The sequence below is a fragment of the Zalophus californianus genome, chromosome 9 (assembly GCF_009762305.2).
Source record: "Zalophus californianus isolate mZalCal1 chromosome 9, mZalCal1.pri.v2, whole genome shotgun sequence".
In the NCBI taxonomy this organism is placed as follows: domain Eukaryota; kingdom Metazoa; phylum Chordata; class Mammalia; order Carnivora; family Otariidae; genus Zalophus; species Zalophus californianus.
Window position 1 is genome coordinate 95,053,544 of NC_045603.1, and position 72,089 is coordinate 95,125,632.

Sequence of the window (72,089 nt, forward strand, 5' to 3'; positions counted from 1 at the left end):
TTCTCTATGGGGAAAAACTGAGAGCTTTTCCCTTCAAATCAGGAACATGGCAGGGATGTCCACTATCACCACTGCTATTCAACATAGTACTAGAAGTCCTAGCCACAGCAATCAGACAACAAAAAGATATAAAAGCATCTGAATCAGCAAAGAAGTCAAACTCTGACTGTTTGCAGATGATATGATACTTTATGTGGAAAACCCAAAAGACTCCACCCCAAAACTGCTAGAACTCATACAGGAATTCAGTGAAGTGGCAGGATATGAAATCAATGCACAGAAATCAGTTGCATTTCTATACACCAGTAAGACAGAAGAAAGAGAAAATAAGGAGTCAATCCCATTTACGATTTTACCTAAAACCATAAGATACATAGGAATAAATCTAACCAAAGAGGCAAAGAATCTATACTCAGAAAATTATAAAATACTCATGAAAGAAATTGAGGAAGACAAAGAAATGGAAAAACGTTCCATGCTCATGGATTGGAAGTACAAATATTGTGAAAATGTCAATGCTACCTAGAGCAATCTACACATTCAATGCAATCCCTATCAAAATACCAACCATTTTCTTCAAAGAAATGGAACAAATAATCCTAAACTTTGTAGGGAACCAGAAAAGACCCCGAATAGCCAGAGGAGTGTTGAAAAAGAAAAGCAAAGCTGTTGGCATCACAATTCTGGACTTCAAGCTCTATTACAAAGCTATCATCATCAAGACAGTATGGCACTGGCACAAAAACAGACACATAGATCAATGGAACAGAATAGAGAGCCCAGAAATGGACCCTCAACTCTACAGTCAGCTAATCTTTGACAAAGCAGGACAGAATGCCCAATGGAAAAAAGACAGTCTCTTCAACAAATGGTGTTGGGGAAATTGGACAGCCACACGCAGAAGAATGAAACTGGACCATTTCCTTACACCACACACAAAAATAGACTCCAAATGGTTGAAAGACCTAAACGTGAGACAGGAGATCAAAATCCTAGAGGAGAACACAAACAGCAACCTCTTCACCCTTAGCCATAGCAACTTCTTCCTAGAAACATCGCCAAAGGCAAGGGAAGCAAGGGCAAAAATGAACTATTGGGACTTCATCAAGATAAAAAGCTTTTGCACAGCAAAAGAAACAGTCCACACAACCAAAAGACAACCGACAGAATGGGAGAAGATATTTGCAAATGACATATCAGATAAAGGGCTAGTATCGAAAATCTATAAAGAACTTATCAAACTCAACACCCAAAGAAGAAATAATCCAATCAAGAAATGGGCAGAAGACATGAACAGGCATTTTGCAAAAAAGGCATCCAAATGGCCAACAGACACACGAAAAAGTGCTCAACATTGCTCGGCATCAGGGAAATCCAAATCAAAACCTCAATGAGGTATCACCTCACACCAGTCAGAATGGCTAAAATTAACAAGTCAGGAAATGACAGATGTTGGCGGGGTTGCGGAGAAAGGGGAACTCTTCTACACTGTTGGTGGGAATGCAAGCTGGTGCAGCCCCTCTGGAAAACAGTATGGAGTTTCCTCAAAAATTTGAAAATAGAGCTGCCCTACAATCCAGCAATTGCACTACTGGGTATTTACCCCAAAGATACAAATGTAGCGATCCGAAGGGGTCCATGCACCCCAATGTTTATCGCAGCAATGTCCACAATAGCCAAACTGTGGAAAGAGCCAAGATGTTCATCGACAGATGAATGGATAAAGAAGATGTGGTATATACATACAATGGAATATTATGCAGCCATCAAAAGGAATGTGTTCTTGCCATTTGCAATGACGTGGATGGAACTGGAGGGTGTTATGCTGAGTGAAATAAGTCAATCAGAGAAAGACATGTATCATATGACCTCACTGATATAAGGAATTCTTAATCTCAGGAAACAAATGAGGGTTGCTGGAGTGGGGGGGTGGGAGGAATGGGGTAGCTGGGTGATAGACATTGGGGAGGGTATGTGCTATGGTGAGTACTGTGAATTGTGCAAGACTGCTGAATCACAGATCTGTACCTCTGAAACAAATAATGTAATATATGTTAAGAAAAAAGAAAGAAGTAGAAGATAGCAGGAGGGGAAGATTGAAGGGGGGAAATCGGAGGGGGTGATGAACCATGAGAGATGATGGACTCCAAAAAACAAACTGAGGGTTCTAGAGGGGAGGAGGGTGGTGGGATGGGTTAGCCTGGTGATGGGTATTAAAGGGGGCACATTCTGCGTGGAGCACTGGGTGTTATGCACAAACAATGAATCATGGAACACTACATCAAAAACTAATGATGTAATGTCTGGTGATTAACATAACAATAAAAATTTTTAAAAAAGAATACACGGACCCTAGTCCCCTTTGAATTTAAGGGTTATAATGGGTGAATAACCACAATTTTGATGTGTTTATTTTTAATGTTTAATGTTTAATGTTTAATTTTAATTTTAGGGAAATAATGATAGCTACAATGAAACAGTTATGGCAAAATTTCAACAACTGATGATTTTCTTGATCGGCATTAGGGCTATTGTACTATTTTTTCCTCTTATTTATGTTTGAACATTCACAATAAAATTTAAAAATCAAAATAAAAAACTAATGATGTAATGTTTGGTGATTAACATAACATAATAAAATTAAAAAATAGATACATTTAATGAACTACTGGCTGCATCATAGTAAAATATTTCTAATTCCCGTCTTTCCATTTTCTTTTAAAGCTTTGACAATTTAGATGTTTTCCCCAACAGTACACTGGAACTACTCTCTATTTTATAAGTCCAATAATAAACTCTCATCTTACTTGAATTAGCTGCAGTGTTAGACACAGTAGGTCATTAATTCCTTCTTGAAACATTTTCTTCACTTTGCACCGAGCGCAACACATTTTCTTGGTCTTTTACTCCTATCTCATCACTATTGGACATACACTTTATGTCCATAGGTTAGGCCATCATCATCCCCTTCCCTAAACTGGTTAGTCTAGTATCAGATTAGTGGCACAATCATTTCATTTGGCAAAATCTAGACACATATACACCATTCCTATACTTTTTCTCTCTCCACTCTTGTCTTCACCAATTGTTTATTTAATGTCATCCACTGTGTCAGTTTAGTCCTCTAACTAGTGTCATTGTCACCATTCCTAACATGACAGTTTTAGGTAAAAAGCCTATTTACTTCCACAGTTTGTGGCCCATAACTGCTGTTCTTGTTTGTTCTTTATTCCCATTATCAAATCCATTGTCCTCTGAGAAGTCAAATTGTCTACCCAAAGCATAGAAATCTGACCTTGTCAGTCCTTGCTTAAAAGTCCTCAAAGGATTTTTATTACTACATGTTACTATTCAAAAAACATAGCTTAAATTATGAATCTGCCTTCTCACACTTGCTTCTTGTCATTCCAGACTGTTCCAGGCTCTATCCTGATCTCCAGCTATTCATAATCTCACCTAATAAACCAATAATAATGAATTTCATATAGCTCCCTTTATTTTACTGTCTTTCTTCTGTGTTATTTTATTCATAAATCTATTTCCTTAGACACTTGAGATAAGTAATGTCAAAATTTTATGACATCTACAAAATTCTAAGAGTCTTTGACCTTTAGAGTACTGAAATAAACACAAAATCCATTTAGATGCAAGATGCAGAAGTTATAAATGGCATCTCATTCTTTTTATTTTTTTCATGAATGTGGAGATTACCACTGTGGCAGGAAATGTAAGGTTAAATGGCAACCAATCAAAGAAAAATAAGTAAGATGCTAATAGAACTTTGAAATCATCTGACTTGTAAGTCATGCTTGTGATTTACTTGACAACAACTTTGAAAAGAGCTGCTATTTATATAGCTGTTTATTCACAAATTCTAAGTAATAGCACAGGGAAAAAATCTTTTCTGTCCCATTATATCAAATAAATTGATAATAAACAAATAAAAAAATTAAGTCTCCTAGCATGGGATAAGAAGTTAACATAATGAAAATATTCGTTTGTGAATAAAATTACATCTCAGTAGAATTGCTTATTTTTAATTACAGAAAGTTTTATCTGAGATGGGGCCAAGGAATTATTTATCCATTAAGAGCTCAAGAAACTGTGAAACAACAATTAGTTACCAAGATAGGGACCTTTTCTCCTTCCCCTCTCAAAAACATACATTCAAGATTTATGAATCTCTGCCTTGTATTCATCCTATTAAAATGTACTAGTTGACATTATTATGGCATTATATGTGCTTTGCCCACTACATAATCCCTAGCTGAATGTTTTGTGTAATTATTTAGTTTCTGAATAAGTATGTTTGCAGATTTCTTACTTTAAAAAAAGAATCCCAGTACTGTTAACATACAGTGTTATATTAGTTTCAAGTGTACAATATGAGTGATTCAACAATTCTGTATATTACTCAGTGCTCATCATGATGAGTGTACTCTTAATCCCCTTCGCTTATTTCATCCATCCCTCCACCGACCTCCCCTCTGGTAACCATCAGTTTGTTCTCTATATGACAGACTTTTTGCTTCAATATGTCCATCCACATCCAGACTCAGATCTATTTCTCTGTCTTCTTTATTTACTTTCTTGCTCTTGTAAATTTTAGAAGTTGTCTTTCAGACATGTTTCTTATCAATTCAAGCATATTTACAGAAATGTTAAGATCTCAAAAGTTTCACTGGGTCCTAATCACAGACCTTTTACTTTCATTTCTGGTCAACTACCCACAATATACCGCTGACCACAACCAGGCTCTGTGTCACAGCTTCAAGTGAGCATCCTGCCCAAGAGGACTTTTTCTCACCACAAAGTTGCACTGGGTCCTCACTACCTCCTCCCTTTAGGGTACACAGGAAGAGCTTAATATACACACTCAGGCCATGTAAGCCCACGAATGTGTAGCTTACTGGCCAAGAAGGCCAGTTGATTAGGTCTTGGTGGGTGGTTATTTTCATTTAACAAAAGTAATTTCTAAACAGTTTGTTGAAGTGGTGGTGGGTGTTTTTAAATGACTTGAACCCAGGCTGTTTGCAAAGAACTGTAACTTTCCCTAATAGTTTTAAGAGGTTGGATAAATATGCCCATGTGAAGCCCATGCATATATTTTTGTAGCCGAATTATTTCTGCATAAATTTTTGTTGGTTTTATTTCATGTATCAGAAAGTATGTTTTCTGAAAATAGTATCATGTCCTTTTGTAATTTTATGTATCACCAAAGCATCATTAATGTTCAGCAAATCCTCAATAGATGTTCCAACACGACAGATGCAGAGTGTGTGCTCAGCATCAAGGAAGAAATTAGAATGTCTGTTTATATATTATTTCTTTATACAAATAAGTTTTTTTTAACTCTTCCCCTCCTTTTTAATTTTTTTTTTAATTCACTATCCTGGACTCACTTTAGAATATGCCTCTTTAAGAATCCTTTCTTCAGGGGTGCCTGGCTGGCTCAGTCAGTTAAGTGCCTGCCTTTGGCTCAGGTCATCATCTCAGGGTCCTGGGATTGAGCCCCGCATTGGGCTCCCTGCTCAGCAAGGAGTCTGCTTCTCCCTCTCCCTCTGCTGCTCCTCCTGCTTGTGCTTTCTTGCTCTCTCTCTCTCTCTCTGTCAAATAAATAAATAAAATCTTAAAAAAAAAGAATCCTTTCTTCACTCTAAGATTTGCTTTATATATAACACCAGAGCTTCCATGCCTAGCTTCTCACGATATTTATTTCAAGAAACCGAACTTGTAAGTATGTTTTTGTAACTTCCTCACAGGGTTAAAAGTTCCTATTTGAACAAAATGAAATGAGTAGACTAATTAGATGCTGTATATACCCTATTTCCTACTTCTTTTTCTCGATCTTTATTTAAGAGACACACAATTTGATTAAATTTTGTTACTAACATAAAAATGACACTTCAGACAAATGTGACTTAGATCTCTTCCTAAAAAGCCCACATTTGAGCATCCATTCATTTCCTTTCATAAACCAACTGTAAAATTGTGATTGTAAGAAAAGATCAGCTTACATTTCTTAGTTATAGATCTAATTTTATGTATAATAGTCGATAGAAAATGCTGATTACCTGAAAAGAATATTGATATGAGAATGTCAGGATATAACATTCTTCTTCTTTTCTCCAACTTACTTTATATTCACTTATCTTGTTTATTCTTGAACTTGTTTCATATTTATTTGTGCATTTTCCATCACCTACTCTAACATGTAAACTCTACAAGGGCAAGAAATTTTGGGGGAATTGTTTACTTCAGCGTTCCCAAGGCCTAGAAAAGCACCTAGCAAATAGGAGTCACTAAAAAAGTATGTTGAGCAAAGTTGTTTATTGTCTAACCTTGAAACATATGACCACATATAGTTTGCCTTCTTTCCTGACTGTAGCTTTAGGAATTTTGAGTTTGGTAACTTTACATTTCTTAAAATTTTACATACTCTTTTTTTTTTTTACATATTCTTTTATTGTCTTACTTTGTATTTTTCCGATATTCTGAATAAATGAACATAAATAAAATGTATCCTGAGCCAATCTTATGAATTGGTATCAACTCTCATATATTTACTTCTCTCTCTCTCTCTCTCTTTTTTTTTTAAGAGAGATTGAGAGTGTGAGCAGGGGAGGGAGGGGCAGAGGGCGAGGGAGAGAAAGAGAATCTTAAGCAGGCCCCATGCCCAGCCTGGAGCCCAGTGCAGGGCTCGATCTCATGATCCTGAGATCATGACCTGAGCCAAAATCATGAGTTCAGATGCTCAACTGACTGGGCCATCCAGGTGCCCCTCATATATTTATTTCTTATACACACACCAGGGGTCTGTGTTTAAGTTCCTAATTCTTCTGCATGTAGTAAAGATCAAATTTTGTATTTTATATTGTTAAAACAACTTTTCAGCCCTATTTAATGGTATCTCATTTTCTACTTTATCTGCAATGCTACCTCATATACTTTTTACGTCTGTGCACATAACTTTTCCTTTTCTGCATCTTTTCTCTTTTTCAGTTTGTCTGCTTTGTCTATGTTCTTCTATCATTTTGTCTTAATTAACATAGCTTTAAACAAGGTCTTAATATCAGTAGGACAGGACCCCCCACCTTGTATTCTGCAATAGCAATAGGACTATTGGCTACTGCAATTTATGAATATTTAGAATCCTATTTTGTAGGTCATACAATAAAACTTAGGATATTAATTGGAATTAAATTGACTCTCTGAAACATTTTAGGATTAATTGACATCTTTATAAGATCCAGTAGTTCTATCAAAATTTAGAGTTTTAAAAAAATATTATATAAGTTATATAAGTTCCATGTACATCTTCTCTATTTCTGTTAGATTTACTCATAAGCACCTTACTTTCTATTGTCATTGTTAATGATATATTTTTAAAGATTAATTTTTTTGTTTATTGGTGATGTTTAATGTAATAGTTTTTGCAAGTTAATGCTACATTCAGTTATATTAATATTATTTCTATTAACTGTTTTTTTTTAATTTTTAAACTATTTTTTTTTAATTTTCTATGTTGTAGGGGCCCAGGCCAGGCTGCCCCAAGATGGGCCACTTTGGCATAGAGATTATTTTGAGCTAAAAGTAATCAAAACCTCTAGGACTCTTGATCTTAGGATAATGAGTTCAAGCCCCATGTTCTTTTACACTGGAAAAGAGATCCTGTACCAAGAAGAGAGCTATTAACAGACTCCCCTTTACCTAAGGAACTTATCTGCATAATTGGGTAACTTTGTTTTTTCAGACATCTCCTTTTACTTTCTTGCTAATGAGTTTTCTCCCTTTTGTATCTCAGACCCTCCCCCTCTCCTTTACTCATATAAGTTTCATGTTGCCTCATTGTCCCTAGAATTTTGTGTCTGTGGATTCCCCATACATATGCCTATTAAATTTGATTTTCTCCTGTTAGTCTGTCTCAAGTCAATTTGATTCTAAGTTCACCTAAAAGGACCATATGTCAGAGAAATATCTTCCTCCCCATAATGTAGATGAACATATCATCAGAAAAAAAAATGCTTAAGTCCTTATCTCTTTAATTTCCTATGGTGGTCTTAAATGTGCTGCAAAATCTCTACAATGAAATTGAAAAGAAGTGATATTAGTGACTGTTTGCTTTCATGGATTTCTAAAAGACTATTCATATCTCCAAATTAAGAATGATGTTTATGTAAGCCCTCTCATATGTATGCTAAAGATTGTTTTTATCATGAAAAGGTTTTGAATCATAGCAAATGGGCTTTCCACCTTGATGCAATCTTGTTCTATTTCTTTAGACTATTGTTTATAGCAAATTACATTTAATGATTTTTCTTTCAAAGGAAAACTATTACTATAATTGTGAAATAAACTCAATTTGATTACCTATATGAGTTTTATACACTGATTTGGTTTAGCACTGTTTTAGGATTTTGCAACAATTTTCATGAATGAGTTCGACTTTTCTTTTTCCTTTCTTAACATATTCTCATCTAATTTAGGCACCAAGGTAATTAATTCTACTTTTAGTGAAAGAAATGACAACTATTCCTTTTATCCATACCATCTAGAAGTGTTTGCATGAATTATAATGATCTTTTTCTCAAAAGTTTATTATTTCTCTCCTGTAAAACTATTCAGCTTTTGTGTTATCCATTGGGAAGATTTTTTTTTTTTTGCAGAAATGACTTTTATTATGCTAGAATGTTCCTTAATGAGCTGGCAATTATTCATGTGAAGGAGAGTTCAGGAAACAAATTTATGACTGTATCAGCCTTGTCCTTGATTAGAGAGTTAGGAATTGTACCTTCCTGGATGGGTTTACTGAAGTCCTGGGGGTTAATACATTCAGAGACTCCAAACTCCTTGGCCCTTGTGAATTTATCTTTATTGATGTCCACACCAGTGATCTGGGATGCACCAGCCACCTTACAGCCCATGATAGATGCCAATAAAGAATTCTTGAGATGTCTTTGCTGCAAAAAGGTGGTTTTATTAAAGCATGGGGACAGGATCCGTGGGCAGAAAGAGCTGCAATAGGGTCATGAGGAGTGGCCCATTATATACATTCAAGTTGGGAGGGGGTTAGGGATAGTATTAAGTCTCTAAAGAATTTTGGAAGCAAGGTTTCCAGGACCTTGAGGGGGCTAACTATTGTTGGAAATGTGTCTTTTATTACTGTCTAATAAAACCTTAGTCATGAGACCCTCCAGATGTATATTGGTGGGCCATGTGCTTGGGGGATGATTGCCAACACATATCTTGGAGGGTTTAGAGATAAAGGAAGTTTCCAAAGGAATTCTTATAACTTAAGGTAGACTTACAGGATCCTGGGGGGGCAGGGGGGGTGGTCAGGCTAAGATTGCCTTTTGCTCTTAGCAAAGTATTAACATTGAGGCAGTTGAGTCCCTAGAGGAATGTCACTCTGCCTGTTTCAAGGACTTGTCAATGGGCTGCAGGTAGTAAGGAAATTTAATAATTTTTCTTCTGCCTTTGGTTCCCACATCAGAACCAGGCTCCACCTTGGCAGTATTTACAGCAGCACCAGGACCAGCTGAAATGCCACAACCCAGAAGGCAGAGTTTACCCAAAGGTGCTAAAGGATCAATTTTAGCAACAGAGATATCAGGCACAACTGTATATGCAGAAAATGTGCTGGTTCCCATGTAATGTAAAATTGTCTTTCCTTTGCAAGTAAATCTGCCAGTACTATCTGGCATTAATCCTTTCCCCTGAGTAACTCTTAATCTTCTGGCAAAGGTTTATTTTAGGGTTTAGACAAAATTTGCATTGTCTACACCATGGCATGTAAAATGGAACGACAGTATCACTTGCCTTCAGCTTAGTAACTCCTTCCCCAGCACTTTCCACAATTCCAGCACCTTCATGTCCCAGGATCAATTCCAGCACCTTCATGTCCCAGGATCACTGGAAAACTCCCTTCAGGATCAGCCCCACTCAGGGTATAGGCATCAGTGTGGCAAACTGCAGCGGCAATAATCTTAATTCGAATTTCATGAGCCTTTGGGGATGCCACCTCTACCTACTCTGTAGAGAGAGGTTTTCCTGCCTCCCAGGCCACTGCAGTCTTGCACTTGATAACCTGGTTCACCATAGCCTTAGACTGGGTCAGTGAGGGGCCCCATATGGGAAGATTTTAAATACCCTACTGATTTCATTAAATTTTTTTCTAGCTTTATCAAACTTTGCAGAATCAACTTTTGCTTATATTATTTTTATCTCATCCATATTGTACACAGATTTTTACAGTGTTTAGTTATTTTTTATAGTGTTTAATTGTTCTATTAGCTAAAGATTATTGACTAATCATTATCTCTTACTGATTGAATAGACTGATTATAGATTTACTGATTAAGGTTTGTTTTCACGAGCTCATGTTCAGTGAGAGTTAATATGAGTAAGTGATTTTTTTAGATGTTTCCCTCCAGAGTGGTTTTTTGTTTTCTTTAAAGTCTCCCATATGTATTATACTAATAAAATTATTATTGTTGTTGTTGTTGTTGTTGTTGTTGTTATAACATTCTAAAGAAGACCCAATACTTATTTTTGAATAAATTTTTTATTTTATAATGGTATAAAATTTACAGAAAAATTACAAAGGTAATAGAGAGAGTTCCCATATACCCCATCCCCAGTTTCCTGTATTAATAGCTTACATTAGTATGATACACTTGTCATAGTGAATGAACTGATATTGATATATTATTAAATAAAGAACATAGTTTTTCAGATTTCCTTAGTTTTTACTTAATATTTTTTTTCTGTTTCATTATCCCAGCCAGGATACCATAGTACATTTAGTCATTATGTCTTTTTTTAATTTTATTCAAAATCAATTAATTAACATATAGTGTATTACTAGTTGCAGAGGTAGAGTGTAGTGATTCATCAGTTGCATATAACACCCAGTGCTCATTACATCACATGCCCTCCTTAATGCCCATCACCCAGTTACCCCTTCTCCCCACCAATCTCTCCTCCAGCGACCCTCAGTTTGTTTCCTATGATTAAGAATCTCTTATGGTTTGTCTCCCTCTCTGGTTTCATCTTGTTTCATTTTTTCCTCTCTTCCCCTATGATCCTCTGCCCTGTTTCTTAAATTCCACATATGAGTGAGATCATATGATAATTGTCTTTCTCTGGTTGACTTATTTTGCTTAGCATAATACCCTCTGGATCCATCCATGTCGTTGCAAATGGTAAGACTTCTCTTTTTTGATGGCTGAGTAATATTCCATTGTATAGATATGCTACATCTTCTTTATCCATTCATCTGTCGGTGGGCACCTGGGCTCTTTCCATAGTTTAGCTATTGTAGACATTGCTGCTATGAACATTGGGGTGAAGATGCCCCTTTGAATCACTATTTTGTATCCTTTGGATAAATACTTAGTAGTGCAATTGCTAGGTCATAGGATAGCTCTATTTTTAACTTTCTGAAGAACCTCCATACTGTTTTTCAGAATAGCTGTACCAGTTTGCATTCCCACCAACAGTGTAAGAGGGTTCCCCTTTCTCCAAAGGCTCCTTTTGGGTCTGGCAGTCCTCTTTATCACTTTTTAATGTAACAATTGTGAGTAGCTGAAAACCAGAACACTAAGACATTATAGTTGATTATATTGCTATTCTGGCATAAGATTTGGTGCTAATGTTCTGAGAAATAGAGAGTAATATAATGAGTGATGTTCACAAGGAAAGTAGAGAAAAGGCCCTATTTAATAGGTGCAGAGATGGGTGTGAGACACCGCATATATCATAAATGAAGTCCTATTAACCACAAACTGATAATTGTTGAAGCTAGGCATATGATGGTTCATTATGGAACTTTTATTTTATATACACTTTATATTTTTATAGTTAAAAGATCATGTGTGTACACATAGATGTCTATATACTTGTATGCATTTATGTGTATTCATATACTTATATATGTATATGTATATGAAAGATATCTTTCTATGGTTCCAACTTATATGATACAGCATACTTGATTCCATTCAAATTTATAACAGCATGTGTACAATTTGATTATGAAGTTAACTTAATTTTCTTCTTTTTTTCCCACATAGTACTTACAACCATATTTTAGAACAACTTTTCACTTTTAATTCAGGAAGAGATGATCTAAGCCCACCATTGTTTCTCAAAACTCTGGGAAACTTCTTATCATTGCATTGATCATTTAAGTCATAAAATCATGTTAACACCTCGCATTTATTTCGCCACTTAGTAGAATTTTCTGTGCTGTGATAAAGTGGAAGTAGTGTGGTTTGTGTTGTTTCTTCACAAGACGAGATTACAGTAACATTTGTCTTATCTTTCTCAGGAATCAGAATTGACTGTACGTCTCTAGTTTTAGTTCTAAAGTGATAACTCAGGACATGTCTAAATTTTTCATTTGTAAAGGAGACCTTTATCCGCAAAAATCAAGACCTTCCTTCTTTGATCAGGTGTGTTTTTGTGTGTGTTTGTGTTTCTAACAACTGTTATTTAAGAAATGAGAAATTCTTGAGGTTTCAGACTCAAGAAAGTTTCCAAAAATATTTACAACATAAGGTAATTAGAACTGCTTCTTTCAATAGAAATACGGAGGTCAAGGAATGCTTCTTACTTCTGAGGTATATACTGTTTTTCGCTGTATTCAGTGGTGAGTAGGCAGGATATATTTACTGAAGAATAACACATTATGATGTTGCTATAAGATGAAGTCTTGTCATTAAATAAAACTAGAGGAATAGATCTACATTTGGGATTAGAGGATTGAATTTCCATTTGAATTCACACATGGGAATTTTCTGTTCTTGTGCAGGGCACTTAGCTTCTGTGATACACAACTTTATTTGCAAAATGAAAAAAAACATGTTGTTGCTTCTTACTACCATGATCAAACATGAAACAGCTTTTTTAAAATCCATTCACTATGTATATTTATTAAATAGTCATTTTTTTTTTTAAAAAAAGATTTTATTATTTGACAGAGAGACATAGCGAGAGAGGGAACACAAGCAGGGGGAGTGGGAAAGGGAGAAGCAGGCTTTCCACTGAGCACAGAGCCCAATGTGGGGCTCCATCCCGGGACCCTGGGATCATGACCTGAGCCAAAGGCAGATGCTTAATGACTGAGCCACCCAGGCGCCCCTAAAGAGTCATCTCTCTCTGAGAGCTCTTCTAGACACTGTAAGATGTTGCTATATAAATAAACATGAGATTATTTTTGCTAATAATGATGGTGATAACTTGTAGATGATGATGATGATGGTGGTGATGATTATAATAATGATGATAATATGGACAGAAGTTGAATTAATATGTACTAGGAACAAACATCCAAATATTCATATATCTTACCCAAATTTGCCTTGCCAAAAAAAATTGTCACCAAATAAAACAACTACAAACAGAAAACTATATGTGTTGTCATTCAAGATCTGTGATGGAAAATATTTTTGGCTAAGTAGCTTAATATAGGTGAATTAAAAACACCCATTATATTTTTGAAATAATTATTTATTATTTTATAACCAAGAGAAACATAAAAAAAAATTTTGCCTGGCTTTGTATGAACTCTTTATTTTGACAGAGAGAAAGAGAGAGTACAAGCAGGCGGAGCAGCAGGCAGAGGGAGAGAAGCAGAGATATTTTTGTATTCTTGTTTTTCTAAGGAAGATATGTCATCTTCAAAATGAAGATTTTGGATTCATCTCTGGAGTAAATAAACAGTCGTAATCAAACAATGAGGTTGATCCGAGATCGGTGGGACCATCACAACATGGGTATGTGTTCTCCACATAAATGTGCAGTTTGGCCTGTATATAATTTTAAGATACCCAGAATTTGATACTAGCATACAAGGCATAAGAAAACAAATTACTCTGATTCACTTATGTTCATTTCATGTTATATTTTAAATGGAGTTTTTGAAAACTTGAGAACTTTTTTCTTCCTTTGTTTCATTAACTACCTAAAGTAAAATCTTTCACAATTTGAGGTAGCCTGAAATAGTGACAGCATAAGGATTTGGAGTTAGAAAAATTTTAGTCAAACTTTTACTAGTCTCTAGTTTTGAGATCTGGGACAATCCACAGCTTCTATGCACTTGAGTTTCCTTTCTCTATCAAATAGAGATATAAAACATGCTATATTTACATTAATAGATTTCTATTTCTAGCATTATATTAAATACAAATATGACTTTGGCCACCTATAACATTCAATTTCTTCATCCATAAAATAATACCTACCCTCTTCACATGTTTGATAATTAAGTTACATATGGTATGTACAAACAATGCTTTAGTTTAATTTTAGGTAAAAAAGATAATTAGTATTAACATTTCATTATAAAAAGTTTTTACATATCCAGTAATGATTACTATTTCATGAAGAGAGCAAAGTGGTTTTTTACTTGTTTTGTTCAAAGGCAAGATTATTTGTATTTATTTTAAAATTTTACACCTTATTATTTGTATGTCCTTCACTAAAAAAAAGAAAGGCATTTACTGTTTACTACATGATTAACATTATTGATTCTAAATGAATATTATTTAATTTCACTTTTTTTTTTAATTTTTTATTGTTATGTTAATCACCATACATTACATCATTAGTTGTTTTTGGTGCAGTGTTCCATGATTCATTGTTTGTTCATAACACCCAGTGCTCCATGCAGAACGTGCCCTCCTCAATGCCCATCACCAGGCTAACCCATCCCCCTACCCCCCTCCCCTCTAGAACCCTCAGTTTGTTTTTCAGAGTCCATCATCTCTCATGGTTCGTCTCCCCCTCTGATATACTCCCCTTTTCTTCCTCTCCTGTTATCTTCTTCTTTTTCTTTTTTCTTAAAATATGTTGCATTATTTGTTTCAGAAGTACAGATCTGTGATTCAACAGTCTTGCACAATTCACAGCGCTCACCGTAGCACATACCCTCCCCAATGTCTATCACCCAGCCACCCCATCCCTCCCACCCCCAACCACTCCAGTAACACTCAGTTTCTTTCCTGAGATTAAGAATTCCTCATATCAGTGAGGTCATGTGATACATGTCTTTCTCTGATTGACTTATTTCACTCAGCATAACACCCTCCAGTTCCATCCACGTCGTTGCAAATGGCAAGATCTCATTCCTTTTGATGGCTGCATAATATTCCATTGTGTATATATACCACATCTTCTTTATCCATTCATCTGTCGATGGGCATCTTGGCTCTTTCCACAGTTTGGCTATGGTGGACATTGCTGCTATAAACATTGGGGTACACGTACCCCTTCGGGTCCCTACATTTGTATCTTTGTGGTAAATACCCAGTAGTGCAATTGCTGGATCGAACGGTAGCTCTAATTTCAACTGTTTGAGGAACCTCCATACTGTTTTCCAGAGGGGTTGCACCAGCTTGCATTCCCACCAACAGTGTAGGAGGGTTCCCCTTTCTCCACATCCCCGCCAACATCTGTCGTTCCCTGACTTGTTAATTTTAGCCATTCTGACGGGTGTGAGGTGGTATCTCATGGAGGTTTTGATTTGGATTTCCCTGATGCCAAGCGATGTTGAGCACTTTTTCATGTGCCTGTTGGCCATTTGGATGTCTTCTTTGGAGAAATGTCTGTTCATGTCTTCTGCCCATTTCTTGATTGGATTATTTGTTCTTTGGGTGTTGAGTTTGATAAGTTCTTTATAGATTTTGGATACTAGCCCTTTATCTGATATGTCATTTGCAAATATTTTCTCCCATTCTGTCGGTTGTCTTTTGGTTTTGTGGACTGTTTCTTTTGCTGTGCAGAAGCTTTTTATCTTGATGAAATCCCAATAGTTCATTTTTGCCCTGGCTTCCCGTGCCTTTGGCGATGTTTCTAGGAAGAAGTTGCTGCGGCTAAGGTCGAAAAGGTTGCTACCTGTGTTCTCCTTTAGGATTTGGATGGACTCCTGTCTCACGTTTAGGTCTTTCAACGATTTGGAGTCTATTTTTGTGTGTGGTGTAAGGAAATGGTCCAGTTTCATTCTTCTGCATGTGGCTGTCCAATTTTCCCAACACCATTTGTTGAAGAGACTGTCTTTTTGCCATTGGACATTCTTTCCTGCTTTGTCAAAAATAAGTTGACCATAGAGTTGAGGGTCCATTTCTGGGCTCTCGATTCTGTTCCATTGATCGATGTGTCTGTTTTTGTGCCAGTACCATACTGTCTTGATGATGACAGCTTTGTAATAGAGCTGGAAGTCCGGAATTGTGATGCCGCCAGCTTTGCTTTTCTTTTTCAGTATTCCTCTGGCTATTCTGGGTCTCTTCTGGTTCCATACAAATTTTAGGATTATTTGTTCCATTTCTTTGAAAAAAGTGGATGGTATTTTGATGGGGATTGCATTGAATGTGTAGATTGCTCTAGGTAGCATTGACATCTTCACAATGTTGATTCTCCCAATCCATGAGCATGGAACGTTTTTCCATTTCTTTGTGTCTTCTTCAATTTCTTTCCTGAGTATTTTATAGTTTTCTGAGTACAGATCCTTTGCCTCTTTGGTTAGATTTATTCCTAGGTATCTAATGGTTTTGGGTGCAATTGTAAATGGGATCGACTCCTTGATTTGTCTCTCTTCTGTCTTGTTGTTGGTGTATAGGAATGCCACTGATTTCTGTGCATTGATTTTATATCCTGCTACTTTACTGAATTCCTGAATGAGTTCTAGCAGTTTTGGGGTGGAGTCTTTTGGGTTTTCCACATACAGTATCATATCATCTGCAAAGAGTGAGAGTTTGACTTCCTCTTTGCCGATTTGGATGCCTTTGATTTCTTTTTGTTGTCTGATTGCTGTGGCTAGGACTTCTAATACTATGTTGAATAGCAGTGGTGAGAGTGGACATCCCTGCCGCGTTCCTGACCTTAGGGGAAAAGCTCTCAGCCTTTCCCCATTGAGAATGATATTCGCTGTAGGTTTTTCGTAGATGGCTTTTATGATATTGAGGTAGGTACCCTCTATCCCTATACTCTGAAGAGTTTTGATCAAGAAAGGATGTTGTACTTTGTCAAATGCTTTTTCTGCATCTATTGAGAGGATCATATGATTCTTGTTCTTTCTTTTGTTAATGTATTGTATCACGTTGATTGATTTGCGGATGTTGAACCAGCCTTGCAGCCCAGGAATAAATCCCACTTGGTCGTAGTGAATAATCCTTTTAATGTACTGTTGGATCCTATTGGCTAGTATTTTGGTGAGAATTTTTGCATCCATGTTCATCAAGGATATTGGTCTGTAATTCTCTTTTTTGATGGGGTCTTTGTCTGGTTTTGGGATCAAGGTAATGGTGGCCTCATAAAATGAGTTTGGAAGTTTCCCTTCCATTTCTATTTTTTGGAACAGTTTCAGGAGAATAGGTATTAATTCTTCTTGAAATGTCTGATAGAATTCCCCTGGGAAGCCATCTGGCCCTGGGCTTTTGTTTCTTGGGAGATTTTTGATGACTGTTTCAATTTCCTTAGTGGTTATAGGTCTGTTCAGGTTTTCTATTTCTTCCTGGTTCAATTTTTGTAGTTGATACATCTCTAGGAATGCACCCATTTCTTCCAGGTTATCTAATTTGCTGGCATAGAGTTGCTCATAATATGTTCTTATAATTGTTTGTATTTCTTTGGTGTTGCTTGTGATCTCTCCTCTTTCATTCATGATTTTGTTGATTTGGGTCATTTCTCTTTTCTTTTTGATCAGTCTGGCCAGGGGTCTATCAATCTTGTTAATTCTTTCAAAGAACCAGCTCCTAGTTTCGTTGATCTGTTCTACTGTTCTTTTGGTTTCTAGTTCATTGATTTCTGCTCTGATCTTTATGATTTCTCTTCTCCTGCTGGGTTTAGGCTTTCTTTGCTGTTCTTTCTCCAGCTCCTTTAGGTGTAGGCTTAGGTTGTGTATTTGAGAACTTTCTTGTTTCTTGAGAAAGGCTTGTATTGCTATATACTTTCCTCTCAGGACTGCCTTTGCTGTATCCCAAAGATTTTGAACAGTTGTGTTTTCATTTTCATTGGTTTCCATGAATTTTTTTAATTCTTCTTTAATTTCCTGGTTGACCCATTCATTCCTTAGTAGGATGCTCTTTAGCCTCCATGTATTTGAGTTCTTTCCGACTTTCCTCTTGTGGTTGAGTTCTAGTTTCAAAGCATTGTGGTCTGAAAATATGCAGGGAATGATCCCAATCTTTTGGTACCGATTGAGAACTGATTTGTGACCTAGGATGTGATCAATTCTGGAGAATGTTCCATGGGCACTAGAGAAGAATGTGTATTCCGTTGCTTTGGGATGGAATGTTCTGAATATGTCTGTGAAGTCCATTTGGTCTAGTGTGTCATTTAAAGTCTTTATTTCCTTGTTGATCTTTTGCTTAGATGATCTGTCCATTTCAGTCAGGGGGGTGTTAAAGTCCCCCACTATTATTGTATTGTTGTCAATGTGTTTCTTTGCTTTTGTTATTAATTGCCTTATATAATTGGCTGCTCCCATGTTCGGGGCATAGATATTTACAATTGTTAGATCTTCTTGTTGGGTAGACCCTTTAAGTAGGATATAGTGTCCTTCCTCATCTCTTATTACAGTCTTTGTTTTAAAATCTAGTTTGTCTGATATAAGGATTGCCACCCCAGCTTTCTTTTGGTGTCCATTAGCATGGTAAATGGTTTTCCACCCCCTCACTTTCAATCTGGGGGTGTCTTTGGGTCTAAAATGAGTCTCTTGCAGACAGCATATTGATGGGTCTTGTTTTTTAATCCAATCTGATAGCCTGTGTCTTTTGATTGGGGCATTTAGCCCATTTACATTCAGGGTAACTATTGAAAGGTATGAATTTAGTGCCATTGTATTACCTGTAAGGTGACTGTTAACTGTCTGTTGTCTGTGTTCGTTTCTGCTCTTTGCTGCTTTTAGGTTCTCTCTTTGCTTAGAGGACCCCTCTCAATATTTCTTGGAGGGCTGGTTTCGTGTTTGCAAATTCCTTTAGTTTTTGTTTGTTCTGGAAGCTTTTGATCTCTCCTTCTATTTTCAATGATAGCCTAGCTGGATATAGTATTCTTGGCTGCATATTTTTCTCGTTTAGTGCTCTGAAGATATCTTGCCAGTCCTTTCTGGCCTGCCAGGTCTCTGTGGATAGGTCTGTTGCCAATCTAATGTTTCTACCATTGTAGGTTACATATCTCTTCTCCCGAGCTGCTTTCAGGATTTTCTCTTTGTCTCTGAGACTCGTAAGTTTTACTATTAGATGTCGGGGTGTTGACCTATTTTTATTGATTTTGAGAGGGGTTCTCTGTGCCTCCTGGATTTTAATGCCTGTTTCCTTCCTCACATTAGGGAAGTTCTCTGCTATAATTTGCTCCAATATACCTTCTGCCCCTCTCTCTCTCTCTTCTTCTTCTGGGATCCCAATTATTCTAATGTTGTTTCGTCTTATCGTATCACTTATCTCTCGAATTCTGCCCTCGTGATCCTGTAGTTGTTTATCTCTCTTTTTCTCAGCCTCTTTATTTTCTATCATTTGGTCTTCTATATCGCTGATTCTCTCTTCTGCCTCATTTATCCTAGCAGTTAGTGCCCCCATTTTTGATTGCACCTCATCAATAGCCTTTTTGATTTCGATTTGGTTAGATTTTAGTTCTTTTATTTCTCCAGAAAGGGTTTCTCTAATAACTTCCACGCTTTTTTCAAGCCCAGCTAGTATCTTTAAAGTCATGATTCTGAACTCTAGGTCCGACATCGTACTAATGTCCGTATTGAGTAGGTCCCTGGCTGACGGGACTACCTCTTGTTCTTTTTGCTGAGGTGATTTCTTTCGTCTTGTCATTTTGTCCAGAGGAGAATAGATGAATGAGAGAACAAAAGGCTAACAGGTTTACAACGTCCCCAGCAAATATACTGTATACAAATCAGAAAAGACCTGAAACCAGGGAAAAGAAAGGGAAAGAAAGAAAAAAGAAAGAGAAAAAGAAAAAAAAAAAGAAAAAAAAGATAAAAACAAAAACAAAACAATTCAAAAAAGGCAGAATATGATCAAATATGATCAGGCTAGTGCATAGATCAGTGCCACACACTAGATTTTGGGCGTATTTTGGTCTGTTAGAAAAAAGTGCCTCCTAAAATTTTAAAGGAAGAAAGACATATATGTACAAAATAAGGGTTGATACAATGAAGGGGTGGAAGATGACTGTAAAGATGAAAATTATAAAAGATTTTATAAAAGGACTTGGTAAGATAAGTTGTTTGAAAAAAGAAAGGAGATTTAAGGAAAAAAAAAAAAAAAGGAAAAAGGGAGAGAATGTGATCAGGCAGGAGACTAGAACAAAGCCATACACTAGTGGTTTAGGGTATATTTTGATCTGTTAGAAGAAACTGTACCTCAAAATTTTAAAGAGAGAACAACTTATATATATATGCCAAAAACAAGGATAAGTACTATGAAGGGATAAAATATGACTCTAAAAATGAAAAAAAAATAAAAAATGGGTTTTTTTTTTAAAAAAAGGGATTTATAAGATGTTGGTTGAAAAAGGGAAAAAGAAAAATAAAAAAAGTCAACAAAAATTAACTTTGATGAAATAATGAATCATGGTAAAAAAAAAAAAAAAAAAAAAAAAGAAGCCATGAATCTATGTGCAGTATTCCCCTAGCGCTGGAGTTCTCCTATTCTCCTTGATCGATCAACTTGGTCTTGGCTTGCTGGCTGTTTGTGTTGATCTTCTGGGGGAGGGGCCTGTTGCTGTGGTTTCCAAATGTCTTTGCCGGAGGCGGAATTGCCCCGCCCTTGTCGGTCCGGGCTAAGGAAGCTGCTCCAGTTTGCTCTCAGGAGCTTTTGTTCCCTGCAAGCTCTCGGTACAGCTTTGGAGGACCAGGGCGAAAATGGCGGCCTCCCAGTCTCCGCCCGGAGGAGCCGAGAACTCGGGGCCCCACTCCTCAGTGCGCCCCCAGAGAAAAGCAGTCACTCCCGTGTCCCCGGTCTCTGGCCGCACTCCGTGCTCACCCGGCCTGTGACCGAGCGTTGCTATCTCTGGCACCCGACCCCGCTCGGAGTCTCCAAACCCAGCAGATCCCTGCAGTGCGTTCCCGCACCGCTCCTCCCCGGGAAGGAAGGGGAGTCTCCCCGGATCTGCTGCTTGTTGGGTCCTTGCTGGGGGAGCCGTGCCCCGACTGGGCCGCAGATCACAGTTTATGGCAACCCCGAGCTGAGAGCCCGCGACTTTGCTCCATATCTGCAGCCGGCTTCCCCGCCCCGACACCTGGGAGCTCTGCCGCACTCAGGCACCCCCGGTCTCTCTGTGATCCCAAGGGTCCTGAGACCACACTGTCCCGGGAGGATTCCACCCCCCGCTTAGCCACTGCAGCGACGTCCCTCCGCCGAGCCAACTTTTAAAAGGTCCGATTTTGTGCTCCGCGGCTCTAGCACTTGCCAGAAGCGGCCGGCGGAGGCCCCTCCCCCGCCGTCTATCCTCCCGAATATCGCCTCGGATTCACTTCTCCGCACGTCCTACCTTCCAGTAAGTGGTCACTTCTCTGTTCAGAGAGTTGTTGCTACTCTCCTGTTCGATCTCCTGTTGAGTTCGTAGGTGTTCAGAATGGTTTGATCCCTATTCAGCTGAATTCCTGAGACCAGACAAAATCTAGGTCTCCTACTCCTCCGCCATCTTCCAGTGCAACTAATTTCACTTTTTAAAGTACTCCTTACAGTTTGTGTTGATATCCTTTGTTCTTTTCTTTCCCTTTTTCCTTTGTTTCCTCTTTACTTTTCCTTTCTTTTTCTTTTTTCTTTTTTTTTTTTGTAATTCATGAAGTTATTAACTTAGCAAATGTGGCTCTATGAATTAAACACATGTCTAACTCCCTAGGCCCCTGTCTTTTTTATTATACACTGTCTTTATTTTAATGTTAGATTTTATTGCATGCTAAGAATTAACTTATTTTATGGTACATAAGATCTTGCTAAAGATATTTTGCCATAGAGGGGTGCCTGGGTGGCTCAGTCGGTTAAACGTCTGCCCTCAGCTCAGGTCACAATCCCAGGGTCCTGGGATGGAGCCCCACATTGGGCTCCCTGTTGAGGGAGCCTGCTTCTCTCCCTCTACCTGCTGCTCCGCCTGCTTGTACTCTCTCTTTCTCTCTGTCAAAATAAATAAAATCTTAAGAAAAAAAAGATATTTTGCCATAGAATAAAAATAATTTTATACGAAGTGCAAAAATCATAGTAATGAAGTAATATAAAACAAAAGTAACTTGATGTTATACTTTAAAAAGGATATGAATAGTATGGCAAGTTAAATTATAAAAATTATGACCCAAGGGGCTGAAAGGCTATGACTCCTGTTGGCCTGAATTGTTTTCCTCTAGAGATGAATGAAGTCCATAATTATAACTGTGAGCTGGTAAAGCATGGTACTGCTCCACAATGGCAAAAGAGAAAGTCTACATTAATCACAAGGAAACATGGAGAAAACCGTAAGTTCAATATTCCATTTGTCTTCTCTCAGTATACTGAGGTGAATCTTGGAATCTATATGATTAGATCAGTGATTAGCATTCAGTTTCTTTTACCTTAATGAGAAAAGCAGAAATGAAATTAACTCTAGTATAATATTGGAATATATAATACAATTAGCAGAAATTGTTCAGTTTAGGATTTTTTCATGCCCTACAAATGATGAGATCATCATTAACATAATAATGGCAACTGAAACAGCAGTTTCTTGATATTTTTTTCCAGTTTTTATTTAAATTCCAGTTAGTTAACATATGGTGTAATATTAGTTTCAGGTTTAGAATTTAGTGATTCAATACTTACATACAACACCCCGTACTCATCACAACAAGTGCTCGCTTTAATCCCCATCACTTATCTCACCCAGCCCCCACCCACCTCCCCTCTGGTAACCATCAGTTTTTTCTCTATAGGTAAGAGTCTGTTTCTTGGTTTGCCTTTTTTCCCCCATGTTCATTTGTTTTGTTTCTTAAATTCCACATATGAGTGAAATCATATCGTATTTGTCTTCCTCTGACTGACTGATTTCATTTGGCATAAAACTCTCTAGCCCACCCACATCATAGCAAATGGCAAGATTTCATTCTTTATGATGGCTGAGTAAGATTCCACTATACACACACACACACACACACACACACACACACACACACACACACACACACACACACACTTCTTTATCCATTTATCAGTCAATGGACAGTTGTGATCTTTCCATAATTTGGCTATTGTTGATAATGCTGCCATAAACATCAGGGTGCATCTATCCCTTTGAATTAGTTATTTTTGTATCCTTTGGGTAAATACCTGGTAGTACAATTGTTGGATTGTAGGATAGTTCTATTTTTTACTTTTTGAGGAACCGCCATACTTTTTTCTACAGTAGCTACACCAGTTTGCATTCCTACCAACAATGCATGAGGGTTCCCTTTTGTCCAATACCTCACAAACATCTCTTGTTTCCTGTGTTGTTCATTTTAGCCATTTTGACTGGTGTCAGGTTATTTCTAATCATAGTTTGATTTGTAGTTCCCTGATGATGAGTGATGTTGGGCATCTTTTCATGTGTCTGTTGACCACCTGGATGTCTTCTTTGGAAAATGTCTATTCATGCCTTCTGCCCATTTTAACTGGGTTATTTGTTTTTTGGGTGTTGAGTTTTATAAGTTCTTCATATATTTTGGATACTAACCCTTTATCAGATATGTCATTTGCAAATATCTTTTCCCATTCTGTAGGTTGCCTTTTAGTTTTGTTGAGTGTTTCCCATACTGTGAAGAAGCTTTTTATTTTGATAAGTTCCAATAGTTTATTTATGCTTTTGTTTCCCTTGCCTCAGGAGACATACTAGTAAGAAATTGCTACAGCCAATGTCGAAAGAGTTTACTGCCTTTGTTCTCCTCTAGGATTTTCATGGTTTCCTGTCTCACATTTAGGTCTTTCATCAATTTTGAATTTATTTCTGTATATGGTGTAAAAAAGTGGTCCAACTTCATTCTTCTGCATGTTGCTCTCCAGTTTTCCCAAAACCATTTATTGAAGAGACTGTCCTTTTTCCATTGGATACTCTTTCCTGCTTTGTCAAATATTGGTTAACCTTAGAGTTGTGGGTTGATTTCTGGATTTTCTATTCTATTCTATTGATCTATGTGTCTATTTTCATGTCAGGACCATACTGTCTTGATCGCTACACCTTTGTAATATAACTTGAAGTCCGGAATTGTAATGCTTCCAGTTTTGCTTTTCTTTCTCAAGTTTGCTTTGGGTATTCAGAGTCCTTCATGGTTCCATACAAAGTTTAGGATTGTTTAATCTAGCTCTGTGAAAAATGCTGTTGGTATCTTGCTAGAAATTGCATTGACTGTGAGACAGCAGTTTCTAAGAGAGCACTGAACAACTAACTTTAAGGAGGAATAAATAGAAAGGGAAACAAAAGATAGAGGAAATACAAAATATCTTTCAGAGTTCTGTTCTTAAAAGGTGTGGAAGCAACAATTTGATTGCCATTCAAAGAAATGTTTCAGAATGCACTGATGAAGATAAGCTGTCTTTTATCAAGCCAGAATATCATTGAAAATAGAGCCTGAAATAGCTTACACAGAAAGGAAAACAGCAGACTTCTCACCTATGAATTTTCATTAAATGTTAAAAAATAAATGATTATCAAATAGCACCACCTTATGAGTTGATTATAAGAATGGAAATGGGCCATATGTAGTCATCAAAGGGGAAAGATTGCATGATCATATGCATAATGTTAAAAAGGTTTTCGATAAAAATCACTGTGAATTCTTAAAAAGGACTTAATTTTTAAAATCTCTAAAATTAAATACTGTTTTTCAAATATATATATTTATATTCAGAAGCTATCATTATGCTTATTGATAAATGTTAGTAGCATTTTCATTATAGTTAGAAAAGGCAAGGATTTTTGCTATTATTGCTGTTGAGTAATATTAATTGTTCTGCTGGTGATAGCCAACATGAATAACCAAGAAAAAGAAGAAAGCAAATGATATGAAATTACAATAAAAAGGCAAAATTAATATTATTTGCAAAAATTTGTAATTTAAAATAATTTAAAAAGCCCTCAAAAGCTTCACCCAAAAATATGACAAACAATAAGGAAATCTGATATGAGGACTTGATTACAAATAAGATATAAAAATCAATTGATTTACTAACTACAAAAACAAGAAAAATGTTATGAAACAAAAATGTCATATATATAACAGCAAAATTTTTTTGAAAAGACAGAAATAAACTTTTTAATTAAAAACTCTAGAGGTAAACTTATTAATTTAAAGTTGTGTTGATGAACATAAAATAAGACATGCCTAATGGGAAAAGACATTTTAAAGAAGTAAATTATCTCCATATATTTATGCATTTAATGTGATGCTATTGAAAGATAAATTACCATATTTTAAAAGTACAGGTTCTTGAAAAGCTTAAAGTTCTTTTTTTCTTAAGTTCTTAAGGTACACATAAAGTGTAATGATAGCCAAATTATTCTGAAAAAGAAATGTAATATAAATTGTGGATACTGTGAAAAACTCAAGCATATTATAAAACTAAGGGAATTTTACATATAGTTTGAATGGAAAACACATAAAGAATATAAGAATAAATGAAAATACAAATATGAATGTATTACATTCTAAAGGTGGCATTTCATATCAATGAGAACACATTGACTTGTTCAATAAATGTTGTTAGAAAAATTCAGTGCTCATTTGGGAAAAAAAATTATAAATTTAAGTTCCTACCTTATTTATTACACACACACACACACACACACCAAACAGGTCAAATAAAAAAGGAAACCATATAACCCATGATGACACATGAGTGTAATATACTTTATAAACTCAGAATAATGAAGACATTTTATTCATATCCAAAAAAAAACAGCCATAAAGGAAAATTTGGTCAAGTCAACCATTATGCAGTTCAGCACCCCCACAATTTCATAATGTTAAAACAAAAATATCTGAGATGTGTGTTTGCAAAACATATGGTAAGAAATGAACTAATATCCTTAACCCAAAAAGTAAACAAGGAACCAGCTACTCAATACAAACAAGAGAAGTCTCAGAGAAATAAAATAAAAACATTACTTAACCATAGTAAATGCCAATCTTATTCATAACAGAAAAAATAAAATTTAAATTAAAAATATTGCTTATAAGATTTACACAATTTAAAATGTGAATAATATTTAATGCAGAGAAGATGTGAGCAAACAGGCTTTTAAATTTATTTTCGATACTAAATAAATTGGTATTTCTTCTTTGGACTGAAAATGTCAATCATTACAAAAATTTTAAATGAAAATGCCCTTTGACTCAGCAATTACTCTCTCAGGGATTTTTCTTAGAGAGGAACTCAAAAATATACACAGGTATATATAAAATGTTATTCATATTGTTATATCTAATAGCAAAACTAAGAAATGATTTAAATACACATTGGAAAAAATTAAATGTCTGTCAATAGATTTTGTCCATATACCAATGAAAGGAATGAAAACAGCTATATATAAAATTTTGACTTTATAAGATATGATATAGAATAATCATTAAGATATTTTCGTAAGCAAAAAAAAAAATCACAGAATATTTTCCATACTTTCTTCAAAATGTTTTTAAAAAGGGATTGAAGGGAACTGTCTGTGTTTGTTATGGTATCTACATTAAAAAAATTAAAAATTATAACCATGATTTACTCTAAAGAGGGAACTGGAGAATTTTTAAAGAGAAACAGGAGGGAATGTGCATTTCTATTGTCTTTTTTTTTTTAATCACTTACAAAGTACCTATTTTACTTGTTCTGAAAAAAACAATTAAGGTAAAAGTACTGATATCACTCCTCCCATAAAAAACACTCATAACATTTATATCAAACATGAACATACCAAAACTTTTTAATATTTATTTTCTATTCTTTCTCACTTTTTTTTTTTTTTGGACAGCATCTCCATTTTTCGTAGCCCGTGCCATTGCTGTAGCTATGGGGATCCATTTCATTATAATGGTAATGATATGCGGTGCCATAATCGTACATTGTAAGTGATAGTAGAGAAGTAGATAGAGCATTCTCGATCTAATGATTGCAATGCATTACTTTGATTAGTATTCAGAAGCACAGAGACATAAACTAACAATATTGTATGTGTCTTTATGTTTTTGCTGTTAGTGTAAAAATGTGTCTACTTTTGCTAGGACTATGTTACTAATCACATTTTAATAATTTTGATTTTTTTATTATTGAACTGTGTTTTACATTAGTTTTATATTAGTTTTAGTTGTACAACATAGTGATTTGACAATTCTATACATTACTCCATGCTCACAGTGATGAGTGTAATCACCATCTGTCACTATACAATGTTATTACAATATTATTGACTATATTCCCTATGCTGTACTTTTCATCTTCATGACTTATTTTATAACTGAAAGTTGGTACCTCTTAATCCTCTTAATGATTATTTTAATAGCATTATTCAACAAAGAAGCTCCAATTTCTTTGCAAGGTAAGTGAAAGTTTTTTTTTTTTTTTTTAAAGATTTTATTTATTTATTCATGAGAGACAGAGAGAGAGAGGCAGAGGGAGAAGCAGGCTCCCAAGGAGCAGGGAGCCTGATGCGGGACTCGATCCCAGGACCCTGGGATCATGACCTGAGCCGAAGGCAGACGCTTAACCATCTGAGCCACCCAGGCGCCCAGTGAAAGTTTTTTTTAACATTTTGAAGCACAAGTTACATAAATCTCTATATAATTGAGTATAGGCATGTATCCAATGTTGTTAACAAGAGAATGTATAAGAAAATTATTAATTTTTGTCCATGATCCACAACATTCCAAAATTTTTTATGGGTTAACAACGAAAGAGTGCTTCTAAAAAGAAGAAGATATTTAGTTTTGGCATCTCTCTCTCTCTCTATATATATATATATATATAAATGTGTAAAGATATGTCATTGGAGATGATCAGATTGGTTTATCTGGAATGTTAAAGTTACAATAAAAGAGTATTTAACCTGTCTAGACAAAATCTGCTATAATGTTCAAACTTGTACAGAATTAAGAATATATTCTCTCTTTCAGAATGTTATTGTGGCCCATGTCCTAAAAACTGGATATGTTATAGAAATAACTGCTACCAATTTTTTAATGAGAGCAAAAGCTGGTACCAGAGCCAAGCTTCTTGTATGTCTCAAAATTCCAGTCTCCTGAAGATATACAGCAGAGAGGATCAGGTTGAGTGTTTGTTTTAATTTCCCTTCTTATATTCATTTCTAACATGTGAGGCAAATCACTGGAATATAAACCTGAAACATAAGAGAGGCACTACGACTGAGATATATCCACCCTAAATCTTTCTGAATCAAAAATAAGAAAGCACTGGGCACCTGGGTGGCTCAGTCGGTTAAGCATCTGCCTTCAGGTCAGGTCCTGATCCCAGAGTCTTGGGATGGAGCCCTGCATCAGGCCCCTTGCTCAGTAGAGAGCCTGCTTTGCCCTCTCCCTCTGCCCCTCCCCCCCCACTTGTGTGCTCTTTCTCTCTCTCCCTTGTTCTCTCTCTCAAATAGATAAATAAAGCCTTTTTAAAAATATTAAAATTCAAAATTTTAAAAAATAAATAAAAATAAGAAAACACAGAAATTATAGGTATTATGTACAGTGTTTAAGTCAGAATTAGGCTAGAGGACAGAATTCATTTCCCTAAGTGTGGGAAAAAAATGATTGAATGATTATGGCCTTGTATTAACTAAAATTCTAAGCACTGATTTTATTTGTGGTCTCAAACAGGATTTCTTTAAATTGGTGAAGTCATATCACTGGATGGGACTAATACAAATTCCAGCAAATGGATCTTGGCAGTGGGAAGATGGCACCATTCTCTTGCCCAGCCAGTAAGTCTGTAGCAATAGGTGTCTATTTGTGGATTTGTCTCTAAGCTGTCCCTATGGTCATTCAAGATCACATTATTTCACACAATGCCAGGATGTTCCCATATTCTAATAGATTCAGAAAAAAACTCTGAGGACCTAAGTTTAGGAGATTATGGAGCAGAGCAGCCAACACCAATAATAATGAGTTACATTAATTGTTTGCTATGTGCTAAGTACTGCTTAGCAGTACATAATACTATGGCCATTTTACAGATAAGGAGACTAGAGGAGAGGTTAAATATCAAAAACATATTCTTTCTTGAGGTTATTAACTGAATTGTTGAGATATAATTACATTCAATAAACTACACATATTTAAAGTGTACAATTTGATAAATTTTGAAAAAGGTATACATCCACAAAACCATTAATAACATCAAAATAATTAACATATTTATCACCTGCAAAACTTTCCCTTTGCACCCTTGTAATATCTGCTTCTTATCCCTTTCTGCCCACCTCTTTCTGTCCCCAGGCAACTAATCTGCTTTCTGTCATTATAGATTAATTTGCAATTTATAGAATTTAATATAAATGGATTTCTGCCATATGTACTATTCATTTTTTTTTTAAGATTTACTTATTTATTTTGAGAGAGTGAGAATGAGAGAGAGAGAGAGTACATGAGAGGGAGTAGGGTTAGAGGGAGAAGCAGGCTCCTCGCCGAGCGGGGAGCCCGATGCAGGACTCGATCCCGGGACTCCAGGATCATGACCTGAGCCAAAGGCAGTCGCTTAACCAACTGAGCCACCCATGCGCCCCATATGTACTATTCTTATGTCTGGCTTTTTCACTCAGTATAATTATTTTGAGATTCAGGCACCTCAAGGCATGTATAAAAAATTAATTTCTTTTTATTCCTGAGAGGGATTCCATCTATGAGTGTAGCTCAATTTGATTATCCTTTCATCTGCTGATGGATAGATAGGTGGGTAATTTCCAGTTGTTGACTATTAACAATAAGGCTACTTGCAATGAAGAGTTGTGTACAAGTCTTTGTATGAACATAGGCTTTCTTTTCTCTTACATTAATACCTAGGAGTGGAATGGTTGGGTAATATAATAGGTATGTGTTTTACTTTTTAAGAAACTGCCAAACTATTTTCCAAAGTAACTGTTACGTTTTACATTCCCACTAGCAATGTGTGAGAGTTCTAGTTGCTCTACATCCTGGTCTACACTTGTTACAGTCAGTCCCTTACATTTTAGCTATTCTAATAGGTGTGCAGTGGTATCTCATTGTGGTTTTAATTGCATTTCACTAATGACTAATGATAATGAACATCACTTTGGTGCTTATTTATCACTTATTTGTCAATTTTCTATTTCATTAATTTCTGCGCCCTACTTCCACTGTATTTCTTTCAGTATTCATTCACACAGGTTCCTCATTCAACCTTCAGCTGTATTAAAGGACTCCCATTTACCTATCCCCTAAAGAAAAAAGAAAGAAAGTCACCATAGTTTTTTGTAGTGAAAACTGATCTATTAATTTGAAATTTTTTTTCTAATAGAAGCATTCAGGCTACTAATATGTGAGATAATATAGCAACATCCTTACATGTTTTGAGATATTGTGTTTTCATTTTCATTCCGTTTAATATACCTTCTAAATTTCCTTTTGTATTCTTTGATCCATGGATTATTCAGAAGTGTGCTATTTAGTTTCCAACATTAGGAATTTTCCAGAGATTTTTCTTGTATTGAGTTCTAATTTAGTCCCGTCTTGGTCAAGAGCATAGTTTGTATGACTTGGACCCACTTAAATTTATTGAGATTAGTTTTATGGACCAGACTATGGTCTATTTTCTGAAATGTTCTATGTGCACTTGAACAGAATGTGTATTATATTATTCTTGGGTAGAGTATACTATAATTTCAATTAGGTCAAGTTAGTTGGGAGTATTGCTCCAGTCTTCTATATCTTTTCTGATTTTCTACTTATTCTATTAATTACTGAAAGACATATATTGAAATCTTGGACTATAATTATGGAATTATGTATTCTACTTGCATTTCAAACAATTTTTCCAAATTATTCTGAAGTTCTATTGATAAATGTTTGGATTGTTATGTACTCGTGATGAATTTATGACTCTAATCATTATGTAATGAGCTCTTTTTTTGTGTGTGTGCTATGAAATCCTCCTTTGTCTATCATAATTATAGCCCTGCCAGGTTCTCTTTGATAAGTGTTAATGTGGTATTTATTTTGCATTCTTTTTTTAACCTATGTGTACATTTATATTAAAAGTAAACTTTTATAGACAGAATACTCTTATAGACAGAATACAGTTGCAGTCACTTTTTTCTTTTTTTTCTTTTTTGTTAACATATAATGTATTATTTGTTTCAGGGTTACAGGTCTGTGATTCATCAGTCTTACACACCACATCTTCTTTATCCATTCATCTGTTGATGGACATCTAGGCTCTTTCCATAGTTTGGCTATTGTAGACATTGCTGTTATAAACATTGGGGTACAGGTACCCCTTAGTATCACTACATTTGTATCTTTGGGTAAATACCCAGTAGTGCAATTGCTGGGTCATAGGGTAGCTCTATTTTTAACTTTTTGAGGAACCTCCATACTGTTTTCCAGAGTGACTGCACCAGCTTGCATTCCCACCAACAGTGTAGGAGGGTTCCCCCTTCTCTGCATCCTCACCAACACCTGTCGTTTCCTGACTTGTTAATTTTAGCCATTCTGACTGGTGTGAGGTGGTATCTCTTTGAGGTTTTGATTTGGATTTCCCTGATGCCGAGCGATGTTTTAATGTGTCTGTTGGCCATTTGGATGTCTTCTTTGGAAAAATATCTGTTCATGTCTTCTGCCCATTTCTTGATTGGATCATTTCTTCTTTGGGTGTTGAGTTTGATAAGTTCTTTATAGATTTTGGATACTAGCCCTTTACCTGATATGTCATTTGCAAATATCTTCTCCCATTCTGTCAGTTGTCTTTTGGTTTTGTTGACTGTTTTCTTTGCTGGGCAAAAGCTTTTTATCTTGATGAAGTCCCAAGAGTTCATTTTTGCCCTTGCTTCCCTTGCCTTTGGCGATGTTTCTAGGAAGAAGTTGCTGTGGCTGAGGTCTAAGAAGTTGCTGCCTGTGTTCTCCTTAAGAATTTTGATGGACTCCTGTTTCACACTTACATCTTTCACCCATTTTGAGTCTATTTTTGTGTGTGGTGTAAAGAAATGGTCCAGTTTCATTCTTCTGCATGTGGCTGTCCAATTTTCCCAACACCATTTGTTAAAGAGACTGTCTTTTTTCCATTGGACTTTCTTTCTTGCTTTGTCAAAGATGAGTTGACCATAGAGTTGAGGGTACATTTCTGGGCTCTCTATTCTGTTCCATTGATCTATGTGTCTGTTTTTGTGCCAGTACCATACTGTCTTGATGATGACAGCTTTGTAATAGAGCTTGAAGTCTGGAATTGTGATGCTGCCAGCTTTGCTTTTCTTTTTCAACATTCCTTTGGCTATTCGGGGTCTTTTCTGGTTCCATATAAATTTTAGGATTATTTGTTCCATTTCTTTGAAAAAAGTGGATGGTATTTTGATAGGGATTGCATTAAATGTGTAGATTGGTCTAGGTAGCATAGACATTTTCACAATATTTGTTCTTTCAATCCATGAGCATGGAACGTTTTTCCATTTCTTTGTGTCTTCCTCAATATCTCTCATAAGTGTTCTCTAGTTTTCAGAGTACAGAAACTTTACCTCTTCGGTTAGGCTTATTCCTAGATATCTTATGGCTTTTGGTGCAATTGTAAATGGGATCGACTCCTTAATTTCTTTCTTCTGTCTTATTGGTGTATAGGAATGCCACTGATTTTTGTGCATTGATTTTATATCCTGCCACTTTACTGTTTTCCTGTATGAGTTCTAGCCGTTTTGGTGGAGTCTTTTGGGTTTTCCATATAAAGTATCATATCATCTGCAAACAGTGAGAGTTTGACTTCTTTGCCGATTCGGATGCCTTTTATTTCTTTTTGTTGTCTGATTGCTGTGGCTAGGACTTCTTGTACTATGTTGAATAACAGTGGTGATATTGGACCATCCTTGCCATGTTCCTGACCTTAGGGAAAAAGCTCTCAGTTTTTCCCCATTAAGAATGATATTCGCTGCGTGTTTTTCATAGATGGCTTTTATGATATTGAGGTATGTACCTTCTATCCCTACACTGTGAAGAGTTTTAATCAAGAAAGGATGCTGTACTTTGTCAAATGCTTTTTCTGCATCTATTGAGAGGATCATATGGTTCTTGTTCTTCTTTTATTAATGTATTGTATCACATTGATTGATTTGAGGATGTTGAACCAACCTTGCAGCCCAGGAATAAATCCCACTTGGTTTATAACTGGATTTGAGAAATTTGGTTGTAATATGCCTTGGATTACTTTTTTTTTTTCTTGTTCTTGTGTTTTGTTGAGACTCTTGGATATCTGAGTTTATAATTTTCAAACAAAATTAGAAAATTTACTACCATCATTTCTTCAAATGCCCCCCCATTTCTCTTTCCTCTCCCTCAGATACAATACAATCACAAATACATTAAGCAAATTAAAATTGGGATGAAGTTAACAGGTGCTTTTCCTTATATATAACTGTAAAAGTTTTTAATTCTTTATTTCAAGTATATTTTACTTATTTGAACCCCTAATTCTGTAGTACATAATAAAAACATCACAACAACATTAATGTTAATATCGGGTTAATTAGCTGCTTCCTTTCCGTCAGACATAGTTTTAAGCACTTTATATATGTCTTCTCATTGAGGACTCTTAAAAACCTCTATAACAGGGGTCATTTCTAACCTAATTTTGCTGGTTAGGAACAGCGTCTTAGAGTGTAGAATAATTCACCTAAGCTATAAAATGAGTAATAATTCTGGTAGATATTCAAATATGTGTCTTTCTTACTCTACAGCCAGAATTATCATTAAATGACTTTAAAAAAAATCTCTTCTCAGGGCACCTGGGTGGTTCAGTTGGTTAAGCATCCCACTCTTGGACTCTTGGTTTCAGCTCAGGTCATGATCTCATGGGTCTTGGATTGAGCCCTGCCTTGGGCTCCATGCTCAGAGGGGAGTCTGCTTGAAAATTCACTCCCGCTGGTCCTCCCCACTCCCTCTCTCTCTCTCTAAAATAAATCAATCTTTTTAAAAAAAATCTCTTCTCATTGATTTTGAAGTTTACTTTGCTTCTGTAATGGTTAGTTGGCAGTAATCAATGCATAACCTTCTGTTTCTTTCATATCTCCCCTTATATTCATTATAACTACTTACCCTCTTACCTCATTATATATTTGGAACCCCAGTATACCTTAGAATTGATCTTGGATGACCTCATTTCTGTATGGCTTGAGATTTTATTTTTGACAAAAAAAAGTTTATTCTCTAGAAATACTAATAAAATTTGTATCACCTTATCTCAATATTTTCCACACTGCAAGTGTAAACGTTTGTTTTAGAAGCAAAAGCAAAACAACTGGCAAATTAAGTTCCAGTTTATGCATGTGATAAATATTTGTTGAGTGTAACTCAATTTCCAGGAACTATGCAGAGATAATGACAGAGATGAATAAGACACAACTTCAAGGGCTTCACACTTCAGTTAGAGATATGGTTATAAGCAAATAAGTACAATCCAGAATAATCAGCACTCTGGCAGACATGGAATATGAATGGTATAGGAAACACACACAGAAACTGAAGGAATACAAAAACAAAGTGAGATTTAAAAATGAGACTCTAATGTGCATAAACTGAGACCAACTAAGAGCATTTAGTGGTTTCTATGGACAGAGTTTCTTCTCTTCTCCTTTTGAATACAAACTATTTTATTGTTCATATTCATGCTGATGCATCCTCACTCTTTCCTTGGCCTTTTATTTCCCACCTGTTCCTGGAAGAAAACAAATCACCAGATTCCAAGGCAAATAGATACACAGATATAACTATCTCTACATGGAATGCCTATGCACACACACACACATATATATTTATATTTATACATACTTATATATATATAGACATATTTAATATATAAGAGAATTTTACAATTTTTATTTCCTTACCAAGTAAAGTTGCATATATCCAAAGAAGATTGTTTATTTTTGCATAAAACATGACATCTGCTGACTTCTAAATTGAATTCTAAATTCATTTCTCATCTATTTGTTGAAAAAAAAACATTTAAAAACTTTCATTTCACTCAGGTACATATATCAAGAGATTTCAGACTTCCTAAATTGACTAATTTCCAATGCAGAAAAAAATAATGGCATATAATTTATAATAGAATGTAACTTCTGCTTTTATAACTGAGTTAGCTATATTTTGCATATCTTTAACTAAGAAAGACCAGGCATGGTCCTAAAACCTTCTGAAATGATATTATTTCAATACCTATATTTATTTTATTGCATTTTTATATTTATGTATTAATAAAATCACAAATATAATTTGTCCTTCTTTCTAATCTAGATTAACAATGGTTGAAATGGAGAATGGAACTTGTGCCGTTTATGGATCAAGTTTTAAAGGTTATACAGAAAACTGTTTAACTCCAAACACATACATCTGCATGCAGAGGATTGCGTAAAAGCTTATGATTTATAAAAATATAAAGAATTCAAAAACACAGAAGCCATTCTTGAGACTCCAGGGTGGCTCACTTGGTTAAGTGTCTGCTTTCAGCTCAGGTCATGATCGCAGGGTCCTAGGATGAGCCTGCTTCTCCCTTTTCCCTTCCCCCTGCTTATGCTCTCTCACTCTCTCACTCTTGCTCTATCTCAAATAAATAAAAATAAAATCTTAAAAAAATAAGCCATTCTCTGAATGTTCTCTGTGAGAAAACTTCCTGAAGAAAATACTGCCAATAGTTATTGAATTATTTTTCCATCTATGACCTGACACAAAAATAACCTTGCAGGGGAATAAAGGCCAATAATTAAAGAACTTACCTTCTATAAGGTTTTCTTTAATTTTTGTAAAATTTCTAGTAATGAACAGATTCATTTTTTATATTTAATAAACTGTTGATGAAACCCAGGGTTAAACTAAACTTCGAACTACAATTTTATTAAATGTGCACAAATATTACACTAAGAAGGGTTTTAGAACTTTTCAAACTCAAAAATTTTGAAAATTAAATAAATCTAAAGCTGGGTGAAAGGTATATGAGGGTTCATTACATTTGCTATATTTAAAAGTTTTCAAAATAAAAGTTCAAATAGCAACAAATATAACCTCAAAATTTCAAAATGCCACTACTATTTTAATGCAGTACATGAGATGTTTGGCAGAAATTGAATTACTCCTCACAGTAAAAATATGGCACCAATTACTACAAAACACAGAAAAATAAAGAATTGAGTTTGCAAAGGACTTTCCAGGCTTCAAGGGGAAAATCACATCTGAGTGGAAACTTGCAGAGTGACTAGAAGTTGTGTGGAGAAATCATAAGGATAACAGTACTCTCGGCAAATGGGATACTACTTGCAAACGTGAAGTTGGAAGAGTCTATGACTCTAAAGAAAGCCAGTTTGTACTTATACGTCTGATTCTGCTTTATTATTATTATGTTATGTTAGTCACCATATAGTGCATCATTAGTTTTTGATGTGGTGTTCCATGTTTCATTGTTTGCATATAACGCCCAGTGCTCCATGCAGTACGTTCCCTCCTTAATACTCATCAGCGGGCTAACCCATCCCCCACCCACCTCCCCTTGAAAACCGTCAGTTTGTTTCTCAGAGTCCATAGCCTTTCATGGTTCATCTCTGTTTCCGATTCCCCCCCTTCATTTTTCCCTTCCTTCTCCTAATGTCCTCCATGCTATTCCTTATGTCCCACAAATAAGTGAAACCATATGATAATTGACTTTCTTTGCTTGACTTATTTCACTTAGCATACTCTCCTCCAGTCCCATCCATGTTGATGCAAAAGTTGGGTATTCATCCTTTCTGATGGCTGAGTAATATTCCATTGTATGTATGAACCACATCTTCTTTATCCATTAGTCTGTTGAAGAGCATCTCAGCTCTTTCTGCAGTTTGGCTATTGTGGACATTGCTGCTATGAACATTGGGGTGCATATGGCCCTTCTTTCCACTACATCTGTGTCTTTGGAGTAAATTTCCAGTAGTGCAATTGCTGGTCATAGGGTAGCTCTATTTTTAATTTTTTGAGGAACCTCCACACTGTTTTCCAAAGTGGCTGTGCCAACTTGCACTCCCACCAACAGTATAAGAGGGTTCCCCCTTCTCCACAACCTCTCCAACATTTGTTGTTCCTTGCCTTGTCAATTTCTGCCATTCTAACTGGTGTAAGGTGGTATCTCAATGTGGTTTTGATTTGAATTTCCCTGATGGCTAATGACGATGAACATTTTTTCATGTGTGCTGATTCTTTTTGTTTGTTTATTCATTTGTTTGTTTTAGATTTCAGGTATGAGTGAAATCATATGGTATTTGTCTTTCTCAGTCTTATTTCACTTAGCATAATACCCTCCAGGTCCATCCATATCATCTCAAATGGCACAATCACATCTTTTTTATGGCTGTGCAATATTCCATTGTGTATACATACCACCTCTTCCTTATCCATTCATCTATTGATGTACACTTAGGTTGCTTCTATACCTGAAACTAATTTAATATTGTCTATGCACTACACTCAAATTTAAAAAATGGCAAAACAAAACAATTACTAAAAAAAAAAAAGCCAATTTGATCAGAGCAGAATGATAGAGAAGATGAGGAGCCTAAGAAGTGGAGGAGAGAGAAGCAGAGGTTAAATCATGTGGAGCTTTGTGTACCCCATTATAATTTTGGCTTTTATTCTAAGTGTAATTGCCATTTGTGTGTTTTGTGGGGGGCATGAAGAAGTGGGTTGAACAGCATCTTGGGGGAAAATTGGTATAAAATGCCATGGAGAAAACCATTTATTTTCTACATAGTCAATCAAGGGCTGAGGAATGTGTTAGTCCAAATTAGTTTTTAAATTCTTGTGTAAAGTTGTAATATGCACCACTCATAATTAACAAAATTTAGTATTTAGTTAGTCACATTTGTTTTAAGATTTTATTATTAAATATTTAAATCATAGAAAGTGCACAAAAAAACACATATGTTTGCTTTGAAAAAATAAAGCAATATAAATTGGACTATGTTTCTGTTTCTGGAATTAAGGAAGGGAAAATAGTCTGCTATTAGGTCCCACGGAAAATAACAAAAAACTTTTTATAATATTGTTGTATAATGCATACCAGTTTAGGGAAAACACTGCTAACCCAACAAGATGGTAAAAACTCTGCAGAATGTCACAATTCAGTGAAAATGGGATTCCCAAGAGAAAAGCAACCACAGAAACTGACATTCATTCTGAGGGTCTAAAATTAACTTGGGAACCTTAGTTTCTGTTTTGACTGTTGTCATGGAGCACTGGAAACCAGATAAAGCTTAGGGGTCACCTTACCCGAAGGGTTAGAAACAAGTTATCTTTCTAAAACTGGAACACTCCACAGCTACAATCTCATATAAAAAAATAACAAAAAAAACGTACATTTCAGGAAATAGTAACAGGGACACTTTCTAGTGAAATAAAACAGAATACGTCACCACATAATTATCTTGAGCTCAAGAAAATTAAGAAGCAGCTTGAAATCACCGTCTTGAAGATACCTGCACCCTATGTTCATTGCATTCTTTTTTTTTAATTTTTTTATTGTTATGTTAATCACCATACATTACATCATTAGTTTTTGATGTAGTGTTCCATGATTCATTGTTTGTTCATAACACCCAGTGCTCCACGCAAAACGTGCCCTCTTTAATACCCATCACCAGGCTAACCCATCCCCCGACCCCCCTCCCCTCTAGAAACCTCAGTTTGTTTTCCAGAGTCCATCATCTTTCATGGTTCGTCTCCCCCTCTGACTTACTCCCCTTTATTCTCCCCCCCTGTTATCTTCTTCTTCTTCTTTTTTTCTTAACATATATTGCGTTATTTGTTTCAGAAGTACAGATCTGTGATTCAACAGTCTTGCACAATTCACAACACTCACCGTAGCACATACCCTCCCCAATGTCTATCACCCAGCCACCCCATCCCTCCCACACCCCACCACTCCAGCAACACTCAGTTTCCTGAGGTTAAAAATTCCTCATATCAGTGAGGTCATGACACATGTCTTTCTCTGATTGACTTATTTCACTCAGCATAACACCCTCCAGTTCCATCCATGTCGTTGCAAATGGCAAGATTTCATTCCCTTTGATGACTGCATAATATTCCATTGTATATATATACCACTTCTTCTTTATCCAGTCATCTGTAGTTGGACATCTTGGCTCTTTCCACAGTTTGGCTCTTGTGGACATTGCTGCTATAAACATTGGGGTGCACGTGCCCCTTCGGATCCCTACATTTGTATCTTTGGGGTAAATAACCAGTAGTGCAATTACTGGATTGTATGGTAGCTCTATTTTCAACTGTTTGAGGAACCTCCATACTGTTTTCCAGAGGGGTTGCACCAGCTTGCATTCCCACCAACAGTGTAGGAGGGTTCCCCTTTCTCCACATCTCCGCCAACATCTGTCGTTTCCTGACTTGTTAATTCTAGCCATTGTGACTGGTGTGAGGTGGTACCTCACTGAGGTTTTGATTTGGATTTCCCTGATGCCGAGCGATGGTGAGCAATTTTTCATGTGTCTGATGGCTATTTGGATGCCTTCTTTGGAAAAATGTCTGTTCATGTCTTCTGCCCATTTCTTGATTGGATTATTTGTTCTTTGGGTGTTGAGTTTGATAAGTTCTTTATAGATTTTGGATACTAGCCCTTTATCTGATATGTCATTTGCAAATACTTTCTCCCATTCTGTCGGTTGTCTTTTGGTTTTGTGGACTGTTTCTTTTGCTGTGCAAAAGCTTTTTATCTTGATGAAGTCCCAATAGTTCATTTTTGCCCTTGCTTCACTTGCTTTTGGTGATGTTTCTAGGAAGAAGTTGCTGCGGCTGAGGTCAAAGAGGTTGCTACCTGTGTTCTCCTTTAGGATTTTGATGGACTCCTGTCTCACATTTAGGTCTTTCAACCATTTGGAGTCTATTTTTGTGTGTGGTGTAAGGAAATGGTCCAGTTTCATTCTTCTGTGTGTGGCTGTCCAATTTTCCCAACACCATTTGTTGAAGAGAGTGTCTTTATTCCACTGGACATTCTTTCCTGCTTTGTCAAAGTTGAGTTGACCATAGAGTTGAGGGTCCATTTCTGGGCTCTTGATTCTGTTCCATTGATCTATGTGTCTGTTTTTGTGCCAGTACCATACTGTCCCAATGACGACAGCTTTGTAATAAAGCTGGAAGTCCGGAATTGTGATGCCGCCAGCTTTGCTTTTCTTTTTCAATATTCCTCTGGCTATTCGGGGTCTCTTCTGGTTCCATAAACACTTTAGGATTATTTGTTCTATTTCTTTGAAAAAAGTGGATGGTATTTTGATGGGGATTGCATTGAATGTGTAGATTGCTCTAGGTAGCATTGACATCTTCACAATGTTTGTTCTTCCAATCCATGAGCATGGAACGTTTTTCCATTTCTTTGTGTCTTCTTCAATTTCTTTCATGAGTATTTTATAGTTTTCTGAGTACAGATACTTTGCCTCTTTGGTTAAATTTATTCCTAGGTATCTAATGGTTTTGGGTGCAATTGTAAATGGGATCGACTCTTTAATTTCTCTTTCTTCTGTCTTGTTGTTGGTGTATAGGAATGCCACTGATTTCTGTGCATTGATTTTATATCCTGCTACTTTACTGAATTCCTGTATGAGTTCTAGCAGTTTTGGGGTGGAGTCTTTTGGGTTTTCCACATACGGTATCATATCATCTGCAAAGAGTGAGAGTTTGACTTCTTTGCCAATTTGGATGCCATGACTTCTTTTTGTTGTCTGATTGCTGTGGCTAGGACTTCTAATACCATGTTGAATAGCAGTGGTGATAGGGGATATCCCTGCCGCATTCCTGACCTTAGGGGAAAAGCTCTCAGCTTTTCCCCATTGAGAATGATATTCGCTGTAGGTTTTTCATAGATGGCTTTTATGATATTGAGGTATGTACCCTCTATCCCTATACTCTGAAGAGTTTTGATCAAGAAAGGATGCTGTACTTTCTCAAATGCTTTTTCTGCATCTACTGAGAAGATGACATGGTTCTTGTTCTTTCTTTTACTAATGTATTGTATCACGTTGATTGATTTGAGGATGTTGAACCAACCTTGCAGCCCAGGCATAAATCCCACTTGGTCATGGTGAATAATCCTTTTAATGTACTGTTGGATCCTATTGGCTAGTATTTTGGTGAGAATTTTTGCATCCATGTTCATCAAGGGTATTGGTCTGTAATTCTCCTCTTTGATGGGGTCTTTGTCTGGTTTGGGGATCAAGGTAATGGTGGCCTCATAAAATGAGTTTCAAAGTTTTCCTTCCATTTCTATTTTTTGGAACAGTTTCAGGAGAATAGGTGTTAATTCTTCTTGAAATGTCTGATAGAATTCCCCTGGGAAGTCATCTGGCCCTGGGCCTTTGTTTCTTGGGAGATTTTTGATGACTGCTTCAATTTCCTTAGTGGTTATAGGTCTGTCCAGGTTTTCTATTTCTTCCTGGTTCAATTTTGGTAGTTGATACATCTCTAGGAATGCACCCATTTCCTCCAGGTTATCTAATTTGCTGGCATAGAGTTGCTCATAATATGTTCTTATAATTGTTTGTATTTCCTTGGTGTTGATTGTGATCTCTCCTCTTTCATTCATGATTTTGTTGATTTGGGTCATTTTTCTTTTCTTTTTGATAAGTCTCGCCAGGGGTTTATCAATCTTGTTAATTCTTTCAAAGAACCAGCTCCTAGTTTCATTGATCTGTTCTACTCTTCTTTTGGTTTCTATTTCATTGATTTCTGCTCTGATCTTCATTATTTCTCTTCTCCTGCTGGGTTTAGGCTTTATTTGCTGTTCTTTCTCCAGCTCCTTTAGGTGTAGGATTCTGTTGTGTATTTGAGACCTTTCTTGTTTCTTGAGAAAGGCTTGTATTGCTATATACTTTCCTCTTAGGACTGCATTTGCTGCATCCCAAAGATTTTGAACAGTTGTGTTTTCATTTTCATTGGTTTCCATGAATTTTTTTACTTCTTCTTTAATTTCCTGGTTGACCCATTCATTCTTTAGTAGGATGCTCTTTAGCTTCCATGTATTTGAGTTCTTTCCGACTTTCCTCTTGTGATTGAGTTCTAGTTTCAAAGCATTGTGGTCTGAAAATAGACAGGGAATGATCCCAATCTTTTGGTATCGGTTGAGACCTGATTTGTGACCTAGGATGTGGTCAATTCTGGAGAATGTTCCATGGGCACTAGCAAAGAATGTGTATTCCATTGTTTTTGGATGGAATGTTCTGAATATGTCTGTGAAGTCCATTTGGTCCAGTGTTTGATTTAAAGACTTTATTTCCTTGTTGATCTTTTGCTTAGATGATCTGTCCATTTCAGTGAGAAGGGTGTTAAAGTCCCGCACTATTATTGTATTGTTGTCAATGTGTTTCTTTGCTTTTGTTATTAATTGCCTTATATAATTGGCTGCTCCCATGTTAGGGCATAGATATTTACAATTGTTAGATCTTCTTGTTGGATAGACCCTTTAAGTATGATTAGTGTCCTTCCTCATCTCTTATTACAGTCTTTAGTTTAAAATCTAATTTGTCTGATATAAGGATTGCCACCCCAGCTTTCTTTTGGTGTCCATTAGCATGGTAAATGGTTTTCCACCCCTCACTTTCAATCTGGGGGTGTCTTTGGGTCTAAAATGAGTTTCTTGCAGACAGCATATTGATGGGTCTTGTTTTTTAATCCAATCTGATAGCCTGTGTCTTTTGATGGGCATTTAGCCCAGTTACATTCAGGGTAACTATTGAAAGATATAAATTTAGTGCCATTGTATTGCCTGTAAGGGGACTGTGACTGTATATTGTCTGTGTTCCTTTCTGATCTATGCTGCTCTTAGGCTCTCTCTTTGCTTAGAGGACCCATTTCAATATTTCTTTTAGGGCTGGTTTTGTGTTTGCAAATTCCTTTAGTTTTTGTTTGTGAAGTTTTTCACCTCTCCTTCTATTTTCAATGACAGCCTAGCTGGATATAGTATTCTTGGCTGTATATTTTTCTCGTTTAGTGCTCTGAAGATATCCTGCCAGTCCTTTCTGGCCTGCCAGGTCTCTGTGGATAGGTCTGTTTCCAATCTGATGTTTCTACCATTGTAGGTTATATATCTCTTCTCCCAAGCTGCTTTCAGGATTTTCTCTTTGTCTCTGAGACTCGTAAGTTTTACTATTAGATGTCGGGGTGTTGACCTATTTTTATTGATTTTGAGAGGGGTTCTCTGTTCCTCCTGGATTTTGAATCCTGTTTCCTTCCTCACATTAAGGAAATTCTCTGCTATAATTTCCTCCAATATACCTTCTGCCCCTCTCTCTCTTTCTTCTTCTTCTGGGGTCCCAATTATTCTAATGTTGTTTCGTCTTATTGTATCGCTTATCTCTCGAATTCTGCCCTCGTGATCCTGTAGTTGTTTATCTCTTTTTTTCTCAGCCTCCTTATTTTCCATCATTTGGTCTTCTATATCGCTGATTCTCTCTTCTGCCTCATTTATCCTAGCAGTTAGTGCCCCCATTTTTTATTGCACATCATTAATAGCCTTTTTGATTTCGACTTGATTAGATTAGTTCTTTTATTTCTCCAGAAAGGGTTTCTCTAATAACTTCCATGCTTTATTCAAGCCCAGCTAGTATCTTTAAAGTCATGATTCTGAACTCTAGGTCCGACATCATACTAATGTCCATATTGAGTAGGTCCCTGGCTGACGGTACTACCTCTTGTTCTTTTTGCTGAGGTGATTTTTTTTGTCTTGTCATTTTGTCCAGAGGAGAATAGATGAATGAGAAAACAAAACACAACAGGTTAACAACGTCCCCAGCAAATATACTCTATATAAATCAGAAAAGACCTGAACCAGGGGAAAGGAAAGGTAAAGAAAGAAAAAAGAAAGAGAAAAAAATAAAAGAAAAAAATAAAAACAAACAAAAACAGAACAAAACAAAAAAAAAAGAATATGATCAAATATGATCAGGCTAGTGCATAGATCAGTGCCACACACTAGATTTTGGGTGTATTTTGGTTTGTTAGAAGAAAGTGCCTCCTAAAATTTTAAAGGAAGAAAGACTTATATATGTACAAAATAAGGGTTGATACAATGAAGGGATGGAAGATGACTGTAAAGATGAAAATTATAAAAGGTTTTATAAACGGAATTGATAAGAAGTTGTTTGAAGGAGAAGGAAGAAGATTAAAAAAAAAAAGAAAAGATAAAAAAGGGAGAGACTGTGATCAGGCAGGAGACTAGAACAAAGCCATACACTAGTGATTTAGGGTATATTTTGATGTTAGAAGAAACTGTATCTCAAAATTTTAAAGAGAGAAGAACTTATATATATACATATATATATATATGCCAAAAATAAGGGTAACAACTATGAAACGATAAAATATGACTCTAAAAATAAAAAATGTTTTTTTTAAAAAAGGGATTGATAAGATGTTGGTTGAAAAAGGGAAAAAGAAAAATTCAAAAAAACACACAAAAAACAGTTAAAAAATTAACTTTGAAAAACTAATGAATCATGATAAAAAAGCCATGAATTCTATGTGCAGTATTCCCCTAGCGCTGGAGTTCTCCTGTTCTCCTTGATCGGTAAACTTGGTCTTGGCTTGCTGGCTGTTCGTGCTGATCTTCTGGGGGAGGGGCCTGTTGCCGTGGTTCCCAAATGTCTTTGCCGGAGGCGGAATTGCCCCGCCCTTGCCGGTCAGGGCTAAGCAAGCTGCTGGGGTTTGCTCTCAGGAGCTTTTGTTCCCTGCAAGCTCTCGGTACAGCTTTGGAGGACCAGGGTGAAAATGGTGGCCTCCCACTCTCTGCCCGGAGGAGCTGAGAACTCGGGGCCCTGCTCCTCAGTGCGCCCCCAGAGAAAAGCAGTCAATCACTCCCGTCTCCCCCGTCTCCGGCTGCACTCCGTGCTCACCCGGCCTGTGACCGAGCGTTTCTATCTCTGGCACCCTACCCCGTGTGGAGTCACCAAATCCAGCAGATCCCTGAGGTGCGCTCCTGCGCTGCTCTTCCTGGGGTAGAAAGGGGAGTCTTCCCGGCTCTGCTGTTTGGTGGGTCCCTGCTGGAGGCACAGTGGCCCGACTGGGCCATGGATCACAGTTTATGGCCACCCCGAGCTGAGAGCCCGTGCCTCAGCTCCATCTCTGCAGCCGGCTTTCCTGCTCCGATACCTGGGAGCTCTGCTGCACTCAGGCACCCCCGGTCTTTCTGTGACCCCGAGGGTCCTGAGTCCACACTGTCCCGCGAGGTTTCTACCTCCTGCTTAGCCACTGGAGTGAAGTCCTTCAGCGGAACTGACTTCCAAAAGTTCCAATTTTGTGCTCTGCGGCTCTAGCACTTGCCAGAAGCGGCCACAGAGGCCCCCTCCCCCGCCGTCTATCCTCCTGAATATCACCTCGGATTCATTTCGCACGTCCTACCTTCCAGTAAGTGGTCGCTTCTCTCTTCAGAGAGTTGTTGCTACTCTCTTCTTCGATCTCCTGTTGAGCTCGTAGGTGTTCAGAATGGTTTGATCCCTATTCAGCTGAATTCCTGAGACCAGACGAAATCCAGGTCTCCTACTCCTCCGCCATCTTGCTCCGCCCCCTCTGTTCATTGCATTCTTATTTGCAAAGCTTAGACATGGAAACAACCTAAGGGTCCACCAACAGATGAATGGATAAAGAAAATGTGATATATATAAATAATGGAAAGAGAAAAAAGAGAAACCACAAAAGAGGAGATCCTGACATTTGTGACAATATGAAATGAACTTAGAAGACATTATGCTAAGTGAGATAAGGCAGACATGGAAAGAAAATACCATATGATCTCACTTATATGTAAAATGTAAAAAAGCTGAATTCATATAAACTGAGAGTAGAATAATGGTTGCCAGAGGCTAGGAAATGGAAGAAATGGGGAGATGTTGGTCAGATGGTACAAATTTCCAATTATAAGATGAGTAAATTCTGGGGATCTACTGTACAGCACGGTGACTAAAGTTAACCATACTGGACTGTATACTTGAAAGTTGGTAAGCCAGTAAATTTGAAATGCTCTCACCCTTACCACAATAGAATGGTAATTATGTGATGTACTGGATTTGTTAACTAACCTTATTGTGCTAATCATTTTGCAATATATACATGTATCAAATCATCAAGTTGTACACTTTAAACTTACACAATGTTATATGTCAATTGTATCTCAATAAACCTGGGGGTGGGGAGGGAACTATGGTGATTTCCTTTTGTCATTTAAAAAAAAAAGGAGGAGGAAAGAAAAGAACAAGGCACAGAAAATGTTTTATCTCTCTAACCTCCCTTTTCTGCTTAAAGGCAGGATATAAAGTCTCCTTTTACTGAAGATAGACTCTTAGCACAGAGATGGGCACCAAAGGAATCTGCAAACAAACTTGACTCTATTGCCACCTTCCCATGCATTTACCTTCCCATGGTTTGCCACCCTTAGAAGCTTTACATCGCTTTGTCTTTATTCTATCATTTCTCTACAAATGTACTGTTCTTGGAGAAGATGCTATATAAGCTGCATTTCTAAGCTGCAGCTTTGTATTATGCTTTGATTTAGTTTTCTCTAGTGTGATATGTGCTGAGTCAATAAACTGTTTTTTCTTGGGGCGCCTGGGTGGCTCAGTTAGTTAAGCTCTTACTCTTGGTTTCTGCTCAGGTGGTGATCTCAGGGTTGTGAGATGAGACCTGGGGGGCTCTGCACCAAGCATGTAGTGTGCTTAAGGATTTCTCTCCCTCTCTCTGTCACCTCCCTCAAATAAATAAATCTTAAAAAACATAAACTGTTTTTCTCTTGCTAATCTGTCTTTTTGTTCAAGAGACAGACCCACCTGAAAACTTAAGATCAGTGGAGGTAAAGTTTTACCTCCCTGTACTAGTCTTGACCTCTGATGAGATGGAAAAATGAAAATTTCCATTGAGTATTTATAACAACAGATGAGCCGTCATGTTAGTTTATAGCCCAAAGCCTTCCTAACAGCCAATTTCAAAAGAACTGCATTCAACCTTGACTAATTGAATTCAAATAAAAAAAATTTAATAAAAAAAAGCACTGAAAGAAAAATGTAAATTCTAAAAGTCTATGCCCATGAAAGCATTTTTAAATATGAAGGCAAAATAACGACATTTTCAGATTAAAAAAAAATATTTAAAGTAGTTCAAGGTGAATAATGGTCTACCTATTAACAATACCAATAGTTCCTGTAGGAAAGCAACTTCAACCCACCTTTGAAAGTTGACAGATAGAGGAGGAGCAAGATAGTGGAGGAGTAGGAGACCTAAATTTCATCTGGTCCAAGGAATTCAGCTAGATAAGGATCAAACCATTCTGAACACCTACGAACTCAACAGGAGATTGAAGAAAAGAAGAGGAGCCACTCTCTGAACAGAAAAGTGACCACTTTCTGGAAGGTAGGACGTGTAGAGAAGTCAATCCAAAAGGATATTCGGGAAGATAGACGGCAGGGGAGGGGGCCTCCATTAGCCGCTTCTGGCAAGTGATAGAGCAGCAGAGTAGAAAATTGGAACTTTTAAAAGTTTGCTCTGCTGAGGGATGTCACTCCAGTGGCTAAGCAGGGGTGGAACCCTCGTGGGACAGTGTGGTCTCAGGACCCTCAGGGTCACAGAAAGACCGGGGATGCCTGAGGGTGGCAGAGCTCCCAGGAATCGGAGCGGGGAAGCCGGCTGCAGAGACAGAGCCAAGGCGCGGGCTCTCAGCTCGGCGTTGCCATAAGCCATAATCCGAGGCACAGTCAGCCCACTGCTCCTCCAGCAGGGACCCAACAAGCGTCAGATCCAGGAAGACTCCTCTTCCTCCCCCAGGAGGAGCGATGCAGGAGCACACCGCAAGGATCTGCTGGGTTTGGAGACTCCACACAGGGTCGGGTGCCAGAGATAGAAACATTAGGTCACAGGCCAGGTGTGCATAGAGTGTGGTTGGAGACCGGGGAGATGGGAGTGATTGACTGCTTTCCTGTGGGGGTGCACTGAGGAGTGGGGCCCCAAGTTCTCTGCTCCTCCAGGGTAGAGACTAGGAGGCCACCATTTTCACTCTTGTCCTCCAAAGCTGAATGGAAAGCTTGCAGGGAACAAAAGCTCCCGAGAGGAAAACTGAGCAGATTACTTAGCCCAGAGGGCAAGGGCAGGGCAATTCCACCTCCGGCAAAGACATTTGGGAAGACGAGCAAGAACAGCCAGCCAAGACCAAGTTTACCGATCAATGAGAATGGCAGAACTCCAGCATTAGGGGAATACAGCACAGAGAATTCATGGCTTTTTTCCCCCTGATTCTTTAGTCTTTCAAAGTTAATTTTTTTTTACTTTCTTTTTCTTTTTCTTTTTTTTTTTTGAATTTTGTTTTTCCCTTTTTCAAACAACATCTTATCAATCCCTTTTTTTAAAACTGTTTTTTATTTTTCATTTTTTAGAGTCATATTGTATCCCTTCATAATAGTTAACCTTATTTTTGGTATATATGTATAAGTCATTCTCTCTTTAAAATTTTGGGATACAGTTTCTTCTAACAGACCAAAATATACCCTAAATCACTAGTGTATGGCTTTGTTCTAGTCTCCTGCTTGATCACATTCTCTCCCTATTTTTTTAAATCCTCTTCTTTCCTTTTTCAACCAAGTCTTATCAATTCCTCTTATAAAATCAATGATAATTTTCACCTTTACAATCATATTCCATCCCTTCATCGTATTTACCCTTATTTTTATACATATATAAGTTTTTCTTTATTTAAAATTTTGGGAGGCACTTCTAACAGACCAAAATACACTCAAAATCTAGTAGTAGCACTGATCTATGCATCAGCCTGATCATATTTGATCATATTCTGGTTGGTTTGTTTGTCTGTTTTTTGTTTGTTTGTTTTTATCTTTTTCTCTTTTTTTTTCTTTTTCTTTATTTCCCTTTCTTTTCCCCTGGTTTCAGCTCTCTTCTGATTTGTTTAGTGTATATTTTTCTGAGGTCATTGTTACCCTGTTAGCATTTTGTTCTCTCATTCATCTATTCTCCTCTGAACAAAATGACAAGATGGAAAAAAAACAACTCAAAAAAAAAAAAAAGAATAAGAGGCAGTGCTGACTGTCAGGGACCTAATCAATATGGACATTAGTAAGATGACAGAACTAGAGTTCAGAATGACGATTTTAAAGATACTACCTGGGCTTGAAAAAAGAATGGAAGATATTAGAGAAACCCTTTCTGGAAAAATAAAAGAACTAATTCTAACCAAGTCAAAATCAAAAAGGCTATTAATGAGGTGCAATCAAAAATGGAGGCTCTAACTGCTAGGAAAATGAGGCAGAGGAGAGAAGTAGTGATCTAGAAGACCAAATGATGGAAAATAAAGAAGCTGAGAAAAAGAGAGATAAACAACTACTGGACCATGAGGGCAGAATTCGAGAGATAAGTGATACCATAAGATGAAACAATATTAGAATAATTGGGATCCCAGAGGAAGAAAAAGAGAGAGGGGCAGAGAGTATATTGGAGCCAAATTATAGCAGAGAACTTCCTTAATTTGGAGAAGGAAACAGGCATCAAAATCCAGGAGAAACAGAGAACCTCCCTCAAAATCAATAAAAATAGGTCAACATCCCGACATCTAATAGTGAAACTTACAAGTCTAAAGGACAAAGACAAAATCCTGAAAGCAGCTCGGGACAAGAGGTCTGTAACCAACAATGGTAGAAACATTAGATTGGAAACAAAGCTATCCACAGATCTAGCAGGCCAGAAAGGACTGGCATGATATATTCAGGGCACTAGCTGAGAAAAATATGCAGCCAAGAATACGATATCCAGCTAGGCTGTCATAGAAAATAGAAGCAGAGATAAAAAGCTTCCAGGACAAACAAAAACTAAAGGAATTTGCAAACACGAAACCGGCACTACAGGAAATATTGAAAGGGGTCTTCTAAGCAAACAGAGAGCCTAAAAGTAACATAGACCAGAAAGGAACACAGACAATATACAGTAGCAGTCACCTTAAAGGCAATACAATGGCACTAAATTCATAATCTTTCAATAGTTACCCTCAATGTAAATGGGCTAAATGCCCCAATCAAAAGACACAGGTTATCAGATTGGATAAAAAAACAAGACCCATCAATATGCTGTCTGCAAGAGACTCATTTTAGACCCAAAGACACCCCCAGATTGAAAGAGAGGGGTAGAAAACCATTTACCATGCTAATGGACACGAAAAGAAAGCTGACGTGGCAATCGTTATATCCGGCAAATTAGATTTTAAACCAAAGACTATAAAAAGAGATGAGGAAGGACACTAATCATACTTAAAGGGTCTATCCAACAAGAAGATCTAACAATTGTAAATATCTATGCCCCTAACATGGGAGCACCTAATTATATAAGCCAATTATTAAGCAAAATCACATCGACAACAATACAATAAGAATGCGGGACTTTAACACCCCCCTCACTGAAATGGACAGATCATCTAAGCAAAAGATCAACAAGGAAATAAAGACTAAATGACGCACTGGACCAAATGGACTTCACAGGTCTATTCAGAAAATTCCACCCCAAAGCAAAAGAATACACATTCTTCTCTAGTGCCCATTGAATGTTCTCCAGTATAGATCACATCCTAGGTCACAAATCAGGTCTCAACTGGTACCAAAAGATTGGGATTATACCCTGCATATTTTCGGGCCATAATGCTTTGAAACTAGAACTCAATCACAAGAGGAAAGTCGGAAAGAACTCAAATACATGGAGGCTAGAGAGCATCCTACTAAAGAATGAATGGGTCAACCAGGAAATTAAAGAAGAATTAAAAAGATTCGTGGAAACCAATGAAAATGAAAACACAACTGTCCAAAATCTTTGGGATGCAGCAAAGGCAGTGAGAGGAAAGTATATAGCAATACAAGCCTTTCTCAAGAAACAAGAAAGTTCTCAAATACACAACCGAACCCTACACCTAAAAGAGCTGGAGAAAGAACAGCAAATAAAGCCTAAACCCAACAGGAGAAGAGAAATAATGAAGATCAGAGCAGAAATCAATGAAATAGAAACAAAAAGAAGAGTAGAACAGATCAACGACTCCAGGAGCTGGTTCTTTGAAAGAACTAACAAGATTGATAAACCCCTGGCCAGACTTATCAAAAAGAAAAGAGAAATTACCCAAATAAATAAAATCATGAATGAAAGAGAAGAGATCACAACCAACACCAAAGAAATACAAACAATTGTAAAAACATATTATAAGCAACTCTATGCCAGCAAATTAATCTGGAAGAAACGGTTGCCTTCCTAGAGATGTATCAACTACCAAAACTGAACCAGAAAGAAACAGAAAACCTGAACAGACCTATAACAACTAAGGAAATGGAAGCTGTCATCAAAAATCTCCCAACAAACAAAAGCCCAGGGCCAGATGGCTTCGCAGGGGAATTCTACCAAACATTTAAAGAAAAATTAATACCTATTCTTCTGAAACTGTTCTAAAAAATAGAAATGGAAGGAAAACTTCCAAACTCATTTTATGAGGCCACCATTACCTTGATCCCCAAACCAGACAATAACCCCATCAAAAAGGAGAATTACAGACCAATATCCTTGATGAACATGGATGCAAAAATTCTCACCAAAATACTAGCCAATAGGATCCAACAGTACATTAAAAGGGGTTATCACCACGACCAAGTGGGATTTATCCCTGGGCTGCAAGTTTGGTTCATCATCCTCAAATCAATCAATGTGATACAATACATTAATAAAAGAAAGAACAAGAACCATATGATCCTCTCAATAGATGCAGAAAAAGCATTTGACAAAGTACAGCATCCTTTCTTGATCAAAACGTTTTAGAGGATAGGGATAGAGGTTACATACCTCAATATCATAAAAGACATCTATGAAAAACCCACAGCGAATATCATTCTCAATGGGGTAAAACTGAGAGCTTTCCCCCTAAGGTCAGACACATGGCGGGGTTTCCACTATCACCACTACTATTCAATATATTATTGGAAGTCCTAGCCACAGCAATCAGACAACAAAAAGAAATAAAAGTCATCTGAATCGGCAAAGAAGTCAAATCTGACTCTTTGCAGATGATATGATTCTTTATGTGGAAAACCCAAAAGACTCCACCCCAAAACTGCTAGAACTCATAGAGGAATTCAGTAAAGTGGCAGGATATAAAATCAATGCACAGAAATCAGTGGCATTCCTATACACCAACAAGACAGAAGAAAGAGAAATTAAAGAGTCGATCCCATTTACAATTGCACCCAAAACCATAAGATACCTAGGAATAAATCTAACCAAAGAGGCAAAGAATCTGTACTCAGAAAACTATAAAATACTCATGAAAGAAATTGAGGAAGACACAAAGAAATGGAAAAACGTTCCATACTCATGGATTGGAAGAACAAATATTGTGAAGGTGTCAATCCTACCTAGAGCAATCTATACATTTAATGCAATCCCTATCAAACTACCATCCACTCTTTTTAAAGAAATGGAACAAATAATCCTAAAATTTGTATGGAACCAGAAGAGACCCCGAATAGCCAGAGGAATGTTGAAAAAGAAAAGCAAAGCTGGCGACATCAGAATTCTGGACTTCAACCTCTATTACAAAGTTGTAATCATCGGGACAGTATGGTACTGGCACAAAAACAGACACATAGATCAATGGAACAGAATAGAAAGCCCAAAAATGAACCCTCAACTCTATGGTCAACTCATCTTTGACAAAGCAAGAAAGAAAGTCCAATGGAAAAAAGACAGTCTCTTCAACAAATGGTGTTGGGAAAATTGGACAGCCACACACAGAAGAATGAAACTGGACCATTTCCTTACACTACACACAAAAATAGACTCAAAATGGTTGAAAGACCTAAATGTGAGACAGGAGTCCATCAAAATCCTAAAGGAGGACACAGGCAGCAACCTCTTCAACCTCAGCCACAGCAACTTCTTCCTAGAAACATCGCCAAAGGCAAGGGAAGCCAGGGCAAAAATGAACTATTGGGACTTCATCAAGATAAAAAGCTTAAGCACAGCAAAGGAAACAGTCCACACAACCAAAAGACAACCGACAGAATGGGAGAAGATATTTGCAAATGACATATCAGATAAAGGGTTAGTATCCAAAATCTATAAAGAACTTACCAACTCAACACCCAAAGAACAAATGATCCAATAAAGAAATGAGCAGAAGAGATGAACAGACATTTTTCCAAAGAAGACATCCAAATGGCCAACAGACATATGAAAAAGTGTGCAACATCGCTCAGCATCAGGGAAATCCAAATCAAAACCTCAGTGAGATACCACCTCACACCAGTCAGAATGGCTAAAATTAACAAGTCAGGAAACACAGATGTTGGCGGGGATGCGGAGAAAGGAGAACCCTCCCACACTGTTGGTGGGAATGCAAGCTGGTACAGCCACTCTGGAAAACAGTACAGAGGTTCCTCAAAGAGTTGAAAATAGAGCTACCATATGACTCAGCAATTGCACTACTGGATTTTTACCCCAAAGATACAAATATAGGGAACCAAAGGTGTATGTGCACCCCGATGTTTATAGCAGCAATGGCCACAATAGCCAAACTATGGAAAGAGCCAAGATTTTCATCGGCAGATGAATGGATAAAGAAGAGGTGGTATATATATACAATGGAATATTATGCAGCCATCAAAGGGAATGAAATCTTGCTATTTGCAATGACGTGGATGGAACTGGAGGGTATTATGCTGAGCAAAATAAGTCAATCAGAAAAACATGTATCATATGATCTCACTGATATGAGGAATTCTTAATCTCAGGAAACAAACTGACGGTTGCTGGAGTGGTGGGGGTGGGAAGAATGGGGTGGCTGGGTGATAGACATTGGGGAGGGTATGTGCTATGGTGAGCTCTGTGAATTGTGTAAGACTGTTGAATCGCAGACCTGTACCTCTAAAACAGGTAGTACATCATATGTTTAAAAAAAAAGAAGAAGAAGAAGATAGCAGGAAGAGAAAAATGAAGGGGGGAAAATCAGAGGGGGAGACGAACCATATGAGGATATGGACTCTGAGAAACAAACTGAGGGTTCTAGAGGGGAGGTGGTTGGGGGGATGGGTTAGCCTGGTGATGGGTATTAAAGAGGGCACGTACTGAGTAGAGCACTGGGTGTATATGCAAACAATGAATCATGGAACACTACATCAAAAACTAATGATGTAATATATGGTGATTAACATAACATAAAAAAAGATTTGATACAAGGACCTTTTTGATTTCCTAAAGATTTAATCATATGTATTAACATACCATTTATTTTGCTGCCTCTATTCCCATTTCATTTTATGTAATTTATTTTCTTACCTCATTGCATTAGGTGAAACATTATCACCTGGTACTGGTGATATCTAACCATTCGAATTTTTAAGATTTTTAATGAAAATACCCTCAAATTTCTCTCTACTATGCAGGTTTGATTTTAGTTTGGGGTAGTAAAATTTAAATTAATATTTTTTCTTCTATTTCTATTTTTACATAGAGCTCATATGAGAAATATTTGCCAATCTTTATCAAATAAATTTAATAACTAATGATATTTCTCTCTAATGTGCTCATGCAATTAATCTTGGAAACCATTTCTGTAAAATTTCTTACTTTATCATGATGCATTATTATTTTGGTGTACATTTGAAATTTATTATTTTTTTTTTTGCTTTTTTACTCATAAATGAATCAGCTTACAAGTTTGGAATATTCTATCAAGTTTTGGTAAAGATTTGTGAGCTGCACAAAATAAATTTGGAGGCACTGTATTATGTTCTAGACTAGTTTAAGTAGATAGTGGTAAATTTTTCTTTAAATTTTAAGTAAAATCCTTGTAGAGGATTTTATGAATGTAATTTTTTTAACGTTGAAGCTGTAAAATTTTTTCTAAATACTCCAGTGTTTATAGTGAGCTCAGATTTTTCCTTCTAAGAGCAATTTGATACTATGTGTTGCTGATAGATCACCTGCTGCCCTTTAATTTTCCCAGTTTACTCCCATTGTGTAACCAAAACTAATGATATTTTTTGCTTTCAACTTGTGTTATGGAAGTAACATTTTCGCTGTATTAAACTTATAACTCTATGGTACTGACTTTCTTTTCCTTTATCAAATACTTTAGTGATTTATTTTATTTGACATTTCCAGGATCCAGGTTTTGATATTATATAACATTTATATTCATTTATATATGCATAAGCACTTCCACAGCATGGAAATTTTAGAACTAAAAATACAATATTTGATATAAAAAATCAGTAGGTGGGCTTAATAACAGAACAGAAAGGATAGGGGAATGAGCCAGTGATTTGAAGATAGATCATTAGAAATTATCTAATCTAAAGAAGAGAAAGAAATATTTATATATTTTAAAAAGATTCAGGGCTGTGGGACAATACCAACAAGTTTAACATTTGTGTCATTGCATTCTCAAAAGGAAAAGAAAAAATAAAAAAGGATTGAAGCAGAGAAAGCTAAAATTCTGAGAGAAATGTACTGTCCTGCCCCGAAAACATACAATCAAATGAAACAAGAAAATGTACTCTTGGAGCTCTGGAGAGAATAAAGGAAATTTCAGAAAGGAGAAAGTTTGAAAAATTATACCATAATTTTGTGTATGAGCTGACCAAAGCCCGGATTCACCAATGAGCTTCACAAGTGGGAAATAAACCCAAGACAACAAAGACTTTGAGAACTGAACTGTGTTCTATATCCCACTATGTATGGAAATCTTACATAAGAACTGAAGGTTCACAAACAAGGCAGACCCCAAGCAACGTAGCAAAGGTTTTGAAATTGAGCTAAAATGGAACCACCAGCCACAGAAGACAACAGGCATAAGAAAATTTGGGGGCAAGAAGCATATGTTTTTTTTCTTGATAGTTATCTCATGGATATACACATATATCAGAATAAATCAAATTGTATCCTTTAAAGATGTTTTCTTTGGTATAGATACCAATTATGCCTCAATAAAGCCAAAGATAATCATTTTTTTTAATTTGCTAGCAATAAAAATTTAGAAAATATGTAGATAAAGAGAACCATTTCCTATCACACCAAAGACTATCAAATGCTTAGGGGAAAAAATCTAGCACAAAATTTTGCAAGACATTTCTACTGAGATCAACAAAGCTTTTCTGTGAGAAAATAAAGACAACATAAATAGAACGACAGATAATCTTGTTCATGGATGTGAAGAGTCAGTTTTGTTAAAGTATCAGTTCTCTTTTATACATATGCACACACGCACGACCTAGAAAAATATCCAAGACAATCAATAAATTATTAAGAAAAAAAAATAAGGGACGCCTGGGTGGCTCAGTTGTTAAGCATCAGCCTTTGGCTCAGGTCGTGACCCCAGAGTCCTGGGATCGAGCCCCCGCATCAGGCTCCCTGCTCGGCTGGGAGCCTGCTTCTCCCTCTTCCTCTGCCTGCAGCTCACCCTGCTTATGCTCCCTGTCTGTCAAATAAATAAATAAAATCTTAAAAAATAAAAGAAAGGAAAAAAAAGTTGGATGTCAAGATTTACTATAAAGCTATAGTATTTAAGACAGAATAGTATTGTGTAAGGATAAATCACTGCACCATAATCGAAAGGCCAGAATTAGCTGGCATATGTATTGCCTGATTTATGACAAAGGTGTCATTGCAATTCAGTGAAGAAAATGACTTTTTCAATAAATAGTTCTTGATAGAAATGAAGTAATTTTGATCTATACTGTAGACAAACAAAAATTAACTTGAAAAGAATTATTTCCAGAAAAAAATGTAGTATATTCATGATCTTATAGGTAAAAGGTTTCTTAAGATAAAAAAGATAATGCATAATGAAAAAAAATTATTAACCAGAATTTATTAAAATCAAATTTTCTACTTATAAAAAAACTCCATTCTGTTCACAAGGTCATTAAAAACAAAAGTTATTAAATAAGAAAAGATATTTGCAACCCATATATCTGACAAGTTGCTCTAAAAGACATTTTTACAATCAATAAATAATGCTCAAAGACTTAAAAGACATTACATAGAAGAGGATATTCTAATGAACAAAAAGGTATCAGTACCATTAATTATTAGGGAACTGGGCATTTAAACTACAGTTACATATCAATACATAATATGATCCAGAATATGTAAAATTAGAAAGATTGATAATACCAAGTATTGGCAAGGATGTAGAGCAACAGAAAGTCACATAAAACTACTGGTAAAATTATGGCACCTTAGAAAACTGTTATTATCCACTAGAACTAAATACATGCTCACACCATAACTTAGAAATTTACTTCTTCAGTACATATACAAGAGAAATGAGAACACATAGTCGCAAAAAAGCATGTACAAAATATACAAAAGTGTTTAGAGAAGTTTCATTTATGACATTAAAAATTGGAAACAACCAAAATAACCATCACAAGTAGAAGAATAGAATTGATAAATGTTGTATATTCATATGATGGAAACCTACACAGTAATAAAGAACCAAACAGATATAATCCTGAGTCAAAGAATGCAGGCAAAAAGACTATGTACTGTATTATATACTTTATTTCTGTTTTCTTTAAGATGTATTGGTTGATCCAGGCTAAGAAAACACACCAGAGATGAACATTTGGGATTGCATTAATATTTATATTCCATAATTATTACTGGAATTGTGATTCCTAGATTACAAATATATGGTAAATGAGCTTGAAATCTTTGAAAAGGTGTGAGACCTAAGAATGTTGGACTCTTCTAGAATAATGAAAAGTGGTTTGTAAGTTTCTCTTGACTGCCAAAGCAGATGAATCAGGGATAGTGTGTATGTCCATATGTTTATACCACAGGAAAAGGAGAAAAGAGTATTTTCACATAAAATAATGGGTCATAGGACATAGGACTGCTAACTTCCATGACACTTGAGCATAAACTTGGAAGTTCTGGGTGGGGCTAAATGTGTTTTTCTTTTGCACATATTTTATGTGTGAAAGACAAGTTCTCACTGCAGTGCTACTAGATGACTGCACTGACCAGATACAAAAATACATTTACAAAGATCAGAAAAGATATCCAACTGCCAGAAATGTATAGACTGGGGAGAGAGCGGAGTCAGCCCCGACAATCTACATTACAAAAAAGCCCAGTCCAGTATGTAGGGAGTAGGGAGTTCATAAAACCCTGTTTAGAAACAAGGACAAATACATCAAATTAATCCAATCTGCTCTTGCTACCATGCATTTTTTTCTTTTTAAAGTCAGTAGCCCAGATTCAGACTTGGCTCGTCAATCACAAAACATTTTTAACTTCTAGTAAGAGGTGACAGTCCTATGGCTCAGAGTTCTCATTATCAGGCCCATCCACCCATGGAAAAACAAAAACAAAAACAAAAACAAACCAGAAAAATTTCATTTACCTAAGGATCTGTAGTACATAAACGACAGAAACATTTTATGAAGGTTGTTAAAGTTCTCGTGAAATATGACTTTCATAGAAAATCAGAGGTCCTGGCCTCACAACATCCCAAATCAGTGCTATCTGGAAGGGTAACTACCATTGGCGTCCCCTGTTGATTCTGCACTCAGCACAGGTTCTTTTTCCCAAGCATGCAGTAATTCTTAAAACCATATCTTCTGTATTTATTGCTCTAAAACTAAGCATTCAAATTATAAGGTAAAAATGCAGCTAAGAAGTTTCCTTAAGGGGCATATAAACAGCATCAGTCAACATAGAATACATATATTTTAGCATTATTTTCATGGCATCACAATGTTCTATATTTTTAGATACATATGAATGATTTATCATTACTTATTGAATTTTCCCTGAAATGTTGTTTACACTCCATGAGGCACCTTGTTTTTTATCCTAGTTTTGTAATGAGTACTTCAAAGTACAGGAAATTGGAGAAGGAAAGATGGTGGAGGAGTAGGGGACCCTATTTCAACTGGTCCCCAGAATTGAGCTGGATATCTACCAGACCACTCTGAGCACCCACGAAACCAGCCTGAGATGTAAGAAGATCTGGATCTCTACAAACAGAATATCGCAGGTGGTTGGTTTTGAGGTACAAAGAAGGAAGCCCTGATCCCATGGGCAGATATCGGAGGATAAATGGCAGCAGAAGGGAGCCTGGCCGCAGGGATCCTACACCGCCGGTGAGCGACAGCCTCGCGCACTGGGGATGGGGTACAGACTGGCGGGGATAGGACTTTAGGGCAGCCCCCAGGGAGGAAACCCGGAGTGGTGGGGTCGCACCTGCGATCTGGGGGGTGGCTGGCCATTTTAGAAGCACAAAGGGCAGAGACGTGCTCTGACCTGGAGGCAGGACTGGGGGCGCTGTGGAGGGGCGCACAACCCAGGATGCTGCAGTTTATAGCAGCACGGACAGAAACGGAGAGAGTGTGGCCTCGAGAGCTCACTGAAGAAGAGACTGCGGTGTCTCTGCTCTGAGGCAGAGGGTTGGAAATGGTCTCTTCTGCTTTGACTCACGGAAGAGACATGGAAAGCCGCCAGGGAAAGCAGCCAGAGAACTAAAGCCCCCAAAACTGATTCCCGCTGAGCCCATCCCCCACCACAGGGGGGCAGGGCAGCTCCGCCCAAACAGGGTTGCCTAAGTAACAGCGTGGCAGGCCCCTCCCCCAGAAGACAGGCTGGGAAAACAAAAGGCAAGTGCCCCTAAGGTCCCAAGGAAACAGGTGCATCTTGCTTAGGTTCTGGCCAATAATTTGGACTCAAACACCCATCAACAGAATGACTAGGAGGAGGAACCCCCAAAATAGAAAAGACTCAGAGATTATGACTTATGCTGCAGATTTACAAATGGATGCAGATATAACCAAGACGTCGGAGATGGAATTCAGGCTAGCAATTGTGAAGACAACGGCTAGAATGGAGAAATCAATTAATGGCAACATAGAGTCTCTAAGGGCAGAAATGAAAGCTGAATTGGCAGAACTTAAAAATGCTATCAATGAGATCCAATCCAATCTAGATAATCTAACAGCTAGGGTAACTGAAGCAGAAGAACGAATAAGTGACCTGGAAGACAATATAATAGATAAAAAGGGAACAGAGGAGGCCAGGGGAAAAACAACTCAGAATCCATGAAAATAGAGAAATAAGTGACACCATGAAGCGTTCCAATGTCAGAATAATTGGAATCCAAGAGGGAGTGGAGAGAGAGGACTAGAAGATGTAATTGAGCAAATCGTAGCTGAGAACTTCCCTAATCTGGGGAACGAAACAAACATTCGCGTCCTAGAAGCAGAGAGGACCCCTCCCAAGATCAAGGAAAACAGGCCAACACCCCGGCATGTAGTAGGAAAACTTGCAAATCTTAGAACCAAGGAAACCATCTTAAGGGCAGTTAGGGGGAAGAGATTCCTTACGTACAGAGGGAGGAACATCAGAATAACGTCAGACCTATCCACAAAGACCTGGCAAGCCAGAAAAGCCTGGCAAGACATATTCATGTTACTAAATGAGAAGAACATGCAGCCAAGAATACTTTATCCGGCAAGGCTGTCATTTAGAATGAATGGAGAGATGCAGAGCTTCCACGACCGGCAGAAACTGAAATAATATGTGACCACTAAGCCAGCCCTGCAAGAAATATTAAGGGGGGTTCTATAAAAGGAGAAAGACCCCGAGAGTGATATAGAACAGAAATTTACAGGGACAATCTATAAAAACAACGTCTTCACAAGCAACATGATGACAATTAATTCATATCTTTCAATAATCACTCTCAACGTGAATGGCCTAAATGCTCCCATAAAATGGCACAGGGTTGTAGATTGGATAAAAAGACAGGACCCATCCATATGCTGCCCACAAGAGACTCATTTTGAACCTAAAGATACATCCAGACTGAAAGTGAAGGGACGGAGATCCATCTTCCATGTCAGTGGACCTCAAAAGAAAGCTGGGGTAGCAATTCTTATATCAGACAAATTAGATTTTAAACTAAAGAATGTAATTAGAGATACAGAAGGACACTATATCATTCTTAAAGGGCCTATCCAACAAGAAGATCTAACAATTGTAAATATCTATGCCCCCAACATGGGAGCAGCCATCTACATAAGCCAACTGTTAACCAAAATAAAGTGTCATATTGATAACAAAACATTAATTGTAGGAGACCTCAATACTCCACTCTCAGCAATGGACAGATCATCTAAGGCGAAAACCAACAAGGAAACAAGAGCTTTGAATGATACACTGGACAGATGGACCTCATAGATATTTACAGAGCATTCCACTTAAAACAACAGAATACTCATTCTTCTCGAGTGCACATGGAACTTTCTCCAGAATAGACCACATACTGGGTCACAAATCAGATCTCAACCAATACCAAAAGATTGAGATTATTCCCTGCATATTCTCAGACCACAATGCCTTAAAACTGGAACTCAATCACAAGAAAAAAATTGGAAGAAATTTAAGCACTTGGAAGCTAAAGACCACTCTGCTCAAGAATGTTTGGGTCAACGAGGAAATCAAAGAAGAATGTAAACAATTCATGGAAATCAATGAGAACGAAAACACATTGGTCCAAAATCTATGGGATACTGCAAAGACAGTCCTAAGGGGAAATACATAGCCATCCAAGCCTCACTCAAAAAAATAGAAAAATCCCCGAAATCACCAACTAACTCTACACCTTAAAGAACTAGAGAAAAAGCAACAAATGATGCCTAAGCCATGCATTAGAAGATAAATAATTAAAATTAAAGCAGAGATCAATGAATTAGAAACCAGAAACACAGTAGATCAGATCAATGAAACTAGAAGTTGATTCTTTGAAAGAATTAATAAGATCGATAAACCACTGGCCAGACTTATCCAAAAGAAAAGAGAAAGGACCCAAATTAATAAAATTATGAATGAAAGGGGAGAGATCACGACTAACACCAACGAAATAGAAACAATTATTAGAAATTATTATCAACAACTATATGCCAATAAACAGCAATCTGGATGAAATAGAGGTCTTCCTGGAAACCTCTAAACTGCCAAGACTGAAACAGGAAGAAATTGACAACCTGAATAGGCCAATAACCAGTAACGAGATGGAAGCAGTGATCAAAAACCTCCGAAAAAACAAGAGTCCAGGGCCTGATGGATTCCCTGGGGAATTCTACCAAACATTCAAAGAAGAAATAATACCTACTCTACTGAAGTTGTTTCAAAAAATAGAAACAGAAGGAAAACTTCCAAACTCATTCTATGAGGCCAGCATTACCTTAATCCCCAAACCAGGCAAAGACCCCATCAAAAAGGAGAACTTCAGACCAATATCCCTGATGAATATGGATTCCAAAATCCTCAACAAAATCCTAGCTAATAGGATACAACAATACATTAAAAGGATCATCCACCACGACCAAGTGGGATTTATCCTCGGGATGCAAGTGTGGTTCAACATTCGCAAATCAATCAATGTGATAGAACACATTAATAAGTGGAGGGAGAAGAATCATATGGTCCTCTCAATTGATGCAGAAAAAGCACTTGACAAAATACAAACAACAAAACAAAGAGGCAACCCACAGAATGGGAGAAGATATTTGCAAATGACACTACAGATAAAGGGCTGGTATCCAAGATCTATAAAGAACTTCTCAAACTCAACACCCAAAATCAAATAATCAAGTCAAAAAGTGGGCCAAAGCTATGAAAAGCTACTTCTCTGAAGAAGACATACAAATGGCTAACAGACACATGAAAAAATGTTCATCATCATTAGCCATCAGGGAAATTCAAATCAAAACCACACTGAGATACCACCTTACACCAGTTAGAATGGCAAAAATGGACAGAGAAAGAAACAACAAATGTTGGAGAGGTTGTGGAGAAAGGGGAACCCTCTTACACTGTTGGTGGGAATGCACGTTGGTACAGCCACTTTGGAAAACAGTGTGGAAGTTCCTCAAGAATTTAAAAATAGAGCTACCCTATGACCCAGGAATTGCACTACTGGGTATTTACTCCAAAGACACAGATGTAGTGAAAAGAAGGGCCATATACACCCCACTGCTCATAGCAGCAATGTCCGCAATAACCAAACTGTGAAAACAGCCGAGATGCCCTTCATCAGATGAATGGATAAAGATGTGGTCCATATATACAACGGAATGTTACTCAGCCATCAGAAAGGATGAATACCCAACTTCCACATCAACATGGATGGGACTGGAATAGATTATGCTTAGTGAAATAAGTCAAACAGAGAAAGTCAATTATCATACGGTTTCAGTTATTTGTGGAACATAAGGAATAGTATGGAGGACATTAGGGGAAGGAAGGGAAAAATGAAGGGGGGGACATCGGAGGGAGAGATGAACCATGAGAGACTATGGACTCTGAAAAACAAACAGGGTTTTAGAGGGGAGGGTGGAGGGGGGATTGGTTAGCCCAGTGATGGGTATTAAGGAGGGCACGTACTGCATGGAGCACTGGGTGTTATACGAAAACAATGGATCGTGGATCACCACATCAAAAACTAATGATGTATATTGTATGGTGACTAACATAACATAATAAAATTAAAAAAAAAAGAGGCAAAGTTCAGCAAATTAAGAAGTCATTTTTTTTCAAAGATACCTATCCATTTTAATATCTGAATAAGGAGCCAGATCGAAGTATTCAACTTGCATGGCTAGTTTGTTTTCCAAGATCTAACTGCCCGTCAAAGGAAAATGTGTAAAATCAAGATTAAGTACATACTAAATCATCTGTGCTTTCCTGCTGAAGTATAATGGAATTCTGAGTAGCACAGAGAATGCAGCTCTCTGGTAAATTCTTTTCTTCATCAGCAGAGCAGCCAAAGCGTAAGAGTGAAAAATAAAACGTGGTTACCAATATTGGAATTTTCAAAAATTTTTACTGGTTTTTACTCAGTCAAAAACCACTTGTTATTTTTTTATTCTATCAACAAATATTAATTGAGAACCTACTATATAAACTATAGTGTGATGCACTCAGGGGATATAACTGTGCACAAGTGAGACATGATCTTTTACACTATCTTATAAAAGATGAGGTAAAGAGTAAGATGATAAAATTACCAATAATTTATTAATTATAGTAAATTATTCTTTTGGAAAGTATTAAGACAACTATACTATGCTAAAAGAACCTATAGCAGAGAATGGGATAGGAGTGCTTAGGACAAAGCCTTTTTTAGGAAGTGACCTGTAAGCTGAGCTCTCAAGGGTGAAGAGGAGTTAACTGGAGGGGGCAGTAAATGGGAAAAGCTTACCAGGCAAAAGAAATAGCATTTGCACCTCTCCTGAGTCAGGAAAGACCCTTGTGTAATGGTGGAATATTTTGTTTAGTTGCAAATAAATTAAGAAAATAATTTTACGTGAGCATCAATAACTGGGTAGTTCAATGGTAAAACTTTCATAGGTGTTCAGAAAGTGTGTTTATTTTCCCCCAAAGGTTATGGCATCTTACTTCCTCTCCCTTAGCATCCATAAGACATAGCCTATGGTAAGGACTCAAGTGTTTGCCAAATAAATGGCACAGTAATCACTAAAATGACTTATGAAAGAAGTGCTTCCTGACTATGGAAGAGTAAGGGACCATTTCAGGAAGCATTCAGGAAAGAATTCACATAGCATTTGGATTTTGAGCTGGATCTCCTAGAATAAGAAAGACTTAGAAATGCAAAATATTTGTACTTTTTCCTGAGTCATGTAGTTAGCAGAAGCAAAGGGAGAGTTAAGAAAGCAAGGGCTATGAGCAATCTCAGGCAGGTCATCAGAATTCACTGAAATATTTCTGGTATTTTATTTATCACTTATTACATAATCATATGCACATAGGAAAAATCTGTCAAATTGAGCTCATATTTCTATTATCCATTTAGTATACAGATGTTGAACATTGCTATCATCCTTATGTCAGAGAACATTGGAATTGGACTCTCCCACATCGAGAAAAGGGAACTTTTATTACCTTGTTATATTCCCTCACATTCCTGAGTGGTGATGTACAGAAAACCCTCTATTTTCAAGTTAAAACAACCACAGGAGTTTACAAATACATATTAGAACCTACTTCCTGAGTGGTTATGGTGGGTCCTGGAGAGGATATTGCCTGAAAACTGTGTTTCGAAAACACTGACGGAATCATTAGATATTCATGTGATTAGGTTTGGTTTTCAGGAAAAACATGAAATAAAAGACATGTTATATATTGGTGAAATACAACTTTTATGATCAAAATGCTTCAGAAAAGCTTTGATTTTCATAAAGACTCCTCTAGAAAAACTTAACATTTTTGTAACAAGAGTGACACCATAATTGTCAATACAAAGTGCAGTGCTCCTAAAGTCTCAGAAATCAACCTTAATGGATAGTCTGAACCAGTCCACAGGAAGCAAGAGAGATAAGGGGAGAGGTTAAGATAAGAACTCGGGGGATAGAGGTCTTAAAGGTGAAAAGCAGTTGGAGAGAATTCAGAAAGCTCCGGGATCCATACAATAAATACATGAAAGTATCTTTTAGTCTTTAGGTCATTTATTTGATACCTAGTTATCTGGCCAGTGAAACATTGGAAAAGGAAGACATTCTGTTCAGACCTCTAACTCCATAATTTTTTACTGAATTACTTTATTCTTCAGTAAGATTCTTTGTGCTCTTCCTTCCCTATCCCTGTTAGTGTCTTTCTAGAGCTTTTGAAGACAGTAAAATGGCAAAGAAGCCTAGAAATCTAGCATTATGAAGACAGCAAGTGAAGTCAATTTAATGCACATCTACTCTGTTCTCACTTCTGTTTTATATGCTTGCTCTGCAAGTATTTATTTTTATTTCTCAGCAAATTCACAAAGTAGATATTCCCATTGTACAGATGAGAAAATTGAGGCTCTGAAAATAAAATTACTTGCTCAGGGACTCAAATATAATAGGAATTCAAGTAAGAATTCAAATTCAGCTTTGTCTAAGCCACTAGAGCCTTTAAATCTGAACTACTTTACCATTGTCACAAATAAAATTACTCTTTTGGAATATATCCTTCTCAATGCAAGTGAAGGTTGTATTCTGAGTTATTGCTAGCTGTATATATACCTTTGTGGAAGTATGTGGGGAAAAAAGAAAACAATTTTGTACCTGGTTTCATGGGAGGTTCCACAGCGGATATGCAAATAATGAATTGTTGGGGCACTGGGGGCTGGAAGAGGCCTGGGTTTCTTTTCCATAAAATTGATTTGTGATATATAAGCCATTCATATTTATTTGCTCAAAATAAAAAATACTGGTATTGGCTTTTCCTCCTAAATCCTAAATCCCTCAATGTTGTTAGAATATTAATTCACATTACCAGAAGTTCAAGGTCATGAAGAGTGAGGTCAATGATAAGAGTGTAATGTCCAAGATTAGTAAGTCTGAGTAATTTTTTGATATTCTACCAAACATGCTAAATGCTAATATAAGGCTATTATACATTATGACATTTACATTTGGTCTCATTTTGCTTTTCTATATTAGAATTTTGTTGATAATTTAACCAGATGTTAGTTTCTCACTCAGAATTCAGAAGTACTATAAATACAATCTGCTCCTTAAGACCCTTGGGAAAAATGCACAAAATGATTTATAAATTACAGAAGAATAGGAAATTAAGATGAATGTAAAAAGCACATTTACATACACAGCCATCAGAAAATAAAATCTTGCCATTTGCAATGATGTGGGTGGAAATAGAGGGTGTTATGCTAAGCAAAATAAGTCAATCAGAGAAAGACAATTATTATATGATCTCTCACTGATATGTGGAATTTAAGAAACAAGGCAGAGGATCTTAGGGGAAGAGAGGAAAAAATGAAACAAGATGAAACCAGAGAGGGAGACAAACCATAAGAGACTCTTAATCATAAGAAACAAACTGAAAGTTGCTGGAGGGGAAGGGGGCGGAGGGATGGGGTAACTGGGTGATGGACATTGGGAAGGGTATGTGTTGTAATGTGCACTGGGTATTATAAAAGACGGATGAATCATAGTCTGTACCCCTGAAACAAATAATACATTATATATTAATTAATTGAATTTAAATTTTTAAAAAAATGATGTCCCAAGATGTATACAAGAGACACAATGAATGCAGGAGAGAAAAGAGTGGTGCCAGATCATGAATTTGAGCTGCAGTAAGAAATCAAAAAGATGTGGGTAGAGGGGTGCCTCGGTGGCTCAGTTGGTTAAGCGTCTGCCCTCAAGCCCCAAGTCAGACTCCTTGCTCAGCAGGGAGCCTGCTTCTCCCTCTGCCGTTCCCCCTACTTGTGCTCTCTCTCTGTCAAATAATTAAAATCTTAAAAAAAATAAAAAATAAAAAAAAGATGTGGGTAGAAAAAGTTTTTAAAAGATGAGAAAGAAAAACCATACATATAAATGATGCTTATTAAGTGTCTTTGTGAGCAATGGATAATACTATGATCAAGGAGAGAATACACTTACTTCTAAAAGTAAATAAAACGGTAACACCATACAAGATTTTTTTGAGTTAACACCTATAAAGGTGAGAAGGAATTGTTTTATTTTGCTGTTTTGTTTTAATCCATGAAAGCAAATACCATTTTGGAAAAAAATACATTCAAATATTTGAGCAAAAGATAAGCAAACAAAAGATAATTTTTTAAGGTAATTTCATTATACAAATAATGTTCCTCCCTTAGAAAGAGTTAATATTTATTGAATGGGCCACTATAATTGCAGGTACTTTGCTTAAACTAACTCATTTATTCTTTTTTTTTTTATTTTTTTATTGTTATGTTAATCACCATATATTACATCATTAGTTTTTGGTGCAGTGTTCCATGATTCATTGTTTGTTCATAACACCCAGTGCTCCATGCAGAACGTGCCCTCCTCAATACCCATCACTAGGCTAACCCATCCCCCTACCCCCCTCCCTTCTAGAACCCTCAGTTTGTTTTTCAGAGTCCATCATCTCTCATGGTTCGTCTCCCCCTCTGACATACTCCCCTTTTCTTCCTCTCCTGTTATCTTCTTCTTTTTCTTTTTTCTTAAAATATGTTGCGTTATTTGTTTCAGAAGTACAGAACTGTGATTCAACAGTCTTGCACAATTCACAGTGCTCACCGTAGCACATACCCTCCCCAATGTCTATCACCCAGCCACCCCATCCCTCCCACCCCCAACCACTCCAGTAACACTCAGTTTGTTTCCTGAGATTAAGAATTCCTCATATCAGTGAGGTCATGTGATACATGTCTTTCTCTGATTGACTTATTTCACTCAGCATAACACCCTCCAGTTCCATCCACGTCGTTGCAAATGGCAAGATCTCATTCCTTTTGATGGCTGCATAATATTCCATGGTGTATATATACCACTTCTTCTTTATCCATTCATCTGTCGATGGACATCTTGGCTCTTTCCACAGTTTGGCTATGGTGGACATTGCTGCTATAAACATTGGGGTACACGTACCCCTTCGGGTCCCTACATTTCTATCTTTGTGGTAAATACCCAGTAGTGCAATTGCTGGATCGAACGGTAGCTCTAATTTCAACTGTTTCAGGAACCTCCATACTGTTTTCCAGAGAGGTTGCACCAGCTTGCATTCCCACCAACAGTGTAGGAGGGTTCCCCTTTCTCCACATCCCCGCCAACATCTGTCGTTCCCTGACTTGTTAATTTTAGCCATTCTGACGGGTGCGAGGTGGTATCTCATTGAGGTTTTGATTTGGATTTCCCTGATGCCGAGCGATGTTGAGCACTTTTTCATGTGCCTGTTGGCCATTTGGATGTCTTCTTTGGAGAAATGTCTGTTCATGTTTCTGCCCATTTCTTGATTGGATTATTTGTTCTTTGGGTGTTGAGTTTGGTAAGTTCTTTATAGATTTTGGATACTAGCCCTTTATCTGATATGTCATTTGCAAATATTTTCTCCCATTCTGTTGGTTGTCTTTTGGTTTTGTGGACTGTTTCTTTCGCTGTGCAAAAGCTTTTTATCTTGATGAAATCCCAATAGTTCATTTTTGCCCTGGCTTCCCGTGCCTTTGGCGATGTTTCTAGGAAGAAGTTGCTGCGGCTAAGGTCGAAAAGGTTGCTACCTGTGTTCTCCTTTAGGATTTTGATGGACTCCTGTCTCACATTTAGGTCTTTCAACCATTTGGAGTCTATTTTTGTGTGTGGTGTAAGGAAATGGTCCAGTTTCATTCTTCTGCATGTGGCTGTCCAATTTTCCCAACACCATTTGTTGAAGAGACTGTCTCTTTTCCATTGGACATTCTTTCCTGCTTTGTCAAAGATAAGTTGACCATAGAGTTGAGGGTCCATTTCTGGGCTCTCGATTCTGTTCCATTGATCGATGTGTCTGTTTTTGTGCCAGTACCATACTGTCTTGATGATGACAGCTTTGTAATAGAGCTGGAAGTCCGGAATTGTGATGCCGCCAGCTTTGCTTTTCTTTTTCAGTATTCCTCTGGCTATTCTGGGTCTCTTCTGGTTCCATACAAATTTTAGGATTATTTGTTCCATTTCTTTGAAAAAAGTGGATGGTATTTTGATGGGGATTGCATTGAATGTGTAGATTGCTCTAGGTAGCATTGACATCTTCACAATGTTGATTCTCCCAATCCATGAGCATGGAACGTTTTTCCATTTCTTTGTGTCTTCTTCAATTTCTTTCCTGAGTATTTTATAGTTTTCTGAGTACAGATCCTTTGCCTCTTTGGTTAGATTTATTCCTAGGTATCTAATGGTTTTGGGTGCAATTGTAAATGGGATAGACTCCTTGATTTGTCTCTCTTCTGTCTTGTTGTTGGTGTATAGGAATGCCACTGATTTCTGTGCATTGATTTTATATCCTGCTACTTTACTGAATTCCTGTATGAGTTCTAGCAGTTTTGGGGTGGAGTCTTTTGGGTTTTCCACATACAGTATCATATCATCTGCAAAGAGTGAGAGTTTGACTTCCTCTTTGCCGATTTGGATGCCTTTGATTTCTTTTTGTTGTCTGATTGCTGTGGCTAGGACTTCTAATACTATGTTGAATAGCAGTGGTGAGAGTGGACATCCCAGCCGCGTTCCTGACCTTAGGGGAAAAGCTCTCGGCCTTTCCCCATTGAGAATGATATTCGCTGTAGGTTTTTCATAGATGGCTTTTATGATATTGAGGTATGTACCCTCTATCCCTATACTCTGAAGAGTTTTGATCAAGAAAGGATGCTGTACTTTGTCAAATGCTTTTTCTGCATCTATTGAGAGGATCATATGATTCTTGTTCTTTCTTTTGTTAATGTATTGTATCACGTTGATTGATTTGCGGATGTTGAACCAGCCTTGCAGCCCAGGGATAAATCCCACTTGGTCGTGGTGAATAATCCTTTTAATGTACTGTTGGATCCTATTGGCTAGTATTTTGGTGAGAATTTTTGCATCTATGTTCATCAAGGATATTGGTCTGTAATTCTCTTTTTTGATGGGGTCTTTGTCTGGTTTGGGGATCAAGGTAATGCTGGCCTCATAAAATGAGTTTGGAAGTTTCCCTTCCATTTCTATTTTTTGAAACAGTTTCAGGAGAATAGGTATTAATTCTTCTTGAAATGTCTGATAGAATTCCCCCGGGAAGCCATCTGGCCCTGGGCTTTTGTTTCTTGGGAGATTTTTGATGACTATTTCAATTTCCTTAGTGGTTATAGGTCTGTTCAGGTTTTCTATTTCTTCCTGGTTCAATTTTGGTAGTTGATACATCTCTAGGAATGCACCCATTTCTTCCAGATTATCTAATTTGCTGGCATAGAGTTGCTCATAATATGTTCTTATAATTGTTTGTATTTCTTTGGTGTTGGTGGTGATCTCTCCTCTTTCATTCATGATTTTGTTGATTTGGATCATTTCTCTTTTCTTTTTGATCAGTCTGGCCAGGGGTTTATCAATCTTGTTAATTCTCTCAAAGAACCAGCTCCTAGTTTCATTGCTCTGTTCTACTGTTCTTTTGGTTTCTAGTTCATTGATTTCTGCTCTGATCTTTATGATTTCTCTTCCCCTGCTGGGTTTAGGCTTTCTTTGCTGTTCTTTCTCCAGCTCCTTTAGGTGTAGGGTTAGGTTGTGTATTTGAGACCTTTCTTGTTTCTTGAGAAAGGCTTGTATTGCTATATACTTTCCTCTCAGGACTGCCTTGGCTGTATCCCAAAGATTTTGAACAGTTGTGTTTTCATTTTCATTGGTTTCCATGAATTTTTTTAATTCTTCTTTAATTTCTTGGTTGACCCATTCATTCTTTAGTAGGATGCTCTTTAGCCTCCATGTATTTGAGTTCTTTCCGACTTTCCTCTTGTGGTTGAGTTCTAGTTTGAAAGCATTGTGGTCTGAAAATATGCAGGGAATGATCCCAATCTTTTGGTACCGATTGAGACCTGATTTGTGACCTAGGATGTGATCAATTCTGGAGAATGTTCCATGGGCACTAGAGAAGAATGTGTATTCCTTTGCTTTGGGATGGAATGTTCTGAATATGTCTGTGAAGTCCATTTGGTCCAGTGTGTCATTTAAGGTCTTTATTTCCTTGTTGATCTTTTGCTTAGATGATCTGTCCATTTCAGTGAGGGGGGTGTTAAAGTCCCCCACTATTATTGTATTGTTGTCAATGTGTTTCTTTGCTTTTGTTATTAACTGCCTTATATAATTGGCTGCTCCCATGTTCGGGGCATAGATATTTACAATTGTTAGATCTTCTTGTTGGATAGACCCTTTAAGTAGGATATAGTGTCCTTCCTCATCTCTTATTACAGTCTTTGTTTTAAAATCTAGTTTGTCTGATATAAGGATTGCCACCCCAGCTTTCTTTTGGTGTCCATTAGCATGGTAAATGGTTTTCCACCCCCTCACTTTCAATCTGGGGGTGTCTTTGGGTCTAAAATGAG

General features: G+C 37.0%; 1 protein-coding gene and 1 pseudogene across 10 annotated transcripts; one reads left to right on the plus strand and one right to left on the minus strand.

Moving 5' to 3' along the window:
* Nucleotides 1-8,714: 8,714 nt before the first annotated feature.
* LOC113922276 lies at nucleotides 8,715-10,102 on the minus strand (annotated as a pseudogene).
* Nucleotides 10,103-12,302: 2,200 nt separating this feature from the next.
* LOC113922032 (NKG2-D type II integral membrane protein-like) lies at nucleotides 12,303-35,753 on the plus strand. Of its 10 annotated transcripts, none has more exons than XM_027593739.1 (8): nucleotides 12,303-12,455; nucleotides 13,586-13,778; nucleotides 22,352-22,459; nucleotides 26,974-27,066; nucleotides 27,502-27,537; nucleotides 28,112-28,263; nucleotides 28,817-28,920; nucleotides 35,450-35,753. In XM_027593739.1, the coding sequence occupies exons 2-8, from the start codon at nucleotides 13,739-13,741 to the stop codon at nucleotides 35,565-35,567; spliced, it is 651 nt and encodes a 216-aa protein (XP_027449540.1). In that variant the 5' UTR covers nucleotides 12,303-12,455; nucleotides 13,586-13,738; the 3' UTR covers nucleotides 35,568-35,753. The 10 variants fall into 10 exon arrangements, with proteins under 10 accessions (XP_027449540.1, XP_027449545.1, XP_027449539.1 ...); XM_027593744.1 differs by having other exon boundaries at nucleotides 26,974-27,035; XM_027593738.1 differs by having other exon boundaries at nucleotides 13,668-13,778.
* The last annotated feature ends 36,336 nt before the right edge of the window (nucleotides 35,754-72,089 follow it).

Coding starts and splice junctions, on each gene's coding strand:
- LOC113922032 (XM_027593739.1), top strand. CDS start 13,739: ATGAGGTTGATCCGAGATCGGTGGGACCATCACAACATGG. Junction 13,779..22,351: donor GTGGGACCATCACAACATGG/GTATGTGTTCTC, acceptor GTTTTCCTCTAG/AGATGAATGAAGTCCATAAT. Junction 28,921..35,449: donor ACCATTCTCTTGCCCAGCCA/GTAAGTCTGTAG, acceptor TTTCTAATCTAG/ATTAACAATGGTTGAAATGG.